This window comes from Trichomycterus rosablanca, chromosome 1, assembly GCF_030014385.1.
Source record: "Trichomycterus rosablanca isolate fTriRos1 chromosome 1, fTriRos1.hap1, whole genome shotgun sequence".
NCBI classification, from domain to species: Eukaryota; Metazoa; Chordata; class Actinopteri; order Siluriformes; family Trichomycteridae; genus Trichomycterus; species Trichomycterus rosablanca.
The window spans coordinates 23,254,490-23,326,578 of NC_085988.1; the positions used below are offsets into that span (position 1 = coordinate 23,254,490).

The following is a 72,089-nucleotide window of genomic DNA, read 5'->3' on the forward strand; positions in this document are numbered from 1 at the left end:
AACAGTAGTTCCACACTTCCTTCTGCGTCTTTCAGGTTTTGATTGTCACTTAAAGGCATTTAAGATCATTTTAGCTGAGCAGCCAATAATTTGCTGCACTTCTCTGTATGTTTTTCCCTCTACAATCAACTTTTTAATTAAAGTATGCTGTTCATCAGAACAATGTCTGGAACAACTCATTTTACCCAGTATTTCAGAAGGAAATGCGCTATGACCAACCTGTGCAACATTTGCCACCCTCCTACATTAAATAAGGCACAAAATTGACACCCGTTCTTCTGCAGAATGAATGACTTCACCAATTGAACTCCTCACTGCTATTATTTTGAACAACCCCCTATCAATCAATGCTTCGATTACTCAGAATGAGCAGCATGCATGTCCTAATTGTTGGGTTTGTTTTGTTTTCATTACTCTACTACACTTTCAAGTAAATTATTTGCTATGTACAAATATCACTTCTACTAAAAACAGTGATTTATCAGGTTAATGATGTTGGACTGCTATTTTTTTAACACCACTGTACAGACCATGGACTATATATCAGAAATGCGTAACAAACTATTCCGCACAATAAGTTAATTAGGAGCTGGACAAGCCTTTTCCTCCAGAGCAGCTTTAAGCCTTTGTTAGTTGTCTCATGCTGTTCAAAATGTCACAAAAAGCAAACTGATCGGCTGTAATGCTGTTTTAACATATTAATTGATTTTTATGAACAAAACGTGATTTTTTGATGAGATAGCATGCAAGAAGAGATTGGATTCTAGCTAATGCTCTATAATATTACATATACACCCGCCAGGCATGTATTTGACCACTGACAGGTGAAGTGAATAACACTGATTATCTCTTCATCACGGCACCTGTTAGTGGGTGGGATATATTAGGCAGCAAGTGAACATTTTATCCTCAAAGTTGATGTGATAGAAGCAGGACAAATGGGCAAGCGTAAGGATTTGAGCGAGTTTGACAAGGGCCAAATTGTGATGGCTAGACGACTGGGTCTGAGCATCTCCAAAACTGCAGCTCTTGTGGGGTGTTCCCGGTCTGCAGTGGTCAGTATCTATCAAAAGTGGTCCAGGAAAGGAACAGTGGTAAACCGGCGACAGGGTCATGGGCGGCCAAGGCTCATTGATGCACGCGGGGAGCGAAGGCTGGCCCGTGTGGTCCGATCCAACAGACGAGCTACTGTAGGTCAAATTGCTAAAGAAGTTAATGCTGGTTCTGACAGAAAGGTGCATTGCAGTTAGTTGCGTATGGGGCTGCATAGCCGAGACCAGACAGGGTGTCCATGCTGACCACTGTCCACCGCCGAAAGCGCCAACAATGGGCAATGGAAACTGGACCACAGAGTAATGGAAGAAGGTGGCCTGGTCTGATGCTTTCTTTTACATCTAATCCAATTAAGCATCTGTGGGATGTGCTGGACAAACAAGTTCGATCCATGGAGGCCCCACCTTACAACTTACAGGAGTTAAAGGATCTGCTGCTAACATCTTGGTGCCAGATACCACAGCACACCTTCAGGGGTCTGGTTTGGCTGCAAAATGGGGACCAAAACAATATTAGGAAGGTGGTCATAATGTTATGCCTGTGTGTTGATCTGCACTAATCAGTAAGTGGCTGGACGAAAATAGCTAATCAAGGTTTCACCATGGCCACCCCAGTCCACTGACCTAAACCCAATAAAAATAGACTTAGAAATTTGAAGGATCTAAAGACTTTCTGTATGGAGAAGTGTTTTCAGATCTCTTGTCAGCAAAGAGAAGAAGCAGAAAGTACTAAATGAAGGATTCTAAAAGACAGTTCAAAAGAATAAGAAATAAAGAATGTTTTTTGAGCTTGCCCATATTTGTGAAGGTCACTTTCGGCTGTAGAAAATTAGCCTGGGTAATTTAGATAAGGGTTTTTCAAACTATTTTTCAAATGACCCATGCACATTTTGTCCATGATTTTTAACGTGACCCAGGCAACACAAAAAATTATTCTTATTCCCTCTACAACGGGGCGTTTGCATATAAGTTTCAGTTTATGTGCGTGTTAAAATCTGTTTAATTATTACTTTTCTCTGCGACCCATTTTGTTTCACTCGTGACCCACCTAAGGGTCGTGACCCAGGGTTTAAAAGACCCCGATTTAGATTATTTCTTAACTGAAAAAAATGCCCTTTGATATACTATACAGTAAAAGTTTTGCAAATTATATGACTAAAAAAGCTAAGCTCAAGAGAAGAGTGGTGTCCACATAATACTGGCCATATCAGGTAAACATAAAGCAATAATTTTGCAGTTGCTCGGATGGTGCAGCAGTCCGTTATACATTTAAATTTGCTGCATTTAGCAGATGCTTTTATTCAAAGCGACTCACAACTATGTCTATATACAATTTCAGCAATTAAGGGTTAAGGGCATTGCTTAGGGGCCCAACAGTGGCAACTTGGTGTTGGGGAGGCTTGAACCAGCAACCTTCTGATTACTAATCTGGTACTTTCACCGCTGAGCTACCACTGGCCAGAGATCTGGGTTCAAATCTCAGAGCTGCTACAGGTCTGTCGGTCATCTACAGAGAAATAAAGTCTGAGAGAAGAGGATGACTAAAACACTGTAACTGACTGGTGCCCTGTCCAAGGTCCAAGCAATTAATAAAAATTAAAATATTATAAACGTATCTTGACAAACTCCAAAGTAATGCCATGATTTTGATACAAGTTACAATTATCAATACAATTACAAAAAAAAAAACTCCTTCATGCTTGTTATATTAGTGGCTTTTAATCCATTGAAAACATGATTATATTGTGTAAAACCAATACAATATGAGGCAAAGCATGAACGGAAGTTCAGTAGGCAAGCTTAAAAATGATCTGTAAAAATATAAATGGAAATATGGACTTCTGCTTTTATTCAATAAAAGCTGTTCATTCTTACTGGTTCTTTTTTCTCTTCATAATATAATTGTTTTTAATACACATTAGCATTACTTTGCTTTTATAAGGTTATAAACACACAGTATCAGTAATAAATACATTTATGGTTTATTATAATCTATATGCACCATCAGTAGAGTCTCAATACTTTTGTTCATTCAGTTATTAAAAGTCTCACAGTGTCTGTTGTCTGTCTCTCTTCTTCCATCATTCTAATGCCATATCGTCCGCAGCGACAGCGTCCGTGTCCGCTTCTCCTTCTTCCCTGCATCCCTCCTGTTCTTCTTCTCTGTTGAGTTGAGCCACTCCAAGTCTGTACAGCGTATCTCGAATCATCACCACCTCGCCCTGTTGGCACTCCCCCAGCACGTCTGCCATCTGCTGGCTCACCACATCTCTGCTGCTCAGGAAGTCCACCAGTCGGCTGTAGAGGTAGTAGTGTGCTGCGTTATTGAACACGAGCGTCCTCCTGTCATCTTCCTCCTCTGAGTCGTTCGCTCCCGAGGAGCTACATATAGACGAGACATGACCGGAGTGAGGCTGCAGCTCCTTACAGAGCATCATGGAGCGGTGTCGATCTGATGCAGTGGGTGGGGAGGGGTCACCGGGATGCACTATATAGCGTGAGGCGGACTTGGTTTGAGGGTGCAAATGGGAATTGGAGTGTACAGTGGAGAGGTCAATGCTGTACTGCTGATCTTGGAGCTCAGGACAAGAGACATACTGTAAAAACAAAATTAGACAGAGATGGTTACACATGCTTCTGGAGTTTTGTTTTTGTTCAGCAAGTCAGAAAAAGTTACAGGAGCAAAGTGGTACATAATTAGACAGCTGTATTACCCTGCATTTACACCGGCAGCAATACAACAGCAATCGGCTGTCATTCATTTTCAATTAGAGCTGGCGATTTCTATTAATAATCTGACTAATATAAGAATAATAAGAATAATACATATCCATGTATACATAATAATTTGAATGGACTAGTCAGATTAAGGCCATCCGAAATACAACTTTGATTGAATGAGATGGGCAATCCTTTAATAATAATTTGTTAAATAGAAGAATAATAGGCATGTAAACACCTGTATCCGATTACAACAAGCAGAAAGCTTAAGCATGTTCCGCCCATGTGCATTTGCGGCATAGTGGAAGTTTACAAAATTCAACATGGAAGGAGCAAAAAAAAATGGTCTGCAGAAGAGACTCAGCTTACGCTGCGAACCATGTGTTGGGGGAAGGGGGGTAATATACAGTGCCTCTGCTTGTATAGTATGGACATAGTGCAAGTAGCAAATTGTAGTGAGAAATGACTGGATTCAAAGAAAAAGGAAAAACGATTGCTAACCTCTGGAGCAGCTGTAATATCAGAGAAACAGCCTTGATTCCTTCCCCACATCTGGGCTGCCAGCTCAGGGTAGAGAGCTTCTGCACACAGTGCCACCTTCTGAGCACAGTCTGCTACATACACGGGTGGCCAAAAACGAGAGGACACCAGCAGGTCCACATGGTCTCGGGCAGTCTCACCACGCACCAGGTACTTAGAGCCACAGACCACCTAGGACACATTTCACAACAAACAATTCACCATGTATTCATAATCGCTGAGGTAAAAAATTAGAAAGTATTCATACTGTATTTTACATGACATGAACAGGGATGAAGGCAGCACAGTGGTGCATCATGTAGTGTGGGTGCTGCACAACTTAAGAATCTTTAGGCCTTGCAATTGATCCTTGTTTCTGATTTTTGTCTTTAATGTATTTTACAGGTACTCTTTGGGTGTGTTCGAAAACCTAGTGAGCTGCCTTGCTGTCTTACTGCCTACATGGATTCATTGACTTATAAAGTCAGGTTATTTGAACGCACTACTCAGACAGCAATTCCATCAGTTTTCGCTAACTAAGCTAACACAGTCAGCCTCATGCCATTCAAACCAATGGGATGGGGTGGCACATCACGCTAGCATGTCAACTAACATCTCCCTCCGTGTACCGAAAACAGTTACATTCGCTGACAAGCCCGAATTTGCAAATAAATGACAGTTTATACAAATTAAAAATCAATAATAATTTATTTACATTTGAAAATAACTCCGTTCGTTTCACTGCACCGTCCGGCGTGTTTTCTATTTTTCTGTGAGAAAAGTCGTGTCGCACTGAATGCTGGGATTGCCTTCTGCCTTCGATGCTCACTCGTTCTTGAGTCAAAATAGCGTTGAAATCTTAGGACACCTTACTAGTGAGCATATTAAGGCATCTAGGATTTCGAACAGCCTCCTTCTCGAAAGCGAGAGTAGGATGACGTAAAATGCTGTCTATGTAGAGAGCTCACTAGGTTTTGAAACACACCCTTTGTGTCTGTGGGGGTATTCTGATTTGCTTTCACCACTAAAAAGAAGGCCAGTAGATGGATTCCAGTAGGTGGCTAACGAGAGAAAAAAGAAAAGCAAGCTGGGACTAAAAAAACTATTTTCCCCTTATTAAAATGTCATATTTTTTATATTTGTTGGATGTAATTGTCTTAGATTTAATTTGTTTAAAAACAGTTGATTTTAGTAACTGATTTTTTAACTGTTTATCCAGCCTGAATATCAGATGTCAGGACAAACAGGTTGATGTGTATTTACCTGGTGAGGACAGAGCTTGCTGAGTTTTCCTGCAGTTAGATGTTGGGGAGGTTGCGATGCTGTTGAAAAGCCATTTTGTACATGTGTGTAGAGCAAACACACAGATACCATCAGCTCATCCTGTCAACAGCAAAAACAAAAAATAATTACCTTGGAATTGGTAACACATTTTAACACTGTAGGTCTATTGTCAAGTAAATTCAAAAGACAACAGAATAATTAATCTTTGATGGCAGATGAGCTCTAGGATAGGTGGGCAGCTAAATCTTCTACTAGCAAAAATAAATAAATAAATACAGTATGCAGTACAATATGTATATATAACATATTATCCACAACATTCCATCTACCCTAGATTATAATAATTGTATAATTCATTTTCACATCAGACAAAATCTTATTTGTTTAAGTTAACAATATTAAACTAACACCAAAGTAGCTCAACATAAATTGAACTGTCACTGTTATTTTTATGTAAAGTGTCTGTGGGTGTGTGGGTTTACCTTGCTACTGTCTGGTGCTGCAGGTACACCACATTGTTCAAGTATGAACCGCAGTTCTTCCTCAGTGTGCTGGTACATCTGATCCGGTCTTAGCTGACCATTATGTATTAAACGCACCAGCATGGAAACATCTCCTAATAAAGCGTTAACACACACACACACACAGTACACACCGTATAATATCTACTATTTATTTTAAAACATACAAGAAATCAATTTTTGCCTCATTTGTAGGTATACTAATTTATTCATACTAACCACATCATGGTAATGGTCATGAAAGGTGACTGGGCAAAACATCCTTACTCATTCAGTCCCTTTAACAATGACTCTCATTCTGAGTATCTAATCCACACACAGTATGTTTTAATTGGGCCAACTGGATATAAGAAGAATACACCCACAAACAAAAACTCAGAATATGCAAAGTCAACAACAGACTGCACATACAACGATTTAGATTATTAATTTGGTGGTGTACAAAGATGTTTAATCTTGATAAACTTTGTGGCATGTCCTCTTAATACCCCATTAGTGATCATTATTGATTACAGCTTTTGCAGTCACTCCTCTATACCCATATAAAAATGGCACTATACAACCACATTAAAATTTTTACCATTCAGACAAATTTCCTTTTAGCCAAAAGCGACACTCGTTTTCTTTCTCGCTTTGGTAAAGGCGCCACCGTTTCATGTACTTTGCTATGGGTGCCCTTATGCCATAAAAGCTTACTCAGAGTCAAATGACATTATAGAACTATTTGCACCATCAAATTAATAATCTGAAAAGCCCCATGTGTATTGTTAGGTCCTGTAAATTTTGTTACTTTGGGCATGTAATGGGGCACCCAGATGACAACATTGAAGGTAGTGTTAGAATTTGTGGAAGGACTCAATGTGGATTGCATTATCAGGGGCTAGTCTGCAACAGGCACATAAGACAGAGAGCATTGTAAATAGCTGACCAATCTGTGCAACACACAATCGCAAACCAATGACAGAGTAGTGATGTGACGTGAGTATGAAATTTAGCACTTCTTTGTTTTTTGCCTCTTTATTTTGTGTTCTTATGTTGTAAAGACTGTTAACATCACAACGCCATACTGTGTTCTATTGCTTAAGTAGATAGATAGATCACTTTATTAATCCCAGAGGGAAAGTCACGTCATGTAGATGACATTTTACTGTGTGGCTATAAGACCATGATGTCTTACTTGTATTTAAAAAAACAAAGTAAATAGAGTGATGCCTAATAAATCGATCCAGTTTCTGTTCACCTACTGTAATCAGATGCTGCTTTTACCTGTATGGGGCATGTCAGTGGTGATCTTATCCTTCTCTGTGTTAACAACCATAGCGCTTCTCATAAGTGGAGGAAAGAAAGGAGCGATGATGGAGGCATCGAAACGTGTAATGGAGATGTTAGACGGGAAGGCGCACTGCTCCAGAGCCTCGCTCTCCATCGCCAGCCAAAACTCCTCCACCTGCACTTCATCCGAGGCCTGGAACTCCGGCCATGTGAACTTTAGATAAAGCAAAAGAGAGAGAAAACACTCATTAAACCAAACCGAAAGACAGAGACAGAGAATAAAACTTAGGGCTTAAATCAGTTATATTAAAAAGTAATAGTGCTTTTAAGAAATGCCCTTCATGTCTCGGCATGACATGTTTTACTGTGTACAAATCGAGGTCCAGAAAACATGGTTTGATGAGTGGTTGACACAAAGTCCTGACCTAAAATCTAGTGAACTTACCATATTGAACACCTCTGCGATAAAATGGAACAGTAACTGGAACAGTAACTGCAAGCAAGAACCTCTTTTGACAAAATCTTTTTTGACTGAATGGGCACAAATTCCTAAACACATGTCAAAATCTTGCAGCCTTTCCAAAACATTACAGGCTGTTATGGCTGCAAAGGGGAGGTGCTACACATACTGTATATGGCCATGGTTTTTGAATGAGATGTCTAACAAACTCGTGGTCAGGTGTTCACCTGCTTTTTTTAAAATAGCGTAGCAAAAACTAAAATCTTTGCTGTAACGTTGTAACACTAGTGTAAATCTAATTAGGTAACTGTCTATAATAGGTATGCTGTCTTATACAGAATCAAAAACTACATAAATACAACAAACAAGGAAAGATTCTAGTGGTCCAAGAAGGCTTGCAATCATCTGGCAAATATAAAAACAGGCCATTAAAAAGGCTGTCAGATACTGGAATCAAACACACTGGTGGAAGAAAAACCCTACATTATTTAATGATAGAGTGGAGTGAAATGTTTTTTACCTCCACGTTTTTGAGCTGCAGGACGCTGTTTGTGCTACGTTGTGCAATCTCCAGTTTGGGAGCGATGCCACACACGCCACAGATCATGTCGTTATAGTCACGCACAGTCAGACATTCAAATGCCCAGAAGCCACTGCACAACAATTCCTGTACATGAGTCAGCTCCTCCTGACTCAACACATAACCTGTAAACAAGAGAGAAGAGGTTAGAAAAATACTTAAAACCATACAACATTTTACATTTATGGCACTTAACAGACGCTTTTATCCAAAATGACCTACAACTGTGACTGATTACAATCCAATAAAGTGCTGGGAGCTTAAACCAAAAACCTTCTGATTACTACTCCAGTAACTTGACCACTGAGCTACCACTGCCCATGTAATAATGATCAGAATTGTCTAGACTATCTATGGTCTTCTCTTCTGGGGTAAAGTTGATGTGAGACAATGTTCATAGTAAGAAGCGTTATATAAATGAGTCAGACTTAACTTGACTGATACACATAACTTGTGTATAATCTACCTCACCATTATTTACTTACTACCATGTACTAACCAACATCTTGTCTTCCCCTATTTATTTTAAGCATTCTCGTATTATTGTAATGTTGTCTACCTGCACTGTACTGTCTTGCACTTTTTGTTCTATGTTGCACCTTGGACCTGGAGGAACGTTGTATTGTTTCAATATGTACTTGTATATAGCTGAAATGACAATAAACCTCTCTTGACTCTTGTAGTCCTTCATATATATGTGAAAGCTAGACAAAATCAAACCTAACCTTTCATCTGAAGCACAGATAAAGCTAATTTATTCTAGGCACAATATGAGAGGAACAAATTCATCTATAAAGACAATTAGGCTTGAAAGAGTTAAAGATAAAAGAGAAAGAGGATGGCCAGCAACAACATGGATGGATACGATGAACAAAAAACAAGCCATTAAAAAGCCTGAACCTATACAAAGATAGGGTGTTCTTGAGAAACATTGAATTAACTTGAAAGCACTTAATAAATTAATAATAATAATAATCTATTCACTTATTAATTTTAACCAGCTGCATTATCCTGGTGGCTCCTGTGAACACGAAGGACAAATACAACCTGGCCAATTCATGACACTAATACAAACCCCCGGCCAAAATTATGAAATCATCACACTTACAGGTAATAAGTAATTCCAGCTATTTGCCTTAGAAACTAATAGACAGCTGTAGACTTGTGGTTAAGGTGCTGGACTAGTAATCAAAAGGCTGCTGGTTCAAGCACCACCACTCCCAGGTTTCCATTGTTGGAAACTTGAGCAAGGCCCTTAATCCTCAACTGCTGTAAGTTGCTTTGGATAAAAGTGTCTGCTAAATGCTACAAAATGTAATGTAAATGGACAAATTTCAGCTGCTCCCATATTTATGGGTCACCACACTGTATCTGATCCACATTCCAGACATGGTGCGATTATTTCACTGAATGCCTTTCCATTCGGGCTTGAGACTAACACTGAGAGCGCATTGACAAGTGCACCACACAGTGGCTGGGCTTTTTTGTACATTAACCAATCATGTCTGTGCAGACACCAGACCAACCAAAAACACAGCTGAGATTTGTACCCCGGATCTCAGCGGTAGTGGGCTAGCGTACTTTACTGCTGTAGCGTGTGTGGTGATCCGGCTCTCCTTGATCCAACTGGAAGTTGTGCAGCAGATTTACGATGAGGAATTGGAAATGACAAGATTGGGAAATAATAAATAAATAATATATGCAGTTGTACCGGGTGGTCTGTGTGCGTTGTTGATTATATCGAGGGCTGCAAGTGCAGGGTCCCAGTCCTGTTTGATCTGGCTCCGGATACTGAAGAACAAATCCAGACTCACCAACAGCTGGTTCCCCACATTAAACAGACCTAGGATGCACAGACACAAACACAAATCAGTGAACTATGGCATGTCAGTGCATTTGTCACAAGTTGGGATTCTGTCAATGATGCAACAATGAGTATTTTGGAGGAAACTTTGGGGCATATGAACAACAGTTAGATGCAGTTGTTTGTTCTGTTTATATGCAGAAAGGCAAGAAATAAATACTAATATTCAATCACATAAACATGCCTGCATTGCTATGGATTACAGCTCTTTACATTTTCAGCATTTAGCAGATGCTTTTATCCAAAGCGACTTACAGTACAGGACAGTATACTGTCTAAGCAATTGAGGGTTGAGGGCCTTGCTCAAGGGCCCAACAGTGTCAACCTGGCAGTGGTAGGGCTTGAACCAGTGACCTTTTGATTACTAGTCCAGCACCTTTACATTTACATTTTCTACATTTAGCAGACGCTCTTATCCAGAGCGACTTACAGAAGAGCTTCCATAGTAGACATTACCTTACTCTAGTTTAAGTACACAGTCCAAAAACACAAATCCGCTGAAAACCCTGTTAGAACCAAAGTGTTTTCTTTCGCAAGAAATGAATGAGAATGAGAGCATTAGTAAGTAAGTGAGTAAGTAAGTACAAGTCAGCTTAAGTGTTTAGTAAAGAGGTGGGTTTTTAATTGTCTTTTAAAGACAGGTAGAGACTCAGATGTTCGGACAGACAGAGGAAGTTCGTTCCACCACTTAGGTGCAAGTACAGAGAAGAGCCTTGATGCTTGTCTTCCTTGAGTCCTGGGTGAAGGAAAACTGCTACAACTGCTACAGCTATGGGTTAAATCCCACAAAATAAAAATAGGCCTTTTAATATTAGATGATTGATTACACAAATACTGGCTTGCTTTAAGCCTTGTAATACTTGCAGCAAATCATGTTGTTTATCTAAGTTATCAATGGACTAATATTGGGATGAAAAAAGAATATTAAGAATATAAAACAGCTCACTCATACAGAACTCTAGGTAAGTGTGATTATGGTGCATGTGTTCCTGCAAGATGACCTATAGGTGGTACTTCGATGTTTTGGCTTAATAAAAGTTAGTAATTCATCACAAGAGTTTGAAAGCCACCAACCTACTTGCAATTTTTGAGCCAATTGGGTTAATTTGAGGTTCATTTTGCAGAAGCAAATACCAGGTTCATTTTTCTGTTGTAATATAATCAAATAACCAATAAAGTGTTGGCCAAGACCTTCAGACTATTATCTATTTATACTATTCTTTCATTGTTTAAAAGAGTTTGGGGTTTTTGTATTTTAGGATGTAAATTTTAACTAAATTATTGAAAAAACATTATGAAAGAAAAATGCTCCAGGTTGTCACAGTAGATCATTTTGGTCTACATATCTGATTTGCCAGTTTTAATGCATTTTATTGTCATTAAAGACACGGTAGCCCTTCACTATACCGTATTCTACTTCTCACAAACAAAATCATGGAAGACTTCCATGCTAAATAGTTACCATACTTCAATACTACGGCTCTAGCAGCAAAAGACTACAATGAGTTTGACTCTTTTTTTAGTCAAGAGCAGGCTAGTGTGTGTGTGTGTGTGTGTGTGTGTGTGTGTGTGTGTGTGTGTGTGTGTGTGTGTGTGTGTGTGTGTGTGTGTGTGTATGTGTGTGTATGTACCTGGGTGCAGGCTGGTGAAGCTGTGGAGAGCAAGGCACTGCATATTCAGACACACCTTCAACTGCAGGGTAACCGGCTGTAGCACAGACTCAGTTAGTAACCAACACTGCTGCTGCCCTCCTGAACAACTATGTACGTACACACACACACACACACACACACACACACACACACACACACACACACACACACACACACACAGTCAGAAGTCCAAATCCTCTATTGCAGTGATGTCTAGGACAGTGCTATCCCAGTGAGTAAAACTGGTTGGGGCCACTGCTGGGCCCCTGAGCAAGGCTCTTAGCACTCTCAGCTCCAAGGGCTCAGTACAACGACTAACCCTGTGATCACACAGGACACCAATCCATTGGGGAACATAACCCCCCTCCCGACTGCTGGGGATTCAAACCCTGGATCTCAGCAGTAGTGGGCTAGCGTAATTTACTGCTGCACATTGAAGTGCACTCTTAACCCTTAATAGCCTCACTTACACTTCTGAGCAACTCTTGCATAAGATACAGTGGGGCCAAAAAGTATTTAGTCAGCCACTGATTGTGCAAGTTCTCCTACTTAGAAAGATGAGAGAGGTCTGTAATTTTCATCATAGGTACACTTCAACTATGAGAGACAAAATGAGAAAATCCAGGAAATCACATTGTAGGATTTTTAAAGAATTTATTCGTAAATTATGGTGGAAAATAAGTATTTGGTCACCCACAACCAAGCAAGATTTCTGGCTCTCACAGACCTGTAACTTCTTCTTTAAGAAGCTCTTCTGTCCTCCACTCGTTACCTGTATTAATGGCACCTGTTTGACCTCGTTATCTGTATAAAAGACACCTGTCCACAGCCTCAAACCGTCAGACTCCAAACTCAACCATGGCCAAGACCAAAGAGCTGTCGAAGGACACCAGGAAGAAAATTGTAGACCTGCACCAGGCTGGGAAGAGTGAATCTACAATAGGCAAGCAGGTTGGTGTGAATAAATCAACTGTGGGAGCAATTGTAAGAAAATGGAAGACATACAAGACCATTGACAATCTCCCTCGATCTGGGGCCCCACGCAAGATCTCATCCCGTGGGGTCAAAATGATCATGAGAAGGGTGAGCAAAAATCCCAGAACTACACGGAGGGACCTGATGAATGACCTGCAGAGAGCTGGGACCAAAGTAACAAAGGCTACCATCAATAACACACTACGTTAAGAGGGACTCAAATCCTGCAGTGCCAGGCGTGTCCCCCTGCTTAAGCCAGTACATGTCCAGGCCTGTCTGAAGTTTGCCAGAGAGCATATGGATGATCCAGAAGAGGATTGGGAGAATATCATGTGGTCAGATGAAACCAAAATGGAACTTTTTGGTAAAAACTCAACTCGTCGTGTTTGGAGGAAGAAGAATGCTGAGTTGCATCCCAAGAACACCATACCTACTGTGAAGCATGGGGGTGGAAACATCATGCTTTGGGGCTGTTTTTCTGCAAAGGGGACAGGACGAGATCCGTGTTAAGGGAAGAATGAACGGGGCCATGTATCGTGAGATTTTAAGCCAAAACCTCCTTCCATCAGTGAGAGCATTGAAGATGGAACGTGGCTGGGTCTTCCAGCATGACGATGATCCCAAACACACGAGCGGTAACGGGCAACAAAGAAGTGGCTCCGTAAAAAGCATTTCAAGGTCCTGGAGTGGCCTAGCCAGTCTCCAGACCTCAACCCCATAGAAAATTTGTGGAGGGAGTTGAAAGTCCGTGTTGCCCAGCGACAGCCCCAAAACATCACTGCTCTAGAGGAGATCTGCATGGAGGAATGGGCCAAAATACCAGCTACAGTGTGTGCAAACCTGGTGAAGACTTACAGGAAACGTTTGACCTCTGTCATTGCCAACAAAGGTTATGTTACAAAGTATTGAGTTGAACTTTTGTTATTGACTAAATACTTATTTTCCACCATAATTTACAAATAAATTCTTTAAAAATCCTACAATGTGATTTCCTGGATTTTTTTTCTCATTTTGTCTCTGATAGTTGAAGTGTACCTATGATGAAAATTACAGACCTCTCTCATCTTTCTAAGTAGGAGAACCTGCACAGTCAGTGGCTGACTAAACACTTTTTGGCCCCACTGTAGGGCCTTTTTGAGCTTGGGTTTTAGTACGTGAAGCTAAAGCTTGTCACTCACCCTTCTCCTCCTCTGTAGAGCAAATGGTGGCACAGGCCACAATGGGTAGCAGTTGGCTCATAGAAGCTCGGCCAAGCGTTCTGTGGGGACACCCCATCCTCCTCCTTCATTCCAACTTTGTCTGTATCCCTCTCACTGTGTACATGGTTAAGACTGTCAATGAGCGTGAGGACGTCCTGGAGCTCGGCCTCGTTCTCGGGGTACTGGAGACTGTGCTTGAGCAGTGTCACAGTGGACTGGCGCTGGAGTTCTCTCTGGCCAGGAGTCAATGGTTGTGATGGGTCCAGTAGGACTGTTAATAAACTGTCTGGCTCAGAAGATGCCTGCAGGAATACAGCCAAACAGGACTCAACTTCATGTTATGTCACAAGCATTCATTTAATATTGAGGTCATAGATTAAAATCAGTTTTTGTGTTTTCTGCATCAAAGGAGATGTCTGAATGCTATTAGGGTCATAAGACCTCATTTTTTTTATGAATGTTTTAGTGGCTGCCAGACATTAGAAGGTCTAACAAAAAAACACTCTGGTTTTTCTGACCTTTGACTTTGTTAGACCTTCTATTAATTTCATTTTGTTTTCCATTTCATTTTCATGTTTTACCTGTGGGTCAGAATCACTGGATGCAATGCAGTAACACACCACGAACAGGACGATAATCCTTCTCAAGGCCACCCCCCACCGTCCACCCCAGACATAGCCAATCATGTCTGTATGTAGACACTCGACTGGCCAATAGCACCGCTGGGGATTCGACCCTGGATCCCAGTGGTAGTGTGCAAGTGTATTTTAATGCTGCAACACCTGAATGTTTTCTTTAAGAACTGTCTAAGTCAAGTGTTTCCCATAGGAGAACTGGTTGGATCAACCTGTTACATAAAGCCCTGGCGGCACGGTGGCTCAGTGGGTAGCACTGTCGCCTCACAGCAAGAAGGTCCTGGGTTTGATCCCCAGGTGGGGCGGTCCAGGTCCTTTCTGTGTGGAGTTTGCATGTTCTCCCTGTGTCTGCTTGGGTTTCCTCCCACAGTCCAAAGACATACAAGTGAGGTGAATTGGAGATGCAAAATTGTCCATGACTGTTTGATATTAAAAACTTGTGAACTGATAAATCTTGTGTAACGAGTAGGTACTGTTTCTGACATGAATGTAACCAAAGTGTATTTTTATGGTTTGCATATCTGATTTGACACAGTTTTTATGCCAAATGTCCTATTTTCGTCACTATTTATGCTAACAGTAGGTTTTCCTAAACAAAAAAACAGAAATTCTATGGAAAGTGCATAAACAGTTCCTGCGGTGCAGTGTTATGTGTGTAAAATAAAAAAAGAGTATGTTTTAAATGCTCAGACTCACCCGGACTTTGGTTTTCTTGACCGTTTTGGAGGAAAGTTCACAGCCACAGTTTGGGCAGTACGGTGGCTTGTGTCTGTTTTTATAGACGTAATCACAGGAAGGGTTTTTACATCTGCCCCTCCCTCGTGCCGTGGACAAACCTAGAGCCTGCTAAAGCAAATTTAAGTTGGTCAATAAATGTACTATTATTAACTACAAGCCTGATATAGTTCAGTCCCTGATGGGTACTCAGGACTAACCAGTGAAAGGCCAGTGTTTTGCTTTAAAGGCACCATGGAGAGGATCTTCACTCCGCTGTCTGTCACTACGCATGGGCTGCTGTTAAGTGAAGTCGATTTCTAGAACACAGAATCAAGGAATAAATTCTTTAATTAAAAAAAGTCAGCCAAGTGTCTACACAGACATGATTGGCTATTTCAAGTTAGAAAGTCTCCTGTTTGCTCTATGTGCAGTCATGTACAAAATTTTTAGGACAGTAAGAATTCCCTGTAAGGGGGTGTTTTTTTTTTGCAATTTTCCCCCCAATTTTCTCCCTAATCTAGTCGTATCCAATTACCCTGATTGCATTACGCATCCCCTCTAACGATGCTACCCTCCACTGCTGACTGAGGAGTGTCGCAACTGACACACGCCCCCTCGGACACGTGTGCAGTAGCCGACTGCATCTTTTCACCTGCACGAGGCACGGGTTCATATGCGGATCAGCTTTGTGTACAGAGAGCCACTCCCTGATCAACGCATTATTCCTCGACTCTGGGCAGGCATCATCAATCAGCCAGCAGAGGTCGTAATTGCATCAGTTATGAGGAATCCTGATCCGGCTTCCCACCCTGTATGAACAACGGCCATCGTTGAAACAATGTGTTCTAAATCTCAGCTCTGGTGTGCTAGCGTGTTTTACTGCTGCGCCACCTGACTTTTTGTTTTGTTTTACTTGTCAGAGATCAGAAATCCCAAACTTTGAGCTTTAATCAAACACAGCATTAAAGTGGCACGTTTGAATTCACATAAATCCTTCTTACCTGCACTATGGCACTGGATGTCACAGAATGCCCAAGCTGCTTCAGTGTGCTGGGTTTCAAGGCCAAAATCTTTTCAGTGGGGTGCTTAACTAAGAAAACAATAAAAAATGTAAATTTAAACCATTGCTTTATCCTTGTCAGGGTTGTGGTGTGTTCGTTTTCCCAGAATCAGTGAACACAATGCAGTAATACACCCTGGACAGGGCGGCAACCATCACAGGGCTTCAGCCAAAGCCACCCCCTTCTGCATGTAGATGCCCTGTCTGTATATAGATCTGCTGGGGATTCAAACCCTGGATCCCAGCTAAAGTGGGCTAGCATAATTTAACTCTATGCTACCCAAGTGGCACATTTTAAATACATTTTTTATTTCATTTCATTTTCAACAACTGCTTTATCCTGGTCAGGACTGGACAGGTTCACCAGGGCGCAAGGCAGGAACAGCCTGGAGAGGCCATCAGTCCATTGCAGGGCTTAGGTTACCCTCAGACAAAGACTAATGTCTGTGTTGACTACCTCTGAGATTTGGGCCCAGATCTCACTAGAGGTGGGCTAGCGTGATAGACCACTGTGCCACCTGAGCGTCACATTTTAAATACACAATTATTCATATTTAGCATGATAAAAAAAACTATAAGTTAATACCAGTTAAACCAGTTGTATAATCTACTCACCAATTCTTGAGACTCCGATGTCTCTATTAATTTTATTTGGTGGCACTGCTATCCACTGAACAACAGCAGATGGCGAAGAAATAGCTGTAAGGATTTAGAAGAACAATTATCAGTCATATACGGCACTGATATCAGTAATCCATTTTTATTTAAATATGGCATTATGTTGCTAAAGATTGACCCCTCTATGGTGTGTCCACTTACTTTACTGACCATGCATTTCAGTAAAATAAGCCATAAAACTATAATACATTAGGGAAATGGTTGTTCCTGTTCAGCATAACAATGACACTAAAATTAAGTCAAGTAGATTAGTCAGAATGTAATTCTTGATCCTGCACTTTGGGATATAGCAAAACATTCGTTTGCACACAATTGTATACACAAATTTTTCAAATGATTGTCATGTTCCAAAATCTACTGGAAAGAGCTTACAGAAGAGTCCAGGCTTTTACAGGTTCAAAAAGGCAAAACAACTCAGTTTTAATGCATGTATCCCAAACATACTGATTTGAGATCCAAATGTCTACATAATTTAGTAAAATAGGCTATATTAGAGTTGTATGTTAATGATACATAAACAGACTTACCCGGGGTGACAGGGGCAGGGAGAATGGCCCGAACTCGCCGATTCTGATTTATAGCGATGCTCTTGTGTTTACTAACAACACGAACTATCCCACCACTGCACATTAAAACTAGTTAGTCACAATTATTTAAGCATATTAATATTTATTTGAAGGAATAGTAAGACCAAAATGAAATTTACACAAGGTTGTTACAATGTAATCAAACCAGACATTTGATGTATAAAATTAGTGTCTAGTTTTGCACGTGAGCTACACTGCTAATGTTGCTAATAAGTAAGGAGGGAAGATAGATAGATAATAGTTTAGTAAAACTAGGCTACCAGTCCAAACCAACTCCAACAAGCTAACACATGACATCAGATGATTAACTAGCTCCAGTTTTCTTTCCTTGGTTCTTTCATTTTAGTAACATTTATTCAGTTTGATTTAAATTAGCTTTTTCTATAGAACTTTTTTTTTATATATATATTTTGTTTCTTTATGCATTTCTCCCCTTTTTCTCTCTTTTAGCGCGTCCAATTGCACAATTGCGTCATGCTTCCTCTCCACCAATGCCGATCCCTGCTCTGATTGAGGAGAACGAATGCCATATGCATCTTATCACCTACACTTCGATGAGTGCAGCGCAGCGTTGTGTACGGAGAGACACACCCTGAGAGCACTCTTTTCTCATCTCTGTGCAGGCGCCATCAATCAGCCAATTGCACCATTCATGAGAGAGAGAGAGACCCCATCCGGCTTAGTCCCGCCCATATCTGAACAACAGGCCAATCATCGTTCATGTGGCCACTCAGCCTAGCCGGCAGGCAGAGCTGAGATTCGATATGATGTATTCAAGATTCCAGCTCTGGTTCCAGCGTGTGTTTTTACCGCTTCGCCACCTGAGCAGCCTTTTTCTATAGAACTTTAACCAAAAGGAATTGTCACAAAGCAGCGGTACACTGGGCACAGAGTAGGAATGCTGTACATTCTGGAAACATACCAGTACATGGCAAGGCACCACACACTCACTCATCATTGATACTTAAGGGCAATTTAGAGTAGCCCGTTTGCATACAGCATGTTCTTCGAAGGAGGAAGGAAACAAGTAATAATCCGGAACTCAAACGCAGAAAGAACCAGCTTTACAAACCAGTGGGCTAAACTAAACCCAGGTTCCTAGAACTGTATGGCACAAGCAAGACCTGTTCCACAGCCATGCCACCTAGTTCCAATTTGATTAGTTTACTCATTAAAATGGCACTAGTGGTTATAACATCGATAGCAAGCCAGGCCTTTCTGTCCAGCATTAATGTCTGACCTCAAAAATGCTCTTTTGCCTTAATAGGAACAAATTTCGGCAAACGTAATCCAATATTTTGTAAAAAGAGGGGGGGGGGGGGGGGGGGGGGGGGTGTAAAGCTTTAAGGTTATAAGGCTGGTTTTGGAATTTACATTTACATTTTCAGGATTTAGCAGACGCTCTTATCCAGAGCGACTTACAGAAGTGCTTCCATAGTGAACATTGCATTACTCTAGTTTAAGTAGAACAACAGTCCAAGAACACAAATCTGCTAAAACCTGTTACTTTGTTTTTTTTTTTTTTTTGAAAGAAATGAAAGAAATAAGATGTCCAAGAAAATAAGATATAAGAAATAAAATGTCCAAGCTTATGCTCTGGTGTCCAAATACATTTGACCATATAGTTTGTATTGTGGGACAGTTTGGGACAGTTGTGGCCTAGCGGTTAAGGTGCTGGACTAGTAATCCAAAGGTTAGTGGTTCAAGCCCCTTCACTGCCAGGCTGCCACTGTTGGGCCCTTGAGCAAGGTCCTTAACCCTCAATTGCTCAGACTGTATACTGTAACAGTACTGTAAGTCACTTTGGATAAAAGCACCTGCTAAATGCTAAATGCTGTAAATGTAAATGTATTGTGACTATAAGTAGGAATGTAAAGAGACCAGCTTGGCTCCGTGTTCAAAATGCTGTTTTCTTACTGCGTAATTTACTTGCTTTTATTAAAATTCATCTAGATTGTTCTACCTATTTGCTAATTAAATATAAAAGTGAGAATTAAAGTCGTTTAAAGCATAAACAGCTTTAAAAACAGCTAATAGTGTAGCAATGCATTTTAGGGCGAGTGTGCGACAGGGTATTGCTCAGTACTACACTTGTGCTATAACCCTCACTTTTCTGCTTTATTAGCCTTGTAGCATCAGTACAACAATAAAATAATAACATTTCGGACATTAAAGATGAATTTACATTGAAACAGTGCTGAGCAGAGAGAAATGTGTAGATTACATTTTAGCCAGACGATTCCTTTGGGATTTTATTTTATTTAGAAAAGAAACTGCTCACATTACAGCCGTTGAATCAGAACATAAAGATCCGACTGAATTCGGAACGCTGGCGCCATCCGCTGGTTGACATTCTGTCACCACACCAGTCGTTTCTTCATTTTGGGGTAAAGCTTTTGGGGCACTGGCTGGTGAGGCTGAACGCTTGTCCTGAATTTTAGTCTGACCCACAGTTTTGTCAACTTTGTTTCTAACACCCTGAATAGCTTTATCCTCTCCGGTTGATGCCGCAGTAAGAGTAGAATTATTAGCCTGGCCTTTCAGTTTTCGTGGGGATGGACTGGAACCAGGTCCTGCTCCTTTAGATGCCTGCAATTCACATAATCATCATCAGCTAGAACAAGAAAACCACCTGACTTTAGGATGTATGTGAAGTGATCATGATACACACACCTATTAGCAATTCACCTGCTTATTGTGAAACGTTTCAAAACATGTTTTTGTAACGGTCAGTTAAATAAAGATTCAAAAAAATTAACAAATTCCAGATTCTTGTTTTACTGCATCTTACACAATGTCTCAACTTTCTGGGAAAAGGAGATTATACTAGGATTTAACATATATTCACACAGAATGTTCATAAAGTAAAACATAAAAACTGCAAAAAAACTATTTATAAGTCACTGCTTTCCATTTCCATTTGCATTTTACAACCCCAAATCAGAAAAAGTTGGGACGGTATGGAGAATGCAAATAAAATAAAAATGCAGTGTTCCTTACATTTACTTTTATTTGATGTCAGACAGGTTGGACCTGAGATATTTCATGTTTTATCTGCTCAACTTTATTTCATTTATTAATAAACATCCATTCCTGCATTTCAGGTCTGCAACAAATTCCAAAAAAAGTTGGGACGGGGGCAAATTAGGGCTAGTAATGAGGTGAAAAAACTAAATAATGATGTGATTCCAAACTGGTGATGTCAACAGGTGATTGTAATCATGGTTTGGTACAAAAGCATCAAGAGTCTTTGATGAGCAAAGATGATCAGAGGATCTCCAGTTTGTCAACAAATGTGTGAGAAAATTACTGAAATGTTTAAAATCAATGAACCTCAAAGAAAGATTGGAAGGGATTTGCATATTTCTCCCTCTACAGTGTGTAATATCATTAAACGATTCAAGGAATCAGGAGGGATTTCAGAATGTCTTTTAAGTGTGGTGAAAAGGAATGGCAACATTACAAAGTGGTAAATGCTTTATGTCCCAACTTTTTTTGGAATGTGTTGCAGACCTGAAATGCAGGAATGGATGTTTATTAATAAATTAAATGAAGTTGAGCAGATAAAACATGAAATATCTCAGGTTCATCCTGTCTGCAATCAAATCGAAGTCGAAGTAAATGTAAGAAGTTTTTTTCCATTATCTGCTTTTTCCAATCCGTCCCAACTTTTTCTGATTTGTGGTTATACCTACCTTCTTTTCTTAAATCAGGATTATAGAAAGCCTGAGTGGAGTACACTATACAGTAGTATAGATGGTTATGGTATCTATCTATTATTCATTAGGATTGTAACGTCATGTTTTACACTTTGGTTACATTCATGACAGAAACGGTAGTTACTCATTACACAAGATTCATCAGTTAACAAGTTTAACGTCAAACACAGTCCAATTCACCTCACTTGTATGTCTTTGGACTGTGGGAGAAAACCCACGCAGACATGGGGAGAACATGCAAACTCCACACAGAAAGGACCAGGACCGTCCCACCTGGGGATCGAACCCAGGACATTCTTGCTGAAAGGCGACAGTGCTACCCATTGAGCCAGATGGTTATGGTACAGCCAGATAGGAAACTAAAAAAGGAAAATTCAACTCACAGATGGAACCCACTTTCCACCGAGGTGCTGCCCACAGTCAGGACAGGTAGGCGGTTTATGTCGAGTTACGTAGGTGAAAGAGCATCCGGGAGTGCTGCAACTGCCTCTGCCTCTTCTTGTGTACTTTATGGACTATAAAAAGAATTAATATTTAAATCAGTCATAGTGTCCAGTTATTAAAAAGGACAACAGTAAGCCTTTATTATAAACAATGTATTTATAAAAAATTTATTTAATATTAGAATAAACCAAAAATCATTAATGAAACAAGCATACCAGTTTGAATGAGGGTTTAGGGTCTGGTTTCACTCGGTTCATCAGAGGGAGCATCATTATTGGACTGGTTGCAGGAAGTACCTTGTTTCTCACCAGATCCTAAATAAAAACAAGTTTAGGTTAACATTTAACACAGAAATCAAAATTCTTAATAAAATTTTTCAAGCAAAAGAACAAAAATATGTTTAAGGCCACAACCAGATGTATAATGACAATTTATATATATATATATATATATATATATATATATATATATATATATATATATATATATATATATATATATATATACAGTGTATCACAAAAGTGAGTACACCCCTCACATTTCTGCAGATATTTAAGTATATCTTTTCATGGGACAACACTGACAAAATGACACTTTGACACAATGAAAAGTAGTCTGTGTGCAGCTTATATTACAGTGTAAATTTATTCTTCCCTCAAAATAACTCAATATACAGCCATTAATGTCTAAACCACCAGCAACAAAAGTGAGTACACCCCTTAGTGAAAGTTCCTGAAGTGTCAATATTTTGTGTGGCCACCATTATTTCCCAGAACTGCCTTAACTCTCCTGGGCATGGAGTTTACCAGAGCTTCACAGGTTGCCACTGGAATGCTTTTCCACTCCTCCATGACGACATCACGGAGCTGGCGGATATTCGAGACTTTGCGCTCCTCCACCTTCCGCTTGAGGATGCCCCAAAGATGTTCTATTGGGTTTAGGTCTGGAGACATGCTTGGCCAGTCCATCACCTTTACCCTCAGCCTCTTCAATAAAGCAGTGGTCGTCTTAGAGGTGTGTTTGGGGTCATTATCATGCTGGAACACTGCCCTGCGACCCAGTTTCCGGAGGGAGGGGATCATGCTCTGCTTCAGTATTTCACAGTACATATTGGAGTTCATGTGTCCCTCAATGAAATGTAACTCCCCAACACCTGCTGCACTCATGCAGCCCCAGACCATGGCATTCCCACCACCATGCTTGACTGTAGGCATGACACACTTATCTTAGTACTCCTCACCTGATTGCTGCCACACATGCTTGAGACCATCTGAACCAAACAAATTAATCTTGGTCTCATCAGACCATAGGACATGGTTCCAGTAATCCATGTCCTTTGTTGACATGTCTTCAGCAAACTGTTTGTGGGCTTTCTTGTGTAGAGACTTCAGAAGAGGCTTCCTTCTGGGGTGACAGCCATGCAGACCAATTTGATGTAGTGTGCGGCGTATGGTCTGAGCACTGACAGGCTGACCCCCCACCTTTTCAATCTCTGCAGCAATGCTGACAGCACTCCTGCACCTATCTTTCAAAGACAGCAGTTGGATGTGACGCTGAGCACGTGCACTCAGCTTCTTTGGACGACCAACGCGAGGTCTGTTCTGAGTGGACCCTGCTCTTTTAAAACGCTGGATGATCTTGGCCACTGTGCTGCAGCTCAGTTTCAGGGTGTTGGCAATCTTCTTGTAGCCTTGGCCATCTTCATGTAGCGCAACAATTCGTCTTTTAAGATCCTCAGAGAGTTCTTTGCCATGAGGTGCCATGTTGGAACTTTCAGTGACCAGTATGAGAGAGTGTGAGAGCTGTACTACTAAATTGAACACACCTGCTCCCTATGCACACCTGAGACCTAGTAACACTAACAAATCACATGACATTTTGGAGGGAAAATGACAAGCAGTGCTCAATTTGGACATTTAGGGGTGTAGTCTCTTAGGGGTGTACTCACTTTTGTTGCCGGTGGTTTAGACATTAATGGCTGTATATTGAGTTATTTTGAGGGAAGAATAAATTTACACTGTTATATAAGCTGCACACAGACTACTTTTCATTGTGTCAAAGTGTCATTTTGTCAGTGTTGTCCCAGTGTTGTCCCATGAAAAGATATACTTAAATATCTGCAGAAATGTGAGGGGTGTACTCACTTTTGTGATACACTGTATATATATATATATATATATATATATATATATATACAGGGGTTGGACAAAATAACTGAAACACCTGGTTTTAGACCACAATAATTTATTAGTATGGTGTAGGGCCTCCTTTTGCAGCCAATACAGCGTCAATTCGTCTTGGAAATGACATATACAAGTCCTGCACAGTGGTCAGAGGGATTTTAAGCCATTCTTCTTGCAGGATAGTGGCCAGGTCACTACGTGATGCTGGTGGAGGAAAACGTTTCCTGACTCGCTTCTCCAAAACACCCCAAAGTGGCTCAATAATATTTAGATCTGGTGACTGTGCAGGTCATGGGAGATGTTCAACTTCACTTTCATGTTCATCAAACCAATCTTTCACCAGTCTTGCTGTGTGTATTGGTGCATTGTCATCCTGATACACGGCACCGCCTTCAGGATACAATGTTTGAACCATTGGATGCACATGGTCCTCCAGAATGGTTCGGTAGTCCTTGGCGGTGACGCGCCCATCTAGCACAAGTATTGGGCCAAGGGAATGCCATGATATGGCAGCCCAAACCATCACTGATCCACCCCCATGCTTCACTCTGGGCATGCAACAGTCTGGGTGGTACGCTTCTTTGGGGCTTCTCCACACCGTAACTCTCCCGGATGTGGGGAAAACAGTAAAGGTGGACTCATCAGAGAACAATACATGTTTCACATTGTCCACAGCCCAAGATTTGTGCTCCTTGCACCATTGAAACCGACGTTTGGCATTGGCACGAGTGACCAAAGGTTTGGCTATAGCAGCCCGGCCGTGTATATTGACCCTGTGGAGCTCCCGACGAACAGTTCTGGTGGAAACAGGAGAGTCGAGGTGCACATTTAATTCTGCCGTGATTTGGGCAGCCGTGGTTTTATGTTTTTTGGATACAATCCGGGTTAGCACCCGAACATCCCTTTCAGACAGCTTCCTCTTGCGTCCACAGTTAATCCTGTTGGATGTGGTTTGTCCTTCTTGGTGGTATGCTGACATTACCCTGGATACCGTGGCTCTTGATACATCACAAAGACTTGCTGTCTTGGTCACAGATGCGCCAGCAAGACGTGCACCAACAATTTGTCCTCTTTTGAACTCTGGTATGTCACCCATAATGTTGTGTGCATTGCAATATTTTGAGCAAAACTGTGCTCTTACCCTGCTAATTGAACCTTCACACTCTGCTCTTACTGGTGCAATGTGCAATTAATGAAGATTGGCCACCAGACTGGTCCAATTTAGCCATGAAACCTCCCACACTAAAATGACAGGTGTTTCAGTTTCGTTGTCCAACCACTGTATATACAGTGTATCACAAAAGTGAGTACACCCCTCACATTTCTGCAAATATTTCATTATATCTTTTCATGGGACAACACTGACAAAATGACACTTTGACACAATGAAAAGTAGTCTGTGTGCAGCTTATATAACAGTGTAAATTTATTCTTCCCTCAAAATAACTCAATATACAGCCATTAATGTCTAAACCACCGGCAACAAAAGTGAGTACACCCCTTAGTGAAAGTTCCTGAAGTGTCAATATTTTGTGTGGCCACCATTATTTCCCAGAACTGCCTTAACTCTCCTGGGCATGGAGTTTACCAGAGCTTCACAGGTTGCCACTGGAATGCTTTTCCACTCCTCCATGACGACATCACAGAGCTGGCGGATATTTGAGACTTTGCGCTCCTCCACCTTCCGCTTGAGGATGCCCCAAAGATGTTCTATTGGGTTTAGGTCTGGAGACATGCTTGGCCAGTCCATCACCTTTACCCTCAGCCTCTTCAATAAAGCAGTGGTCGTCTTAGAGGTGTGTTTGGGGTCATTATCATGCTGGAACACTGCCCTGCGACCCAGTTTCCGGAGGGAGGGGGATCATGCTCTGCCTCAGTATTTCACAGTACATATTGGAGTTCATGTGTCCCTCAATGAAATGTAACTCCCCAACACCTGCTGCACTCATGCAGCCCCAGACCATGGCATTCCCACCACCATGCTTGACTGTAGGCATGACACACTTATCTTTGTACTCCTCACCTGATTGCCGCCACACATGCTTGAGACCATCTGAACCAAACAAATTAATCTTGGTCTCATCAGACCATAGGACATGGTTCCAGTAATCCATGTCCTTTGTTGACATGTCTTCAGCAAACTGTTTGCGGGCTTTCTTGTGTAGAGACTTCAGAAGAGGCTTCCTTCTGGGGTGACAGCCATGCAGACCAATTTGATGTAGTGTGCGGCGTATGGTCTGAGCACTGACAGGCTGACCCCCCACCTTTTCAATCTCTGCAGCAATGCTGACAGCACTCCTGCGCCTATCTTTCAAAGACAGCAGTTGGATGTGATGCTGAGCACGTGCACTCAGCTTCTTTGGACGACCAACGCGAGGTCTGTTCTGAGTGGACCCTGCTCTTTTATAACGCTGGATGATCTTGGCCACTGTGCTGCAGCTCAGTTTCAGGGTGTTGGCAATCTTCTTGTAGCCTTGGCCATCTTCATGTAGCGCAACAATTCGTCTTTTAAGATCCTCAGAGAGTTCTTTGCCATGAGGTGCCATGTTGGAACTTTCAGTGACCAGTGTGAGAGCTGTACTACTAAATTGAACACACCTGCTCCCTATGCACACCTGAGACCTAGTAACACTAACGAGTCACATGACATTTTGGAGGGAAAATGACAAGCAGTGCTCAATTTGGACATTTAGGGGTGTAGTCTCTTAGGGGTGTACTCACTTTTGTTGCCGGTGGTTTAGACATTAATGGCTGTATATTGAGTTATTTTGAGGGAAGAATAAATTTACACTGTTATATAAGCTGCACACAGACTACTTTTCATTGTGTCAAAGTGTCATTTTGTCAGTGTTGTCCCATGAAAAGATACACTTAAATATCTGCAGAAATGTGAGGGGTGTACTCACTTTTGTGATACACTGTATATATATATACAGTGAGAAATAATTGCATATTATGTACATATATATATATATATATATATATATATATATATATATATATATATGTACATAATATGCAATTATTTCTCAGTCTATTTATTAGGATTCAATCAGGAAATACAGGGAATTTGTATGCAGTATTAACAATCTGAATAAGTCAGAAGATAGATAGATAGATAGATAGATAGATAGATAGATAGATAGATAGATAGATAGATAGATAGATAGATAGATAGATAGATAGATAGATAGATAGATAGGAAGGAAAACATTGCATGGCGGTCAGACCAACATTCTTACATGATTGGGTATGATGGTGACCATATGAGTGGTTTCTGCTTTGACCTGTGGCATCACTGTCCCACTGGCACACCTATCCTCTGATTTCAAGATGGTGGAGTGAGAACCATGTGGAAACATCAGAAGTCTTCCAGCTGAAGAGTTAACTCCCTGAAGAGCTGCAGATCTATTTAATGACACAACTGTGCCTTTCACCATATGATCTTTGGCGACACATTGCTCCACCAGCTCCACCTCACTGCCCAGAGTCAGGGGTTCCTGAGGAGCATCCTGCTTGAGAGGATCAGCCCCACTTTCTATACAATCATCCACAGAGGCTTGAGGTCTTTTCTCTTGGGCTGAGGTCTTCGGGAGGAGGATGTAGTCAGTTCTTGGTCGAATTTTGCGAAAGCCGGGAACGTCTTGTGATGACACAGCTGACTGGATGCTCTGTTGAGAGATTAAAATAGGGGATTTTCAGACTTCAGTTGAAAATTCATATATTTATAGTATAAAAAAGTGTATTAATAAGCATCGTTTACAAGGTCCAAGCCGTCTTTTTCCATCTTGGCCCTCTCCAGATAATACGCCTTATCAGCGACGTTGAGCCTCTTCCAGCTGTCACTGATGCGCTTGTTGATCTCAGACTGCGGCATGTCAGGATGTTCTTGCTGCAAACTCTGATGCACATCAAAGTAGTACAGCAGGTAACCAGACCTGCAGATACAGATATAAGTACAGTACAGATGTAGTTGCAGGTCGATTTGCCAGCACAGTTGGATGAGTGATAAAGTATGCTAGCTCACTACTGCTGAGATGCAGGGATCTTGGGTAAGAATGTGCTCAGCTGTGCTGTCGGCTGGTCAGGCACTACACTAACACGACTGGCTAATATGCTGGTGGGAGATGTCAATGCTGTATTTTTGCACCTTACTCTTTTTATATCTCTGCTGCTATAAAAATCCTATGCTGCTAACTGTATACCAGAATATGTTTTCTACCTCACCATGTACTGGCAAACACTACATTTGTCTCTAGTCTCGCCCCCCTTAATCCCTTCAGATTTAAAATGTCTCTTGTATTTATTGTAGGTCTTTGCATTTATTGTACTGGTTTTTTTTATCTGCACTGTGCATACTGTATTGTTTTGCACTTGTGTTCTGTGTTGCACCTTGTTCCTGGAGGAATGTTGTTTCGTTTCAATATGTACTTGTAAATAGCTGAATGACAATAAAGCCTCTCTTGAACTCTTAAACTTGAACAAAACAGCCTAGCCATTGAGAGGTGCACTTATCAGTGTGCTTTCAGCTCTCAGTGCCAGTCCCAAGCTCAGAGGAAAATAGGAGGGTTGCGTTAGGAAAGGCAACCTATGTAAAAACTGTGCCAAGTCTGATATGTGGACCCAATCTGCTCCTAAATATGGAATAGGTCAAAAGTTTATTTAGTAACCGCCGTGTGCAGCATGGACAGCAGGGCTGTAAGTGACTTAATAAGCTCCTGGTTGGTTGTCACAGGCATCTGGAGCCGTGCTGACTGCAGTGCATCCCACAGATGCTGGAGGGTGTGTAGGGGAGGATCCATAGAGCGAACACGACAATCAAGGTGGTCCCACAGATGCTCAATTGAGTCAAGTCTGGGGAATCAGGATGCCAGGGTAGTACTTGGAAGTCTTGGTCATGCTCTTCCAACCGATGTCATACATTTCTAACGCATTGTCTTGCTGGAAGATCCCATCCGCCCCAGGAAAGACAATTTTACCCATGGTACTTTTACCCATGACAGCAAACAGAGATATATGTGCAGACAGCCTATCGCACACCTTATACACCCACAAAGCCAGCACACGAAACATGACTTTATTCATAAGCTACGCGCTGCCCCCGTCAAAGGTGGTCATAATAATGTGACTCGACAGCCGCTCAGGTGGCGCAGCGGTAAAGTACGCTAGCTCACCGGAGTTGGGGTTTCGAATACATCGTATCGAATCTCAGCTCTGCCTTCCGACTGGGCTGGGCGGCTGCATGAACAACGACTGGCTGTTGTTCAGGGTTGTTAGTCGGATCATAGGTCCTCATAACTGGTGCGACTGCGGCCCCTGCTGGCTGACTGATGGCGCCTGCACAGGGCTGAGAAATAATGCTGATGAGGGTGTGGCCCTCCGTGCACAGTGCCCGTCAAGTGTATGAACTCGACTCGTGCAGGTGAAGAATGCACTATCTGTACTGACTGCGCGTACCGCAGGGGGCGCATGTCAGTTGAGACATAAAAATTGGGGGAAAAAGAGGGGGAAAAATATAAATAAATAAATAATAATGTGACTCGACTTTGTAGCTTAGCTACAAAAATAGATGCTACAAAGTCAATGAATCAGCTTCTAAATGATGTATAGCTACCTGGACAGTGCCAAGTGTTTAAGCAGCTTCTAATTCATGTCAAACCTCTTTTTTTATTACATCTGGGCATCTAGACTAACTTCATTTGAGCCAGAGGTGATCATATGTTTTTAACCCAAACATAAAATAGAGACAACTATGTCTTCCATTTATGTATTCCATGTACTTTTTCATCATAACGCTTTAGTGTCAGTGCAATAAATGTTGACAAACTAGCCTTGTGTTTATGGGCACAGAGAAGTTACCAGATGTAACTTATTACTGTTGATTTATGCTGCATGTTTTACCCAGATGGCTTTCAGAAGTCCCACAACAAACCAAAAAGGACTAATACATGTGAATGATTTTAAAAAGACTCAGAGATGTTCGAATGATTTAGCCACAGAAAATAAAAGTTGCAGCCAAAACCTTATCAAAACAGAAATGCCCCTTATAATTGGATGTAAACTTCTGATTTCAACTGAAGACAGGTGTTACCTGGGTCGTTTGGGTTTCTCTGCATGTTCTGTGCTGCTTCTGCTCCTTCTCTTCTTCTTTGCTGAAGGAAGATCCACTACATTGTAACAGCTCTCTACCTCCTCAATCACCTTCAGCTCTGTCTCTTCATACATCGCCTCCATCACTGGACACTGGATGGTTTCTGTATAAATACACCAGTTGCCGCTCAGTTCTATGTGTAACATGATTGGAATGAAGCTGTTATTTCCAGGTTCGAATCTCAAGAGATGCTACTTGCTGGACAGGCGTCTACACAGACATGATTGGCCATGTCTTGAAGGGTGATGGTGGTTTGGCCCTGCAATGGATTGGCACCGTGTCCATGGTATTTCTAGCCTGCGCCCCGGTGTCTTTTATTTGTTTTGACTGCTTTTTACTGGTCAGGAAAGTAGGTCAGACAGCACTTGGAAACACCAAGACATACAACCTGGACAAGGTGCTAATCTATGACAGGGCACACTCAAATGTACAGATTTGACTACACATACCTGGTGGCAGCTTAGAATAGCCAATTCACCTCCTACATGTCCTGTAGGGCAAAGATTTATAACATGTAGTATAGTAACTGACTATAGTTTAGAGAATCATATCAGTCATGTAACAAGTAGGCGTGAAGAAACAAGTTTGTTTATTAGGATCACAAGGTTATATCAAACACAGTCTTGGACAATTTAGTGTCTCCAATTCACCTCACTTGCATGTCTTTGGGCTGTGGCAGGAAACTGGAGCACCTGGAGGAAACCCACGCAGACATGGGGAGAACATGCAAACTCCACACAGAAAGGACCTGGACCGCCCCACCTGGGGATCGAACCCAGGACCCTCTGTGAGGCAACAGTGCTACCCATTTAGCCACCATGCCGGCCGAAGAAACAAGGGGTAAATTAGGACCTTTTGTAATTTTTAGGCCTCCACTGTGCACCCAATGGTCATAGCTTTGACACTAACAAGAATGTTTGTTTAAATGTTTTTGTACAATTGAACCAGATGTATAAAAATATTTAATTGCTAGGCAGATAATTTAAACAACATTTTAAAAAATCATATACTTAAAAAGAACTACATATTCTAAAACAATTATGATTAGAATAAACATATTTCTTAAGAGATTGGTTGGTTGGTTACATATTCAATATCAGAAACAGCTTCATTCTGATCAGAGTTGAGGTAAATAATATCTGCTGTATAAACTTTGTAACCGAATCTTAATCATATTTCGAATATAATTTCATTTCTTTGGAATGTCATTACATGCTGTATCCCAAACTATCTTAAAATAAAAAAATAATGTATTCCCAAATACATGGTTCAGTGGGCAGCACTGTCGCCTCACAGCAAGAAGGTCCTGGGTTCAATCACCAGGCGGGTGGTCTGGGTCCTTTCTGTGTGGAGTTTGCATGTTCTCCCCATGTCTGCGTGGGTTTCCTCCGGGAGCTCCGGTTTCCTCCCACAGTCCAACATGCAGTCAGGTTAATTGGAGACACTGTATTGCCCTATAGGTGAATTGGGGTGTGAGTGTGTCTGCCCTGCGATGGACTGGCGCGCCATCCAGGGTGTCTTGCGCCCATTGAAAAGCTGGGATAGGCTCCCGCTCTGACCCTAGTTTAAAAAAATGTAATAAAAACAAGCTGTGATGTGTGAAAAAAGAATGTCAAATGTCAAATAAAGGATTCTATTTTAATTGGTTGGGTAACTGATCATAGTATTGTTTAATATCTTACATTATAATGGTATAAACAACCAACTTTATTTTATTATGCAATTTGTAAACAGTACTAGAATTAAAGTTTCTCTGGAAAAAAAAATACATTTTATTACTACAAATAGGGTGAATTCTGTTAAAAGAATTATCAAAGCAACTGCCCAAGAATGAGGACTAAAATGACATGAGCAGGCCTGTGTGTTTATATTTCTTCTGTTAGTCATGTTATAGATGAGTTCACTTATCATTTACTTTACATTTAATTTTTACTGTTTTTAAAGAAAATATGGCAAGACCATGGTAAGCCTTGCTAAACTGCAACCATCACACACTGTACTTTGTCCTTTAACCACTAGAGCTGGGGGTTTTTCACACATTTCATGCACATTAATCAATTATCTGACCAACACTGCTGATGATCTGAATAATGTGGTGTACAGTACAGTACACATGCAGGCCACTCAATAATCCAGGACCAACTAATGTAGTTAAATACAAAATTAATAAAGAGGCACTGTTCCAGCCCTGTTTTAGTAAAGGTTTTAATCATTATTTTTCTTGAATTAAACTGTCATTTGTGTTAAATTTCACTCCATTCTCCTGGTAATAAGTTACACAATATCAGCACAGCATGAAAGCACACCGCCTGAGCTCAGACCGCTTTCACTCAGTCTGAGCACAGGCTTTCCGTAATACAAATGACACCATGTCTCCCTATATAAGCACACTACATAGTGTGTAAAATATCTGCTTTTACACTCAATATAGTGCACTGAAGAGTCAAACACATAGCGGTTTGGAATTCGGCCTCGATGCGTCGCCTTACTGATACTGTTGAACACGAGTTATCCAATGAGAGACGGTCTTATTGCAACCTTACCTCTTTCACTCTGCCGATCCGTACAGAATCTTCCATATCACACAAAAGCCTGTTTAACCACCTCAGTACACATGCTGCGTGTTGAAATGAGCTGTCTGGTGCATAATTTCACAAATGAAGAAAGACGCTTTTTCAGCTTTCCGTTCCCTATGTTTCATTGCAAATGGCGCATTGTTGCTAAGGCTTTCATCCAATCCAGTGACGCGATGAATAAATAACAGCCAATCATAAGCGGTGTTTTAAACACGTGAATGTTTTGTTGAGTGTCTGCAACAGGAACCGACAACCAAATGAAATTTAATAGACAACCACATTGATTATTATTATTATTGTTATTGTTATTATTATTATTATTATTGTTTTGTTATTCTTATTATTATTATTTTTAGAAGTATTATTATTATTGTTATTATTATTGTTATTATTATTATGATTATTATTGTTTTTATTATTGTTATTATTATTATTATGATTATTATTATTGTTAGTATTGTTAGTATTGTTATTATTATTATTATTGTTATTGTTATTATGATGATGCTTATTATTATTATTATTATAAATTATGTTTTATTGTGAAAATCGAACATCATTGAAACACAAATCATTTACATGGACACGCAAATATAACTTTTATAAATTAATTTTTAATTGTTTAATGTGAAACCGCAGTCTCAAATATAAATCAGCACAAAAAACTAAATAAATAGTAATTATAATAATAATTTTTTTTTTGTTTGATTTGGCTGGTAACATTATAATATTATATAATTAATTATAATGTAACATTAAATTAAAAAATATTTTATTATTCATTTTATGAATAGTACTAGATGTTTCACTTGTCAAAACTGTTGACTGCAAATAGGTAGGGAATGTCTAAAGAACAAATTAAAGCACAACTGTCAAAACAAATACCAAAACAACTGCATAAGAATGAGTCTTGTTTATATTGCCCCTTCTAGTCATTTTATGGATAAATGTTAATTTCTCATTCACTTCAACGTAATCCTTACTGTTATCAAAGAAAACATGACAAACTCAGAGTTTAATGTAAAACGGTGGTCCCAAATACAACATAAATATTGATATAAAAAATAGACAGAGGGAGAGAGAGACAGATAGACAAGAGAGTAAACCACAAATTTCGGTACCCTTTAATGGATGAATAGAAATGATCAGATGACGCCGACCCAGCTTTAAGATCATTATACGTATGTAGTATATATTATAAAGTGAACTAATCTTGCAAATTTTTTGTAACTTGTTTTGTGTTTAAGGTTTTTAACCGATGGCATTGTAAACCGATCACATGAATTTCTGAAAATCTCTTAAAACTGGAATTGGAGTCGACTCTAAAATAAACTCGGAACTGAATCGGTTACGATTGTCAGACAGAAGCAGCTGCGTGACCATTGAGTGAGAGTCAGACCAAACTAACCGATCACAGATGTCGTTCGGCAATAACACGAGGAAGAAGTATGGCGAATGACAAGGTGAGAGAAGAGTGACTTTACACTTAATCAGCTGCAAAATCTGCACATTATAACACGTTCTTTACTTATTACGTTCTTCAGTCATCTGACGACAAGATTATTTCTATGGAAATCTTTTACCATTAAGAGAATGTTATGGTAGTGTTGTAAGTGGTAACATGGTTGGTTATTTACTGTGTGTTCAGTGTTTATAAGATGTACAACTCCTACACATTTATAAATAGAATTTCATATTTACATGGATTGAGGGTTTCTATTAAACTAAAAGTTTCAGTCATTGGATAACTAGTAAGTTTTGCTTTACTTTAGCTTCTTTTTTTGGTACCACCAGCTTTCGTTATTCAGTTTTAACCAAGTTGTTTCGTGTAGCAGAATTCTTAAGTCCATTCTTAAGACTTTAATGCACGTATACATGTATTTATACATTTTATTCGCCTCAGTTCAACTGACCAGCCGAATAGAAATAAAGTGGTACCTTGTAACTCGACGTCCCCTAAACTCGATGCGGTAAAACGTCATCAAAGTGGGAATATGAGACGAATAACATCAAATCCACTCTGTGTTAAGCTGTTCATTCCTCACTGTATCACTTCTAAACTTGTGTTATAGCGGGGGGTTCTGAGAAATTGTAAGAATCAGCTTCTCCAGGTCTAAAACGCTTATCGTAAAAAAAATAAGTTACGGTTTTATTGTATTTTTATATTAATTGTAACTGTTCTTCACTTGTATTTCAGTGTTTTATATTATATTTGTGTTGTTTTCAGTGTATAAGTGTCAAAAACAACCCCAGTATTTGACATTAGCCCAAAATACACTGCCTGGCCAAAAAAAAGGTCGCACACACTAACATTTCGTTGGACCGCCTTCAGCTTTGATTACAGCACGCATTCACTGTGGCATCGTTTCCACAAGCTTCTGCAATGTCACAACATTGTAGTAGAATATGATACAATGTATTGATATAACAATATACAATCTGTATTAAGCCTGTCTTTGAGTGCACAGTTATGACAAATAAAATTCACATTCTTCTTTTTATGCATGTTAGATTGTGCCTTATCAGTTGAATGATAGAGTGGATGAAGAAATAAAATGATTTATGTGGTATTTTCCAGTAGTAGGATATTATGTAAATACTACAATGTCACAATTATTCAACCCCTACATGGGTGGCACGGTGGCTCAGTGGGTAGCACTGTCACCTCACAGCAAGAAGGTCCCGAATTCGATCCCCAGGTGGGGCGGTCCGGCTCCTTTCTGTGTGGAGTTTGCATGTTTTCCCCGTGTCCACGTGGGTTTCCAGGTGCTCCGGTTTCCTCCCACAGTCCAAAGACATGCAAGTGAGGTGAATTGGACTGTGTTGGATATAACCTTGTGAACTGATGAATCTTGTGTAATAAGTAACTACCGTTCCTGTCATGAATGTAACCAAATACGTTAAAATCCTAATAAAACAAAACAAACAATTAATCCCCAGTTGGGGTGTTTCGGGTCCTTTCTGCCTGGACTGTGCATGTTCTTCCCTTGTCTGCGTGGGTTTCCTTTGAGAGCTCCGGTTTCCTCCCACAGTCCGAAAACATGTAAGTGAGGGGAATTGGAGATACAAAATTGTCCAAGACTGTTTGGATATAACCTTGTGAACTGATGAATCTTGTGTTACGATTAACTACCAGTTCTGTCATGAATGTAACCAAAGTCTGTAAAACATGATGTTAAAATCCTAGTAATAAGAATATTTAATTGCTATATAAAATTGTTGATCTTTGTCTGTATAACCTAAAGTTGGATTACAACATGAATAAATCATTGGGAACTCAATAACAACCCTTTATTTGCTTCAGCTTCTACTATATGAGCATTACCAAGAGATTCAAGTGTTCAGGGTGTGTTGAAACCATGGATTAAACTAAGAAGTTGTCATAAAAGCTGAGAGAAGATAATTTCACTGCAGGCAGTTTCTGGTTTAAAGTGTTCCACCAGTCTCAGTTTTACTTAATTAAACCAGCTTTTTAAGAGCCCACGTGTAACAGGAAATTGTTCTTCTGGTTACATAATGCAGGTTTGACATTTTGGCTTGTGTTTGCAGGATCCTCTGAGCCAAGTCAAGGATCTAGCACTGCTCAAAGATCAACTTGCAGACATCCAGAAACGAGTGGAGAATGAAGTGCAGGCTGGAATACCACAGGTACTGCTGAATTTTGCACTTAATAGCCCGCTTGAATTTGTATGTAATCTTACTAGAGATGATGGCTTATTTTAATAAGATCTGATACCCTGCCAATTGTCTGTATTATTATTGATAGATAATCTAGCTATATACTTGTCTGTATATTGTCTGTATATTGTAGAGAGCTACCAACAGCCAGAAACAAATTCTGATTCAAATAAAGCTGATTCTGAATTGTCCTAAAGTTTTGAATGGAAATGTTTTAAGTTTTAAATGTTTTAAAAGCTGCAGCATTGGTCATATGAACCTGGGTTTTTCCAGTTTCCTCCCACAGTCCAAAGAAGTGTAAGCTAGATAAATTGGAGATACAAAATTGGCTGTGACTCTGTTTGACATTGAACCTGAACTGATAAATCACGTGTAACCTGTAACTACATGTCCATGGATGTAACCACAGGTGTAAAACATGGTACTGGATTTACAACAAATGGTACTGGATTTACAACAACCCTATCCAGTATGTCACAAATGGTACTTTTTATATCATCGCTTTTGATGTTGCTCTAATGCTGTACTGCTAGAATTTGTCCTTTTAAAGCCATATTTAGTCTAGCATTACCCAAGTCATGCTTAAGTTAAATGACTTGAAGCTAAAATAATAAGTAGGAACTAATTAATCCAGTTTTTTGTTTATTTCAGGCCTTTAGGTTAGGTCAGCAATCAGAGTTGTTTTGTTGAACTGTTTGTTCAGTGTGATCAGCAACACATTTTAATCAGGATTTATGGTGCTGGTTTTAAGCCATGCAGTTCTCTATCCCCCCAGTCTAGACACTGTAAATTCCCTGTTGCATATTGCGATCCCCTGTCATTTGCACCACCCCACAATTTTTCAAAGCGCTGCCAATGAAATGAATTGTTTATATGACGCAATCAAATGCAAAGTGAAGCACAGACTTGGTGGAGAGAAACTGATTCTCACTGTTTTACAAACCCTGAACTGTTGAATTCGACCTTAAATCTGGATTCTTCAAAAAGTTTCCACACTTTTTAACTCTATTTATTAAGAATTTTAAAAACAAATGACATCACTTTTCTACACAGTTACCTTCTGATGCATTTTTCCCAGTGTCGTACCAACTTTTCAATGCCATCAGCAAAAACTGTTTTTGGTTGAACGCGTAGCCACTGATGCACCTCTGCGTTCACATCATCATCACATGAAAATCTTTTTTACCATTAAAGCTTCTTTGAGCGTCCACAAAGGTGGAAATCAGATGGCACTAAATCCGGACTATAAGCTCTCTCTCAGTCTCTCAGACACGACCAATTACTACTCCTCCCTCCCTCACCGTTTTCAACCAAAATTTAAAAGTGTGGAAACTTTTTGAAGATCCCTCATAGCATTTGTAAATCGCAATTATTTGTGACTTTGTTTTGTTTTGTTTTGCAGGGCGGTTCACTGTTAGCTTCTCCGTTTCTGAAGGGTTTCCTGGCTGGTTATGTGGTGGCCAGACTTCGTGCCACAGCAGTTTTGGGGGTTGCTTTGGGAACCCTCACCGGCATCTATGCTGCACAAAACTATGAGGTGCCCAACATTGAGAGAACCATTAAGGACTATTTGAATTCTTTGAAGAAAGGCCCCGGTAATTAACATCAAGAGAAAGAATTGGGGGAACAATTGACTGTTGCTGTCGGTATCTGTAGTGCAATTTTAGGTTCGATCTCCATTTCCTAGACTTATTAGTGCTGTGTTGAGACATACTTTTAAGTGTTTTGTAAACTTAGATGGTAGTACAATTGGTTTATTTAAGTGCTTGTTTTTTTCATTTATTTAAATATAATCACTTTCAGCCTGCCTTAAAATCCTGCACACCTTTTCCTCATCGTATTTACACTGTTATATAATATGGAATTAACAAACAGTAGGAATAATTAATTCAATTTGGGATAAAAACAGTGATGATCATCATTAAAAACATTGATTCTGATCAAACAGTTCCTCCTCCTACTAGGCATCGGCTACGCTGTGCTCGATGGGGCCTTCTATCATCTCTCCTCGTCCTGATCTATGGCTCACACGCCCCTCTTATCGCCCTGACCAAAACCGAGGGCCACGTTCCCTTCAGCTCTTCGTCCTGTGTCCTTCTGATCGAATTCGGCAAGCTGCTGCTTTCTCTTGGTGCTCTGGTGGCATCGGGAAACGTCCACGCCATCTGGGTTTCTGTATCCTGGATCGCTGTGGTGCCGTATGCTGTTCCTGCTTTTCTTTACGCTTTTAATAACAACCTGGTGGTGTTCATGCAGGCGTACATGGACCCCAGTTCATTCCAGGTCCTCAGCAACCTTAAGATCGCCTCCACCGCTCTGCTCTATACCACCTGCTTGAGAAAAAGGCTGAGGCCTGCACAGTGGATCGCCCTGATGTTTCTGATGGGCACTGGTCTGTTGCACAGCTACAGCAGCCTGGATCCAGAGAGGTCAGGTGAGTTGGAGGAGAACCTAAAACCCAGGCTTCATATCACCACATGGGGTTTGCTGCTGATGCTCGTGTATTGCTTCATCTCAGGTCTTGCTGCAGTCTACACTGAGAAAGTTCTGAAAAGTCAGCGTCTACCCCTGAGCCTGCAGAATCTATTTCTGTATATTTTTGGTGTGGGGATCAATCTGGTTTCACATTTCTCCAGCAGTGGTGGAGAGAGAGGGTTTCTAGAAGGTTATTCAGCACTGGTCTGGGTTATCATAGCAGGACAGGTGGCTAATGGTCTTCTAATGTCTGTGGTAATGAAGCACGGGACTGGAATCACTCGACTCTTTATTATCTCCTCAGCTATGCTGGTAAATGGAGTTTTGTCCTGGGGGCTGCTGGGACTGCAGCTCACACCATTTTTTGTTCTGCCCGTGCTAATGATTGTAGTGGCTGTCTACCTGTATTATAGGTAGTAAAGCAGGAAATATTGTCAATATAGAAGAGACTTTTGGATCACCAGAATTACCAGATTACCAGAGTGCTATCTGTAAAAAATAGGAAAACGTTTTAGCAATGCTTAATGAAAATTTACTAGCAATTATTTATAGCCTTGAGTCCTTACACCGTGTCTAAGACCTTAATTCATTTTTAGTCTGGTCTTTATCCACCCAGCAGACTAGTGGGCAGTTTTGTCTGCTGCAGGCACTGCCAATTGTGCCTGCTAGAGGTGCCCAGACGACCGGTAGCAGAGCTGAGATTCAAACTTGGAGAGTTCTGATTCCCAGTGCTGATGTGCCAGTGTAATATCAGCACGTGACTCGCAGTGCTCAAGACTAGCCCACGTGCGAATCCACCAAATAAGAGCAAATACACCCTTCTTGGATGCGATCAAGGTCCCCAGCAGAACTTATCGGAGAACATTAATTTCTGTGTTCTTTACACCATAGTTAACTAAATGTACCAAGCAGATGGCTTTATTGACCGCTGGATGACTAGAAGAAGAAGAACGCCTTTATTTGTCATTTATACATATACAGGTGTACAGTACAACAAAATTCTTTCTTCGCATATCCCAGCTTGTTTGGAAGCTGCGGTCAAAGCGCAGTGTTAGCCATTGTACGGCGCCCCTGAAGCAGAGAGGGTTAAGGGCCTTGCTCAAGGGCCCAACAGTGGCTGCATGGCAGAGCTGGGATTCAAACTCTCAACCTTTCAACTAGACTACAAACTAGTCTTGCTTTTTTGTAATGGTGGTGAAAAAATGCATTGCTGTCTGTGCACCTTAATTGTGCATGTACATCCAAATATAGCATACAATTACTCAAATCCTGCTCTTCATAAGTGAGGGGAAAGGATTCAAAATTTGCCCTCCAGGGTATGCCAGTGAATGTGTTGTGCCATGTGCACACCTGACCACTGATGTTTACCTGAAATAAACAGTAAGCAACATGTGCTCATCCTAGAAAAATGTGCTTGTGTTCTCTTCTAATTTCTCCTAATAGGAGAGAGGATTATTTTACATTTTTTACCCCACTGTTCCCACTTATACCTGTACACACCGAGATCTGTCAAACCAATCACTACAGCTGACCTAGAAATGACACATTTGTTGTGCATAGTGTGATGCTGCACTTTATTTCCATCAGCTCTGAACAGAATAGTTATAATAGCCTTTGATAGTCAATATTAAAAACTATGTAATTGAAACCTTTTGTCCCAAACTCACTGCAAATAGGGGGAAATGCAGTTCAAGTTGTCTGATACCAAAAGCTGAGATATTTTCTGCAGTTGGAAAAGATCATGGAATAACAGTGTCTTTTTTTTCTTTTAATGTTACTTTTTGTATACAGTCTTTAGTTTGGGAACACCTGGTCAAACGCTGTGTTAAAATAGGTATAGGTATAGAGTCCCTACAGTGAAGGTTCAGATGAAGAACTAATACCATGATGTTCAAAATGCATAAAGTGTGTGTGTGTGTGTGGCATACTCATTTCTTTGAGATAACCAACAGATGGTACTTGAACATTCTTGTTTAATGAGCAATAGCAGTGCTATACAAGGAGGAGGGATAAAATGTGGCCTTTGCCATAGTATTTGCACATTAACATTTTTTACCCATCAATCTTCACTAATTCACTCATAATGACAAATAGTAAAAAGTGTTTATAGTCTATAAATCTACAGTATAAAGAATTTTTTTAATTTTAAAAGTGACATTTAAAGTAACGTTAAGTAAGTAAAGTTTTTACTTGGTTATGGGTGACTGTGTAGATTGTGGGGTTAAAATAGCCATTAAACAGATTTGAAATCAAACCCACACTACAGTAAAGTGTGCAAAAGGGGTGAAGAGATAGAGAGAAATGTTGCAATTTGGCTTAAGGGGTTTCCAAACATTTGCACAGAAACTCCTTGTCTATTGATAGTTTAAACATTGTGACTGAATAAAGTTTAACCACACTATACTTATTATATATTTCAATATTTTGTTGTTATTGTATCATTTATTGTGTGTTGTCATCTCATATGTCACCAAAGAACCAACAACTGATATAAATCATGTTGTTAATGCTAAGTGCCATCAGTCATGTTACTGCTGTACTTTATTTTTTCTTTTTTAAAGGTACAGAATTGTGTGTAGTTCAGAGAAGTATTTAAGAAATCCTGAAATAAATATTGTGAACGTGCATTATGGCTTTTGTATTTGTTTATTTATTTATTAGGATTCTAACGTCATGTTTTTACACACTTTGGGTGTGTTCGAAAACCTAGGGAGCTGCCTTGCTGTCTTACTGCCTAAGTCAGGTTATTCGAATGCGCTACTTAGACAGCAATTCCATCGGGTTTCGCATTTAGCATCTTGCCATTCAAACCAATGGGATGAGGTGGCACAGCGCACTAGCATGTCAACTAACATCTCGCTTCGTGTACCGAAAACGGTTAAATTCGCTGACAAGCCCAAACTTGCAAATCAAAACACTTGTACAAGTTTGTACAAGTTAAAAATCAATAATAATTTATTCACGTTTGAAAATAACTCCATTCGTTTCTCCGCCCCGTCAGCCATGGTTTTTTTACTTTTCTGTGAGAGAAGAGCTGTCGCACTGAATGCTGGGATTGCCTTGATCACTAAGGACACTTCCGATGCTCTCTCGTTCTTGAGTCAAAATAACATTGAAATTTTAAGATACCTAACTAGTGAGGATATTAAGGCATCTAGGATTTCAAACAGCCTCCTTCTCGGGAGCGCACATAGGATGATGTAAAATGCTGTCTATGTAGAGAGATCGCTAGCTTTTCTAACACACCCAGAGGTTACATTCATAACAGGAACGGTAAACACTCATTACACAAGATTCATCGGTTCACAAGTTTAATGTCAAACACAATCATGGACAGTTTTGTATCTCCAATTCAACCCCCCCCCCCTTTGCATTTGTGTTAGTCACCCAGTAAATGTATTTATTTCCATGTGTTATGGCCATGTGTGTTTTACTGTTACCATTTATTCTTATAGTTTTTAACATTATTGTTTAAGCAGAAATACAGCCGTGGTAGATAATGTACAGGAATCCTCAATTGCACTGCATTTCTTTGAAGGATCATATTCTCGAGTGCCTCTTCATTCCTGCAGCTTTATGTTGTCAGACAGGCCCTCAAGCACAGCCACAGCTGTTACAGAAATAAAACCCAGTAATGAGTTTGAGTTGCAGGATAAGTTTGAGCGTAACACTTGTAGCTATGCTGTACTGTCTAATACAAGCACAGGTTTCCTGTCCTGCTGAGCCACATTAGAGTTTTCCAAAAGTCGGACAGATTTTTAAGATCTATCACCTTTGCGCAGCTGCTTGTTGTCCGCTTGTAGCTGCTGGTTCTGGGAGGAGAGGTAGACAGCATCCTGAATGGCCTCCACTAGTAGAGTCCTGTACCTGCTTTCTGTGATCCGCTTCTGCTCTTCTAGCACCTGCCGAAATGTCCGAAATACCTAGAAAACCATAGGTGAGGTTGTTGTGGTAATAACAGTAATAAGCTTCCATTCATATGTGAGAAAAAACATATATTTACTTATTATATATATACAGTACACTGATCAGCCATAACATTAAAACCACCTCCTTGTTTCTACACTCACTGTCCATTTTATCAGCTCCACTTACCATATAGAAGCACTTTGTAGTTCTACAATTACTGACTGTAGTCTATCTGTTTCTCTACATACCTTTTTAACCTGCTTTCACCCTGTTCTTTAATGGCCAGGACCCCCACAGGACCACTACAGAGCAGGTATTATTTAGGTGGTGGATCATTCTCAGCACTGCAGTGACACTGACATGGTGGTGGTGTGTTAGTGTGTGTTGTGCTGATATGAGTGAATAAGACACAGCAGCGCTGATGGAGTTTTTAAATACTGTGTCCACTCTATTAGAGACTCCTACCTAGTTGGTCCACCTTGTAGATGTAAAGTCAGAGACGATCGCTCATCTATTGCTGCTGTTTGAGTTGGTCATCTTCTAGACCTTCATCAGTGGTCACAGGATGCTGCCCACAGGGTGCTGTTGGCTGGATAGTTTTGGTTGGTGGACTATTCTCAGTCCAGCAGTGACAGTGAGGTGTTTAAAAACTCCATCAGCATTTCTGTGTCTTATCCACTCATACCAGCACAACACACACTAACACACCACCACCATGTCAGTGTCACTGCAGTGCTAAGAATGATCCACCACCCAAATAATACCTGCTCTGTGGTGGTCCTGGGAGAGTCCTGACCATTGAAGAACAGCATAAAAAGGGGATAACCAAGCACGCAGAGAAACAGACGGACTACAGTCAGTAATTGTAGAATTGTAGAAATGTAACAAGGAGGTGGTTTTAATGTTATGGCTATATATATATATATATATATATATATACTGTATATATACGTATATACATATATACAGTGGGGAAAATAAGTATTTGATCCCCTGCTGATTTTGTAAGTTTACCCCCTTACAAAGACTTCAACAGTCTATAATTTTTATGGAAGGTTTATTTTAACAGAGAGAGACAGAATATCAACAAAAAATCCAGAAAAAAAAAAAACATTAAATGAAAGTTATAAATTAATTTGTATTTAATTAAGGGAAATAAGTATTTGATCCCCTACCAACCAGCAAGAATTCTGACCCCCACAGACCGGTTATGTGCACAAAAGGCACACAAATTAGTCCTGTCCCTGTATAAAAGACTCCAGTCAATCACCCTCGCTCTGGAGCTCCATGCAAGATCTCACCTCGTGGGGTAAGAATGATTCTGAGAAAGGTGAGGTCAGCCCAGAATTACACGGGAGGAGCTTGTCAATGATCTCAAGGGAGCTGGGAGCAGAGAAATGCTAGATATGACCCCAAGAACACCATCCCCACTGGGCATTTCTCTGCCTCCAAACACAGCGAGTGGAGTTGATGCCAAAGAGCTCAATTTTGGTCTCATCTGACCATATCACATTCTCCCAAGCTTTCTCTGAATCATTCAGGTGTTCATTGGCAAACTTCAGACGGGTCTGTACATGAGCCTTCTTGAGCAAAGGGACTTTGCGGGCACTGCATGATCTCAATCCATTACGGCGAAGTGTGTTACTAATGGTTTTCTTGGTGACTGTGCTCCCAGCTCCCTTGAGATCATTGACAAGCTCCTCCCGTGTAATTCTGGACTGACCTCACCTTTCTCAGAATCATTCTTACCCCACCAGGTGAGATCTTGCATGGAGCTCCAGAGTGAGGGCGATTGACTGTGATCTTGTATTTCTTCCATTTTCGAATGATCGCACCAACTGTGGTCTCTTTCTCACCAAGCTTCTTGCTGATGGTCTTGTAGCCCATTCCAGCCTTGTGCAGGTCTACAATCTTGTCCCTGACGTCCTTTGATAGCTCTTTGGTCTTGCCCATGGTGGTCGAGAGATTTGAATGGAAGAAACTGATTCTGTGACAGGAGTCTTTTATACAGGGACAGGACTAATTTGTGTAACCGGTCTGTGGGGGTCAGAATTTACATTTACATTTACATTTTCAGCATTTAGCAGACGCTCTTATCCAGAGCGACTTACAGAAGTGCTTCCAAAGTGAACATTTCATTTCTCAAGTTTAGGTAAACAACAGTCGAAGAACACAAATCTGCTAAAACCTGTTAGAACCAAAGTGGGTTTTTTTTTTTTTTTTTTTTTTTTTTTGGGAAAAGGATGGAACAAGATGTTAGTAAATAAGTACAAGTCAGCTTAAGTGTTTAGTAAAAAGGTGGGTTTTTAATCGCTTTTTAAAGACAGCAAGAGACTCAGATGTTCGGACAGACAGAGGAAGTTCATTTCACCACTTGGGCGCTAGAACAGAGAAGAGCCTTGATGCTTGTCTTCCTTTAGTCCTGGGTGGAGGATCAAGTCGAGCGAGACTAGAGGCTCGGAGGTTGCGTGGTACAGAGCGGGGTTTGATTAGACCACGAAGGTAGCTTGGGGCTGGTCCTTTTTTGGCTTTGTAGGCGAGCGTCAGTGTTTTAAACTGAATGCGTGCAGCTACAGGAAGCCAGTGAAGAGAACGCAGCAGTGGGGTGATGTGGCAGTGTTTGGGCTGGTTAAAAACCAGACGGGCAGCTGCATTTTGAATGAGCTGTAAGGGTTTAATAGTGGACATGGGAGCTCCAGCCAGGAGGGAGTTGCAGTAGTCCAACCGTGAGATTACAAGTGATTGCACCAGAATCTGGGTAGCTTCCCTGGAGAGAAATGGTCGGATCTTTCTGATGTTGTACAGGAGGAACCGGCACGATCTTGTCATGTTGGCTATACAGTGTATCACAAAAGTGAGTACACCCCTCACATTTCTGCAGATTTTTAAGTATATCTTTTCATGGGACAACACTGACAAAATGACACTTTGACACAATGAAAAGTAGTCTGTGTGCAGCTTATATAACAGTGTAAATTTATTCTTCCCTCAAAATAACTCAATATACAGCCATTAATGTCTAAACCACCGGCAACAAAAGTGAGTACACCCCTTAGTGAAAGTTCCTGAAGTGTCAATATTTTGTGTGGCCACCATTATTTCCCAGAACTGCCTTAACTCTCCTGTGCATGGAGTTTACCAGAGCTTCACAGGTTGCCACTGGAATGCTTTTCCACTCCTCCATGACGACATCACGGAGCTGGCGGATATTCGAGACTTTGCACTCCTCCACCTTCCGCTTGAGGATGCCCCAAAGATGTTCTATTGGGTTTAGGTCTGGAGACATGCTTGGCCAGTCCATCACCTTTACCCTCAGCCTCTTCAATAAAGCAGTGGTCGTCTTAGAGGTGTGTTTGGGGTCATTATCATGCTGGAACACTGCCCTGCGACCCATTTTCCGGAGGGAGGGGATCATGCTCTGCTTCAGTATTTCACAGTACTTATTGGAGTTCATGTGTCCCTCAATGAAATGTAACTCCCCAACACCTGCTGCACTCATGCAGCCCCAGACCATGGCATTCCCACCACCATGCTTGACTGTAGGCATGACACACTTATCTTTGTACTCCTCACCTGATTGCCGCCACACATGCTTGAGACCATCTGAACCAAACAAATTAATCTTGGTCTCATCAGACCATTGGACATGGTTCCAGTAATCCATGTCCTTTGTTGACATGTCTTCAGCAAACTGTTTGCGGGCTTTCTTGTGTAGAGACTTCAGAAGAGGCTTCCTTCTGGGGTGACAGCCATGCAGACCAATTTGATGTAGTGTGCGGCGTATGGTCTGAGCACTGACAGGCTGACCCCCCACCTTTTCAATCTCTGCAGCAATGCTGACAGCACTCCTGCGCCTATCTTTCAAAGACAGCAGTTGGATGTGACGCTGAGCACATGCACTCAGCTTCTTTGGACGACCAACGCGAGGTCTGTTCTGAGTGGACCCTGCTCTTTTAAAACGCTGGATGATCTTGGCCACTGTGCTGCAGCTCAGTTTCAGGGTGTTGGCAATCTTCTTGTAGCCTTGGCCATCTTCATGTAGCGCAACAATTCGTCTTTTAAGATCCTCAGAGAGTTCTTTGCCATGAGGTGCCATGTTGGAACTTTCAGTGACCAGTATGAGAGAGTGTGAGAGCTGTACTACTAAATTGAACACACCTGCTCCCTATGCACACCTGAGACCTAGTAACACTAACAAATCACATGACATTTTGGAGGGAAAATGACAAGCAGTGCTCAATTTGGACATTTAGGGGTGTAGTCTCTTAGGGGTGTACTCACTTTTGTTGCCGGTGGTTTAGACATTAATGGCTGTATATTGAGTTATTTTGAGGGAAGAATAAATTTACACTGTTATATAAGCTGCACACAGACTACTTTTCATTATGTCAAAGTGTCATTTTGTCAGTGTTGTCCCATGAAAAGATATACTTAAATATCTGCAGAAATGTGAGGGGTGTACTCACTTTTGTGATACACTGTATAAGGAGAGAAGGTCAGCTGGTTATCCAGGACAGCACCAAGACTTCTTACCTTATCAGATGGTCTGATCTGGGAGTCATCCAGAGAAATGACTAGGTCCTGGGTTGGAGACTGATCTCCAGGAATAAGCAACACCTCTGTCTTGCTGGGATTAAGTTTTAGATGATGAGCTGACATCCATTGTGAGATGAGCTGAGACTTGTGTGTCTGAAGGAGGAAATGACAGAACGAGCTGAGTGTCATCTGCATAGGAGTGGTAGGAGAAGCCATGGGAGGCTATGACCTTACCCAGAGAGCAGGTGTAGATAGAGAAAAGAAGTGGGCCGAGTACAGAGCCCTGAGGAACACCGGTTGAGAGAGTGCATGGGGGAGATATGGATCCCCTCCATGACACTTGGTAGGAGCGCCCTTCGAGGTAGGAGGCCATCCATTGCCATGCTGAACCTGTTACACCAAGGTTTGAGAGTGTGGACAAGAGAATGCCGTGATTCACGGTGTCGAAGGCTGCAGAGAGGTCAAGAAGAATAAGGACAGATGACAGTTTGGCTGCTTTGGCTGCATGAAGCTTCTCAGTAACAGCTACCAGTGCTGTTTCCGTAGAATGCGCTGCCTTGAAGCCAGACTGGTACGGATCGTGGAGGTCATTCTGAGTGAGAAAGACAGATAGTTGGTAATAGACAGCACGTTCAAGAATTTTGGATAGAAAAGAGAGGAGTGAGACAGGTCTGTAGTTGTTAATGTCTGTAGTGTCTAGTGTAGATTTCTTAAGAAGGGGAATGACCTGAGCCTTCTTAAAAGCAGTAGGGACAACACCTGATGTCAGGGAGTTGTTGATGATGGGTGTGATGAAGGGGATTAGGTCCTGTGAGATGTCTTTAAGGATGGTGGATGGTATAGGGTCGAGTGTGCATGTAGTGGGATTGCTGAATGAGAGGAGCTGTGTAACCTCATCCATGGTGAGTGGGGTGAATCTGGTGAGTGCGTTGGTGGGTTGAGGGTCAGTTGAAAGTGGGTCAGTCGGAGAGAAGGATTGATTGATTTTGTCAATCTTGTCCTGAAAGAATGTTGAAAAGTCAGTAGCAGTGAGAGAGGCAGATGGGGGAGGAGGAGGAGGGTTCAGAAGAGAGGAAAAGATGGCATGAAGTTTACGTGGGTCAGCAGCAGATTGTTCAAGCTTGGCTTTGTAAAAAGATGTTTTTGCAGCAGTCACGTCGGATGAGAACCTGGACAGCAGATCGTGGTAGGAGTGGAGATCCACACTGAGCTTAGATTTCCTCCACTTTCTCTCAGCTGCCCTTAATTCTCTTCTGTTGCTGCGCAATGCATCTGAAAGCCAAGGAGCAGGGTGAGAGGGTTTTCCTCGTTTGAGGGTAAGAGGACAGAGCTGATTGAGGGATGTTGAAAGAAGAGAGTAGAGTATTAGTTGCAGAGTTGAGTGGAAGGGTAGCAAGCGTGTCAGGGTTAGATAGAATTCTTGCTGGTTGGTAGGGGATCAAATACTTATTTCCCTTAATTAAATACAAATTAATTTATAACTTTTATTTAATGTTTTTTTTCTGGATTTTTTGATGATATTCTGTCTCTCTCTGTTAAAATAAACCTTCCATAAAAATTATAGACTGTTCAAGTCTTTGTAAGGGGGTAAACTTACAAAATCAGCAGGGGATCAAATACTTATTTTTCCCCACTGTATATACAGTATATATACATTGCAGTAAGTTGAAGAAGTTCATGAATCATTTGTTATAAGGGTTTAGAAAGTAAACCATCACCTGCAAGCTCTCCTCTCTGAGTGAGTGTATTTCTTGCTGGTGAAGTGTGTACTGTGTCTCAAGTGCTGCATCAGACTGCTGGTTCTCCCTGTGCAAAGCCTCAATCTGCAAAACCAGGACCTGCCTCTCCCGGTTCAGGTACATCACTTCCCCTTCCGGCCCCTCACGCTACACATGGAACAAAGTGATCTGTAACTTGGTTCACTTTATATGTTATCGTACACATGCACATACAGTATTTTCCACAGGTAGAGAAGTGGAAACAAACAATATTTGGCTTTTTAATGTGTCAGGAAATACATTTTTATTGAACTAATATAGAAAAGCTTTAAAGTTATTATTACTATAATTATTATTGTCATTAGTAGTAGTAGTAGTAGTAGTAGTAGTAGTAGTAGTATTCATTCATTCATTCATTGACATTTCACCCAGGATCGCAGTGGGTACAATTCAGAAGGCGGAACACCCCAGACAGGTCAGCAATCCAACTGTAGTATCTGCAATTAACCTGACCGTATGTCTTTGCGCTGTGGGAGGAAACTAGAGGCTTCCAGAACCCAGGACCTTACTACTGTAAGGTGACAGTGCTACCCACAGAGCAACTCTGCCACCCATTACAGGTAATAATAATTATTGTGTTTTATATTCCAAGTGTTACAAAATTCTAGTAAAACATAAGGGCCATTCCAACAAATGGGTGCCATTTGGGATTAGTAACTTGATTAAATGAAACTTCAATTTATATCTAGTCACACACATACAGTGCCTTGCAAAAGTATTCAGCCCCCTTGAACTTTTCAACCTTTTGCCACATTTCAGGCTTCAAACATAACGATATGAAATTGTAATTTTTTGTGAAGAATCAACAACAAGTGGGACACAATCGTGAAGTGGAACGAAATGTATTGGATATTTTAAACTTTTTTTAGAAATAAAAAACTAAAAAGTGGGGCGTGCAATATTATTCAGCCCCTTTACTTTCAGTGCAGCAAACTCACTCCAGAAGTTCAGTGAGGATCTCTGAATGATCCAATGTTGACCTAAATGACTGATGGTGATAAATAGAATCCACCTGTGTGTAATCAAGTCTCCGTATAAATGCACCTGCTCTGTGACAGTCTCAGAGTTCTGTTTAAAGCGCAGAGAGCATCATGAAGACCAAGGAACACACCAGGCAGGTCCGAGATACTGTTGTGGAGAAGTTTAAAGCCGGATTTGGATACAAAAAGATTTCCCAAGCTTTAAACATCTCAAGGAGCACTGTGCAAGCGATCATATTGAAATGGAAGGAGTATCAGACCACTGCAAATCTACCAAGACCCGGCCGTCCCTCTAAACTTTCAGCTCAAACAAGGAGAAGACTGATCAGAGATGCAGCCAAGAGGCCCATGATCACTCTGAATGAACTGCAGAGATCTACAGCTGAGGTGGGAGACTCTGTCCATAGGACACAATCAGTCGTACACTGCACAAATCTGGCCTTTATAGAAGAGTGGCAAGAAGAAAGCCATTTCTCAAAGATATCTATAAAAAGTCACCTGGGAGACACACCAAACATGTGGAAGAAGGTGCTCTGGTCAGATGAAACCAAAATCGAACTTTTTGGCCACAATGCAAAACGTTATGTTTGGCGTAAAAGCAACACAGCTCATCACCCTGAACACACCATCCCCACTGTCAAACATGGTGGTGGCAGCATCATGGTTTGGGCCTGCTTTTCTTCAGCAGGGACAGGGAAGATGGTTAAAATTGATGGGAAGATGGATGGAGCCAAATACAGGACCATTCTGGAAGAAAACCTGTTGCAGTCTGCAAAAGACCTGAGACTGGGACGGAGATTTATCTTCCAACAAGACAATGATCCAAAACATAAAGCAAAATCTACAATGGAATGGTTCACAAATAAACGTATCCAGGTGTTAGAATGGCCAAGTCAAAGTCCAGACCTGAATCCCATCGAGAATCTGTGGAAAGAGCTGAAAACTGCTGTTCACAAACGCTCTCCATCCAACCTCACTGAGCTCGAGCTGTTTTGCAAGGAAGAATGGGCAAAAATTTCTGTCTCTCGATGTGCAAAACTGATAGAGACATACCCCAAGCGACTTGCAGCTGTAATCGCAGCAAAAGGTGGCGCTACAAAGTATTAACGCAAGGGGGCTGAATAATATTGCACGCCCCACTTTTCAGTTTTTTATTTCTAAAAAAAGTTTAAAATATCCAATAAATTTCGTTCCACTTCACGATTGTGTCCCATTTGTTGTTGATTCTTCACAAAAAATTACAATTTCATATCGTTATGTTTGAAGCCTGAAATGTGGCAAAAGGTTGAAAAGTTCAAGGGGGCTGAATACTTTTGCAAGGCACTGTACTTAACTACTAACAACCTGTAACAGGACAAAAACAGGACTCAGTTTTTAACATAGAATTAGTAAATACATACAGGTCCTTCTCAAAAAATTAGCATATTGTGATAAAGTTCATTATTTTCCATAATGTAATGATAAAAATTAAACTTTCATATATTTTAGATTCATTGCACACCAACTGAAATATTTCAGGTCTTTTATTGTTTTAATACTGATGATTTTGGCATACAGCTCATGAAAACCCAAAATTCCTATCTCAAAAAATTAGCATATCATGAAAAGGTTCTCTAAACGAGCTATTAACCTAATCATCTGAATCAACGAATTAACTCTAAACACCTGCAAAAGATTCCTGAGGCTTTTAAAAACTCCCAGCCTGGTTCATTACTCAAAACTGCAATCATGGGTAAGACTGCCGACCTGACTGCTGTCCAGAAGGCCATCATTGACACCCTCAAGCAAGAGGGTAAGACACAGAAAGAATTTTCTGAACGAATAGGCTGTTCCCAGAGTGCTGTATCAAGGCACCTCAGTGGGAAGTCTGTGGGAAGGAAAAAGTGTGGCAGAAAACGCTGCACAACGAGAAGAGGTGACCGGACCCTGAGGAAGATTGTGGAGAAGGGCCGATTCCAGACCTTGGGGGACCTGCGCAAGCAGTGGACTGAGTCTGGAGTAGAAACATCCAGAGCCACCGTGCACAGGCGTGTGCAGGAAATGGGCTACAGGTGCCGCATTCCCCAGGTCAAGCCACTTTTGAACCAGAAACAGCGGCAGAAGCGCCTGACCTGGGCTACAGAGAAGCAGCACTGGACTGTTGCTCAGTGGTCCAAAGTACTGTTTTCGGAAATCAAGGTGCCAGAGTCTGGAGGAAGACTGGGGAGAAGGAAATGCCAAAATGCCTGAAGTCCAGTGTCAAGTACCCACAGTCAGTGATGGTCTGGGGTGCCATGTCAGCTGCTGGTGTTGGTCCACTGTGTTTTATCAAGGGCAGGGTCAATGCAGCTAGCTATCAGGAGATTTTGGAGCACTTCATGCTTCCATCTGCTGAAAAGCTTTATGGAGATGAAGATTTCATTTTTCAGCACGACCTGGCACCTGCTCACAGTGCCAAAACCACTGGTGAATGGTTTACTGACCATGGTATTACTGTGCTCAATTGGCCTGCCAACTCTCCTGACCTGAACCCCATAGAGAATCTGTGGGATATTGTGAAGAGAAAGTTGAGAGACACAAGACCCAACACTCTGGATGAGCTTAAGGCCGCTATCGAAGCATCCTGGGCCTCCATAACACCTCAGCAGTGCCACAGGCTGATTGCCTCCATGCCACGCCGCATTGAAGCAGTCATTTCTGCAAAAGGATTCCCGACCAAGTATTGAGTGCATAACTGAACATAATTATTTGAAGGTTGACTTTTTTTGTATTAAAAACACTTTTCTTTTATTGGTCGGATGAAATATGCTAATTTTTTGAGATAGGAATTTTGGGTTTTCATGAGCTGTATGCCAAAATCATCAGTATTAAAACAATAAAAGACCTGAAATATTTCAGTTGGTGTGCAATGAATCTAAAATATATGAAAGTTTAATTTTTATCATTACATTATGGAAAATAATGAACTTTATCACAATATGCTAATTTTTTGAGAAGGACCTGTATACACCGATCAGCCATAACATTAAAACCACCTCCTTGTTTCTACACTCACTGTCCATTTTATCAGCTCCACTTACCATATAGAAGCACTTTGTAGTTCTACAATTACTGACTGTAGTCCATCTGTTTCTCTGCATGCTTTGTTAGCCCCCTTTCATGCTGTTCTTCAATGGTCAGGACCCCCACAGGACCACTACAGAGTAGGTATTATTTGGGTGGTGGATCATTCTCAGCACTGCAGTGACACTGACATGGTGGTGGTGTGTTAGTGTGTGTTGTGCTGGTATGAGCGGATAAGACACAGCAGCGCTGACTGAGTTTTTAAACACCTCTCTGTCACTGCTGGACTGAGAATAGTCCACCAACCAAAAATATCCAGCCAACAGTGCCCCGTGGGCACTTGTGACCACTGATGAAGGTCTAGAAAATGACCAACACAAACAGCAGCAATAGATGAGCGATCGTCTCTGACTTAACATCTACAAGGTGGACCAACTAGGTAGGAGTGTCTAATAGAGTGGACAGTGAGTGGACACGGTATTTAAAAACTCCAGCAGCCCTGCTGTGTCTGATCCACTCATACCAGCACAACACACACTAATACACCACCACCATGTCAGTGTCACTGCAGTGCTGAGAATGACCCACAACCCAAATAATACCTACTCTGTGGTGGTCCTGTGGGGGTCCCGACCACTGAAAACAGGGTGAAAGCAGGCTAAAAAGGTATATAAATTAGCAATTACATCAATGTGCAGGACACTTTCCTCATTTAAAAAATGCCTTTCAAAGTTAATTTTCATATACATTTATTCATATAATGTCCTGCGGATGGAAATGGCACAGATTCGGCGGAATGGCCCAGATCTTTTTAGTGTAAGGTAAAGTTTTATTCCCACCTGCTCTTCCTGTAACTCAGTCTCTATTTGCTTCAGATCATCCTGTATGACTTTCTCATGATCTTCCTTTAGCTTCCTTCTCTGTTCCAGTACCTTCCTGTACCACTCCTGTAAGCTTGTCTCAGCCTGTGTGTTGAGGATTATGTGATTTAAACATTTAACTGGAATCTGTTATTAGTGATACAGTTTTAATTATATTTTAACTAGATTTTTTTTTACTAGTGGCACTTTTAAATCCTTCCACATACCAGGCAGCTTTGTCCTGATTGAGGTGATCCTTTAGATGCATCATTTTGGCTTTCCTCCTCTCTGTGAAGTTCCTCTTTTAATTTTCTAATGTGTTTAACTCTCTCTTGGTTCCTCTCCACGCTGACTCTACCCTCTGCCATCACCATCACCATCATTAGAAGAATATTGATGCATATTTTAGTAAAGAAACAATATACACTTTATATTATATACATTTTCACTGACTCACTTTTTAATCTGCTTATCCTAATCAAGGCTGATTAAGCTGGTGTCTATTCAAACTCTCAATGGGTGCAAGACACACAGAAACACCCTGGATAGAAGAATCTGGAGTTCCTGGATGAAACGGGGACACGGGGAAAACATGCACTGAATTGAACCCAGGACCTTCTTGCTGTGAAGCGACAGTGACACTCACTGAGCCACCGTGCCACCCCCCAAATGTACACAGATGGACAATATGGCAAAACAGACAAGACATGTTGCTGTTTAAGGTTTGCTAATTTGGCTTTACTGGATGTATAAGGATAATGTGCCTAACAAGTTATAGAACTCTTCACTCACCAAAGTAGAGATGTGCCGATCGGGGTTTTTTGTACCGATTCCGGTCTGCGATCTCCTTTCAGGGACATCGGCCGATGGCCGATAGCCGATTGCGATCGGGGGGAGGGGGGGAGGGGGGTTGGGGGGGGTTTAGCAGTAAATAAAATAAATAAACTTAAAAAGAGCCTCACAGTAAAGATAAACCGGAGCAGCGCGCGTGTGTGTGTGTTTGTGTGTGTGTGTGTGTCCTTAGAAGATACGCTTTGTTCACAGTATCGCTATAAGTGATTCACTGATTCATGAGTCGATTCATTTTTCGCCAAGCGTAAGTTTCTCTTCTCAGTTATCTCTCCGTGTTTACTGTTATTAATTAAATGTCGTGGTTTTAAATAAACACCAGCTACTACAGAACATTCTGTGTGACTCTCTTACATTAAAAAGCTTCATTAAAAAGCTTAATTAAACTGCTATTACCACAGATCTGTAACCGACCGTCAGACTCGTTCCGTCTAAGGAGCTAAAAGTTCAGCAGATGATCCTGAACTAACGAATTTGGTAATGAATAAACTTTTGCCTCTGATTGGCTCTGTAACGTTTTCTGTTCTCATCTACGTCACAAGTAAGAACCGCTTACGATTTACCAAAGTGAACCAGGAGTTTATATAACGTGCTGATAGAATCGACTCAGATGTGACCGGGTTGAATTATCTTTTTAAAGTAAATATTACAATCAGCAAAATTACATCGTATGTATGATGCACAACGTTAATGATGTTATTTTAGGTCATGAAGAGCTTTCACTGTGGTTTCTGTACGATGGTTGATGAATGGTGATGTGATGGTTGGCGTCTGGATCAATCCACTGAGCTGTTAACTTAACATGATCTTTATATATCACACGATCGGATCGGCTACTTTTAGGAGATATCGGCCGATCGCCGATAGCATATTTTGATTAAAAATCGGCCGATACCGATTCATAGCCGATCGATCGTCCCATCTCTACACCAAAGTTTAACCAGATGTGTGTTTTGAGTTGCTTTTCTGTACACTGTGGTTGTATACAGTGGTAATTTGAACTGTTTATTTTATTTTCATATAAATACGGTTTAAATTAACAAAATGAGAAATATTATATTTATGACCATTAACTTGTCCAAGACCATTACTAAGTGCAAAACTAAAGATGCTAATTTTAGACACCAGAGATGACATGGCAGGATGTTAACTACAAACCTGTGCAAACTGTTTTTTTTATTATATTTATTCATTATACTTAAAAACATGTCAATAGACCACACACACACACACACACACACACACACCTTTAATGTGCATTGCCATCTCCTCTCTCAGGAGGTCCTGCAGCTTTTTCTTTCTTTCTTCTAGATCAGTCAGAGCTCCCTCCATCATGGATTCACTTTCATTGTTTTCCTGTTGCCAACCACAAATACCATTCTGTCATGCTACAACAAATTTTAATTTTGCTTTATGGGAATTTATTTCAAGCCCTGGCTGGATTATGACTAAATCTGATTTAAGTATTGTTTTTATTACCCATCTATTTAAGATATATCATTTGGTTTTCCTTCTACTTCTCAAAATTAAAATAAACACCTATATTGACTAGTTTTAATAAATACTGTACACTGCAGGCCTCAAACAGCTGGAATTCACGGCAGTGCTGCCATTCAGGAACCCATTTCTATCAAAAACAAATAAAGGTGCATAACTTGGTGTAATTTAGTCTGTTGGATTAACTTTTACCAGTTTTCTATACCTAAATAAATACATGTTAAAATAGACTGCTTTATATATGTGTAATATAATATCTTGCTTAATATTTATAATATAATAATATATTGTGTCATATTTATATTATATTATTTACACAACAGTCTCTCTAGACATGTATCCAGTGCAAAGTGCAAACATAATTTCCTAATAATGCTCCTATGTTCCAAAATGATAATGCTTTCTAACATAGCACTTAGATATATAGTGGTTTAATAAACACCATAAAAAGGCAAACTTATGTAAAGACTCTTCTGAAAAGCAGACTGTAAAGTAGATTTCAATCCCCTTTACCTCAAATCAAGAAGTATGTTTTCTTAAAGAATGTTCAAACTATTCAGGATTTGTATTAAACCATTCCATTCCAACTTAGACTAAAATTCTTCTGGAGGCAGAGGCTGACCAGCCTTCTTATTTAGCTCATAAAATAATGTATTGTTATTCAGTTCTGATTTTTATGTCCAGAGCAGCTATGTATTGTACCCCACAGAAGCAAAGTTTCATTTTTTTGTGCTTCAGCAAAGGAGGCATCTTTCTAAATGCATACATGTCTACAGTACTTAAATATAAAATACCAAATACTGAATATGTCACCTTTTATGTTACATTAAATATTGTTTACAGATGTTAGTACTTACAGGTGTATCCATGCTGCAGAGAGGAAGAATACTGTGTATCCTTTAATCCTCTGTAAAGTAGGTGACTGTGCTACACTTCTATAAAATATTTATAAGTGAGTATTATATTTCCTCAGCAAGCCTTTAGCATGGTATTTAGCACACACTTGTAGCTGAAGCAACTTGCAATTGTGACTGAATACAAACCAAGCAATTAAGGGTGAAGGGCCTTGCTCAATGTTCCAAACAATAGCAACCTGGCAATAGCAACCTGCTTGTTAGGCTACCACTGCCCTAGTAGTATCCAGAGCAAGTTCTTGTCCTCCCTCCCCCTTTTGCGGCTATATCGGCCTTCATTGTTTTGAGAAGGCTTTCTACATGGTTTTAGTCATTTCAAAGGAGAATTTGTGCCCATTCAGTCAAATGAGCAAATGAGGGGTCAGACACTAATGCTAGACGAGAAGTGTGATTCCAATTCTAACATTCAAGACCTATATTTCTACACAGGGACACATTAATGCTGGAGCAGAAGTCTATCTTTGGAAAGCTGTTGCTGAAAAGTTTACATAATGTTTATTCTACGTATATACTCGAGAATAAACTTATTTTTGAAATTACTTCAAAGAGTGGATAGCTTTATTAATAATCAGGTGAATAATCTTAGTAGAATCTTAGCCCTAATCGCTGTCATGTCCTTGTCTTGGTGCTTCCAATAGTATCTTACCCCTCATGTTCTTGTCAGCTTAATTTTAGCCTAGGATTTAGCATTCCTTGTTTAGTACATTTTATGGTTCATGTTACTTTGGGTATTGATTTTGAACACTTCCCAGTCTTAGTTAGCATTTAGCCGTAGCATAGCTACTAGCTTAGCATTTGCCTTTAGCCTAGTCATCCATGTTAATAGTGTAGCTCCCCCTTGTGTTTACAGTGTGTATTGTTTTGCCTTGTTTAGTTCCTTTGTATTTCCAGTAAATTTTGTCTAATCAAACCCCGCTCTATACCACGCAACCTCTGAGCCACTAGTCTCACTCGACTTAATCCTCCACCCAAGACAAGCATCAAGGCTCTACTCTGTACTTGCACCCAAGTGGTGGAACAATCTTCCTCTGTCTGTCCGAACATCTGAGTCTCTCACGGTCTTCAAAAGACAATTAAAAACCCACCTCTTTACTAAACACTTAAGCTGACTTGTACTTACTAACAAATGCTCTTAATAAAAAAAAAAACTTTGATTTTAACAGGGTTTTCAGCAGATTTGTGTTCTTGGACTGTTGTCTACTTAAACTAGAGTAAGGTAACATTTACTATGGAAGCACTTCTGTAAGTCACTCTGGATAAGAGCGTCTGCTAAATGCCGAAAATGTAAATGTAAACATTGTAATGGCATGGTACTGTGTGCTGTTCTGGTTAAAATGTATCAGGTATAGCATTGTTAGTATTTTTTAAAGCACTGTTTACACTTACTGGCCTCTTCACTAAGGACAGACCCTGCTAGCCCCTGTTAACCTGAACAATTTCTGAACACTAGATGCTTTTGGCTTAATAGTTTTGTTAGAGCACTCTTCTTGTCCAGCATTGACGCTAAGGTGTTTAAAAATTAAAATACTGCTGCACCTATGGTTCCATTTCTGGTGGGGGCTGGGGGGTCTGACCTTCCTAAGTAATGCTTCCAAAAGAGGTAAAAATAATATAAAGTAACCCCCCCCCAACTGTCACTGTGTAGTTCTCACTCTGGATAGTACCTTGACTTTGATGGTAAGATTTACAAAGTGTGTTCTTGCTTTGTGTTATGTTTACATGTATTAAACTGTAGCTTGGATGTAAAAACAAGCAGACATGTTAAGAATAGAAAGGTATGGTTTATTTGCAGCCTAATTATTAATTATACATTACTTTTTATACTTATAGCCCCATATCCTTCATGTTTTCTACTAACCTTAAACCTGATTGTGTGAAAAATACTTAATATTAAAAAAAGAAAATTCAACAATACAGACAGACAGAATAAAACACAACAGAAGCTTGTTATTTATGTGGATGTGTCTGTGTGCGCATGTGTGCATATGTGTGTATGTGCAATACTTATAACGACAGTATTATGTAACTTGTAGCTCACCTAAACAGAACAAACAGAATGACATGCTAAGATATTTTATTAGTTAGAAACAAGATTTAATCATTCTGCCTACTGTTAAAAAGAGTCAGTATTAAGATATAAATGAGACTGAAGAGATGAAGTATCTGATTTATATGAAGGAGTCTCTGCTTTGTATGAGCTTCGCATCAAGCTTCCATTCAGCTGACTGTAGTCTGAAAGAAGAAATAATTAAGACAGTCTGTTAGAAATGCTAATATTTCTGTCATTTTTTAAGCACTAAACATTACATCCCATTCCTCACACTTTTAGTACTCAAATCATAATGGGTAATGATTGTTCAATTAGCATTGAACATTTAAGTGCATTAAAGGTGCACTTTGCAAGATGCAAATTTGGCTTTAGTGATTACAAGGAAAACTCATCAGCTTATTTTTCTTTTGCAACCAATGTACTGTAAATTACTGACTCTTTAGCAAAATAATTTGTCATGTTTTCATTTGTGTCTATTAAATAATATGGTAAAGGCTTATATGGATTAAAAATATAGCATGACTAGCAGGACAGATGTAAAAAGGTTGCCTAAATAAGTGGGATTTTTTGGTTATATAATGTTTTCTTAGCCCTGCTTTGATCACATTGGTTTAACAATGAGAGGGAAATATATTATTTAGCCTCTTTAGTTTTGTTATTATTATTATTTTTTGGTATTTATTTTATATATATAAATATATATATATAGGCTTACAAGACTCCGAATGCAAAGAATGATCATTTCCTAAAAAATCCCTAATAGTTCATAGAACATTATTGCTCTCCATACAACTGTTGTTCTCGCTGTTTCCAGGTAGTTCTGCAATATGTTTTGAGTAACTGCTGACTTCACTCTTTCCCTAACTGTCATTAGTCTGAAAGCACAGTGGACAATTTGTGGTTCCAACTTTCCACTTGGAGATTATCAAACCAATCGTGCTGCTGATGATGATGTGTGTTTGCGATGGCTCTTTGGCTTTTTCCATTTAAGTGTTGTTTAAAGACAGCACCAAGTGACATTTGAGAAAGCTGACCCATCTCTGCAGCCAACCATTGCAAAGTGATGACATCATAGTGAAAGGACATAAGAAGCTCCTCTTTACTTTGATTGCTAATGTTTGCATGAGAACATTTGCAGTGTTGCAATGTCTACAACTTCATTTGTTTTATGTCATTTTATATGTGTTAAAAACATTCATTTATTTTGTTTAAACTTGTAAATACATACTTTGTTGTTTATAAGTACGAAGTCTGAAGACAATACTTGTGTGAATTAGTGGATATTATTATTGATAATGTATATATTGTTATACACTGTACTGTCTATTTGTCTATTTTTTGTTGCCTTGCTATCCTTTCGCTGCTGTAACACTGTGAATTTCCCCAATATGGGACTAATAAAGGATTATCTTATCTTATCATATATAAACAATAGGGCTTTAATATGTTACTGTATATTACTGTATATGTATGTTAGTATTGTGTTAATATGTGATAAAACACTTACCAAGTTCTTAGTTGACTGTTGTGGTTCCGACATAAAACAGCACATAGAAAAACATAGAAAACATGTTAATAATTAAATAAACACATTCTATAACAGGTGAAATCAAAAGCTGCATGTAGATTCATTTATATACAATCAAATCTGTAAAATAAAAAGTGGAATGGTGTTGTTAATTAAACTGATACTACACTGATTATTAGAAAGTGGTACGGGTGGATTAATTGTAATGTACCAGTGAAAGCATACGTGACCAATCATGTATACTAAAGGTGTTGATATACAATGAGGTTGTTTTACCTAAAGCAGGGGTGGGGTACATCATTCACAAAATGCTAGTGTGGGTGCAGGTTAATTCTAACCAACCAGAAACTACACTTTTAACTTATTGATTGCTTAAACATTAAAGACAATTGGTTAAATGAGTTTTGTTTGGTTGGAATGAAAACCTAAAGCTACCCTGCCCCTATGTGGATGAGGTTTTTATTCTCCACTTTAGAAACATGTCTATATATATATTAAAGTACAACTTTAGTACCATTACCTTGTGCTGCAACAGGTTTCATAAAAAACCCGGGCTACCTGCCACTGATTAGAGTATCATGCTTACAAATTTTAAAAACCCACCATTGCCACACTCTGGACGTTCACGCTTCAGAGTGCCAGGAACCTCCTTTCCATCCTTATCCACACACCAGCAGAAGCCAGTGCTGTGCCAGCACTGCATGGGCTTGAAGTTGCCTTCCTCATCGCACTGTGGCTGGTAGAAGCCTGGCATCACTCTTCCTGCCTCCACCTTGCACTTTGTCTCCACCTCTACAACTATAGAGACAGAAATACAAGCAAATGTAAAATTGTGAATAAACAGTTCCGATTATGGCACGCTACAGCTCTGATAGTATGGAGACTGAATACATGATTCCTGCTCTTGTTAGGTGTCACCACACTGGATCATTTGACTGCATATTTAATTTAGCACAGTTTTTACAGTGGATGCCCTTCCTGACAAAACCATCCTTTTTATCCAGGCTTGGAACAGGCACTACTGGTGCACTAAGGGTCAATGGCTAGGTTCACATACCTAACCTGAGATTTAAGCACCTGGTTATCAGCAGTGTGGGTCTTATCATTACGCCACGCAAGCTCAATGATTTATATATAAAATTGTATTTGTCAGAATTTTAGTTCATATGTTTTATACTCATGTATAAAATCCTTATCAAAATCTATAGCTGTTTAAAACTATTCAACATAAAATATAGTTCTTTGTATTTTTAGTGCAAAAATATGTCAATGTTAATGACCCATATGTGCTTCCATTCTGTTTTCAACTAATTTAATAACATATGTTTCATTAACTTTAGATATAATTCATTAATTTTGTTGTCATATAAAACTAGCGCTTTATGCTGGTCAGAGACGCAGTGGGTTCCCCTGGGATCACTCACCCATTCATCATAGACACCCATTCATTGTGGAGCCTTGGTCAGCTTCCTCATAGTCAATCATGTCAATATGTAGATGCTCAACCAGCTTTTAGCACCACTGAGGGCTGATACTGCCCCAGGTAATACAATTACTAGTCTTCTGGTAAATGTCTCAACTGGTTTTATTAAGTAAATAAAAACTTTATATAGTAATTCAGGGTAGTCTAATATGTAATACATCTAACTGGGCACACTGCATTGTCCTTTGATAGGAAGCAAATAAAATGTTACAAATTGCTCTCATACCAGGAGTCTCAGTTGTGGCGACTTTCTCCTCACTGAGCTTGTCCTCACTGAAGTCGGTCAGGATAGGCATTTTGCTCATGGGCAGCATCATCCTCCTTGAACCTAGAAACAAAGGTTTAGTGTCCACTTATTAAAGTCTTAACAATTTATGTGTCTGGTAAATTCTTAATATTAGTCAAATCATTTTATAGTAACTTTGGTTTTATTAACAAGCATGATAGACAGTAATCATAGCTGTGTGGAGAGTATGGGCTGAGGGTGTTTCGTTTCTTCATTATTGACCAGCAGCTCAGTTCCTTCCTGCCCATTCTCACTTTTTATGTTATGTTTGCCTTTTTTTTCTTTCCCAATTGAGTTGAATTTACAATAACTTAAAGTAATTACTAATTTGAAAAGCAATGACTACAAAATAATCAGTTTATGACTTTAAAGCTATACATTATTTAAGTCAGGCCTAGCTTATTAATCACTAAAAGTAGTATAAAACTTAACAAAAAGAACATTGTTAAACTGTGTAATATTAGGAGTTCTGTTAACTGAGGATGATTTTCTTATGCTGAGTATTTACTCAACAAAAAATTAGTAACAATGTCATTGTTAAAAGTATTTTAAATTGTTCTACATTTAAAACCTAATTGTTTATCATGGTTTGTTCATGTTTACTTACATATCTTTAAATTTTAATTGTATGATTTATATCAGTAGTAATTCTAGTTGTCTATAAAAATAATAATTAATATTAGTAATTAATATTGTTATATTATTATTATTATTGTTATATAATATATAGGCCAATGATGCAAAAAATCAAGAAACATGGCAACCAACAGCCATATCAACCTTGTAAAAAATTAATTGCAGACTGACCTAATAACCTGTTATAACACTATAAGCAACAATAATATAAGAATAGTTATAATAGAATAATTACTACTTAGAAAACGTAGATACGCTTAGGGTATGGTTAGGGCCAATAGTCATGTTCCCATATTCTACAAGGTCACCAACAATATATACACTGATCAGCCATAACATTAAAACCACCTCCTGTTTTTACACTCACTTTTCATTTTACCAGCTCCACTTACCATATAGAAGCACTTTGTAGTTCTACAATTACTGACTGTAGTCCACCTGTTTCTCTGCATGCTTTTTTAGCCCCCTTTCACCCTGTTCTTAAATGGTCAGGGCTCTCCCAGGACCACCACAGAGCAGGTATTAGACACAGCAATGAAGTGACACTGACATGGTGGTGGTGTGTTAGTGTGCGTTGTGCTGGTGTGAGTGGATCAGACACAGCAATGCTGATGTAGTTTTTAAACACCTCACTGTCACTGCTAGACTGAGAATAGTCCACCAACTAAATATATCCAGCCAACAGCGCCCCGTGCGCAGCGTCCTGTGACCACTGATGAAGGTCTAGAAGATGACCAAGTCACACAGCAGCAATCTACAAGGTGGACCAACTAGAGTGGATGGTGAGTGGACACGGTATTTAAAAACTCCAGCAGCGCTGCTGTGTCTGATCCATACCAGCACAACACACACTAACACACAACCACCATGTCAGTGTCACTGCAGTGCTGAGAATGATCCACCACCTAAATAATACCTGCTATTATGTAGTTTTAAACTAGCATGAAGCTTAATTTGGAACCATGTTCACTGAGACTTAAACAAAAGCAGTTTGACAGCAGTAGGTTTACTGTACCTTCCACAAGGCCACTTCCCTCCTTTGGAGTCAGAAGGCTGGATTGTAGTTTCTATTTAAAAAAGGGAATAAAAACAGGAAGTTTATGTAAGCATTTGCAGGTCTGTAACTCAGTTTGGTTTCTGGTTATTTAGACAATATTAATATTTTGAAATAATAAAATTCTTAAGGCACATGTTGATGCTCTATGTTCTATAATTTAAGTCTCACCGTCAGAGGCTGCTGCTTTTTCACTTCAGTTTTTGGGGTGTCCTCATCCATACCCACCAGCAGTGGCATTTTGCTCATGGGGGCATGCATCATTTTGGGAGCAGCTAAAAGGAAAAAAGGAAAATAAGAAAGTGCACATCAGGATAAAGACTAAAGAATCTGTAATTGTGATAAGACAACCATTTGTAATAAAGATATTAGTAACATTTTACTCCACCCCCACCCAACCAAACTATGTATTTCTGTTTTTTTCTGTGTATTCTGTTTCCTTCTATCATTTTGATTTAGCACAGGACAGTCCCTTACTTTCACTTCCTCATTCCCTTTCTTCAAAATTTTGTCGTACCTGAGAATCTGCGAGTAAGTTCTTTTTTCAGGTTCTCCTGGCCCTGCTCCAGTGAATTCAAATGATCTTTCTGTCCAATCACGTAGAATGCAGTGAATGCCTGGCCCGCCAGCAGAAGACATGCCAACACGGTTAGGCCGGCCACCTTCACCGCCTTAGTATTGGAGTTCCTGTTCGGAAGAGAGGAGGCACACAAACTTAAAATAAAGTGCCTACAAATAACAGTAGTTTCTGGTTTCATGGCTTTCTTGAATTATTATGTACCCGTTCAGGTTATTATGTACTGCCGCCATGTGAAAACATTGGGCAAAAGGCAGAAATACACTCTAAATAGTGCATCAGTCCACTCCAGGACAGTACACATGAAACCATTCACTTTGTTACTTACACTTATTGAAAATTTGGAGCAGCCAACCTACTTTTTCATGTCCAAGGTGGAAAGAAATCAAGTAACCTGAGGAAACCCGCACAGACCTAGAAAGAATGTAGGAACTTAGGTCCCCATGTCAAATAGTGTCATAACAGTCCCGCCATGCTGCCCTGCTTAGTTATTATTATTATTATTATTATTATTATTATTATTGTGTTTGATGTTATTTACTTAATTATTATTAATGTATTGTAATTATTATAATTATTACTTCTTATTGTTATTCCACATTAAATATATTGTATATTATTTCATATTGTTGTTGTGTTTGTTGTTGTTGTTATTTATTTAATTGTAATTAATGTATTCTAATTAATTATAAGTATTACTTCTTATTGTTTATCCACATAAAAATAATGAATTACAATAATAAGGATGCATGATTATTCTAAAAAAATATTATTGTTAAAACCAACCTCGTAACACTCTAAATAGTGCACAGGTCCATTCCAGGACAGTACACATGAAACCATTTACAATCACACTATTGAAATCCGTTATTATTATTGTTGTTGTTTTGTTGTTGTTGTGGTGTTTGTTGTTGTTATTTATTTAATTCTTATTAATGTATTACAATTATTATATTTATTACTTCTTATTGTTATTCCACAAAATAATTTGACAATAATACAATAATAAGGATGCATGATTATTCTAAAAAAATATTGCTGTTAAAACCAACCCTTTTAAATTCAGAACTCCACTAGTAAGTTATTAGACTTTTAAATAATAATAATAAAACAACACCACCACCAACAGCAATAATAATAATAATAATAATAATATAATAATAATAATGCAATATACTATTACATCTAGCCCAGTATAGATTTAATGAGTTAAAAGAGGGAATTGCATTTTTGTTAACAAGAAATTTTAATATATTATTATTATATATATGATTACATTACTATTATATATTATATATAGTATTATATATATTCATTATATTAAATTAATATATATATAACGCTTTATTAAAATTCGACCTGCAAAAACAAAGCCATATATAAATAAATAATATTATATATATATTTATATATATATATTTTAAATATATTAAATTAATATTTATTAAAATTCGACCTGCAAAAATAAAGCCAAGTTTGACTTTCTTTCCTTTCCCTAATAATAATAATAATAATAATAATAATAATAATAATAATAATAATAATAATAATAATAATAATGTAATCTATCATTACATTCAGCCCAATATCGATTTAATAATAGAGGGAATTGCATTTTTGTTAACAAGAAATTGTAATATTATATATATATATATATATATATATATATATATATATATATATTTAATATATTACATTAATATATATAACGCTTTATTAAAATTCGACCTGCAAAAATAAAGCCGTTTGACTTGCTTTCCTTTCTTCTGACCAATCATTAATTTCGCCGACTATGACGTCACAAGTCTCTGGGCAGAATTGAATTTCTATTAATTGCACCTATGGAAGCTGCTTATAAACAAACAGCATTAGATCAACACAAACCATGTTTCAAAATGATCAAACCATCACACAGGCTATACATATAATTGCTTAAACGTTTAAGTTTATTTACACATTAAAATGCAAGCTATAGTGTGAACTGCAGCATGTCACTTTGAATAAATTAAGGTAATATATTACTTCCAAAAGAAAGATTAGTTTTATAATGTTCTATAAGGGTGACTTTACCTCACTATATTTGTGTTGTATTTTGCATATACATAAATTATCTCGTAAAGAAGATTAAAGGGCTAAAATTAAACACAATGCACTAGAACTCCGTTCACTCAGTATAGTTTAATCAGCTGTAACTAGTCTATTAAATAATACTGTATATGTAGGTAAATAACGACATTTTATGGTCATAGATAACATGTATACAGAAATCAGATCTCACCGTCTGGGCTCGGTGAACAGTTCGGTGCTTGGAACTCTCTCAAGCAGTGCTTCATTCTGGCGCTCCATTCTCACAAGTGCGTGTTGTGTATCCTCTTTCTGCACTCCCTTCTCTCTCTGAAGATTAAAACTAAAATGAAAGAGTTAAAATCAATTTATATACCCGTGGGGCGGCACTGTGTTTTTCTTTTTTTTTCTTTTGACCCGTGTGGAAAGTCCCAAACTTCAGTGGTGAGGAGGAGAATGGGCTGGTCCTGACAGTGCACACTACTGTACTAAATAGTATGCATAAACAGACTGCATACCTGTCAATGTTTCATATAGTAGACTTTATCACTACATTTTATATGAATTACATACTCACTCACTGTCCATTTTATCAGCTCCACTTACCATATAGAAGCACTTTGTAGTTCTACAATTACTGACTGTAGTCCATATGTTTCTCTGCATGCTTTGTTAGCCCCTTTTCACCCTGTTCTTTAATGGTCAGGACTCTCCCAGGACCACTACAGAGCAGGTATTTTTGGGTGGTGGATCATTCTTTGCACAGCAGTGACACTTGACTGAGAATAGTCCACCAACCAAAAATATATCCGGTGCCCCATGGGCAGCGTCCTGTGACCACTGATGAAGGTCTAGAAGATGACCAACTCAAACAGCAGCAATAGATGAGCGATCGTCTCTGACTTTACATCTACAATGTAAACCAACTAGGTAGGAGTGTCTAATAGAGTGGACAGTGAGTGGACACGGTATTTAAAAACTCCAGCAGCCCTGCTGTGTCTGATCCACTCATACCAGCACAACACACACTAACACACCACCACCATGTCAGAGTCACTGCAGTGCTGAGAATGATCCACCACCTAAATAATACCTACTCTGTGGTGGTCCTGTGTGGGTCCTGACCTTTGAAGAACAGCATGAAAGGGGGCTAACAAATTATGCAGAGAAACAGGTGGACTACAGTCAGTAATTGTAGAACTACAAAGTGCTTCTATATGGTAAGTGGAGCTGATAAAATGGACAGTGAGTGTAGGAACAAGAAGGTGGTTTTAATGTTATGGCTGATCAGTGTATATATATTCTCCCTTCTGTCTCTGCATACCAGGGTTGGCATTGTTTTTACATCGCATGCCCTTTCTGACACAACCCTCCTACTGCGATCTGGGTTTGGGACTGGCACTCAAAGTGCACTGACAAGTGCACCTTCCAGTGGCTAGGCTGTTTTGGCTATTCCCCCTCCTCAGACCTAGACAATCACGTCCATGCAGATGCCCAACTGGTTGATAGCATGGCTGAAATTCGAACCCCTGGATCCCCAGATCTTAATAGTAGCAGGCTGGCAGACTTTACCACTGCACCACCTGAGCACCCTGAATAATTTTCACTAACCATATTGTTTTGGTCAGGGTTGTAATTGATCCTGTGCCAGCAGATACATGAGATGCAGAAATACAATATTGGCAAGGAGTGAATAGATCATAGGGCATGAACACTTAGACATTCCCTCATTCATTGGTTTAATTTAGAGCATGAATTTTAAAAGAGGGAAAAAATTAAAAGACAAATTCAAACAAACAAACAAACCTAGGTCCCTAGATCTCATGTTGTTGTGGGACATCCACAGTAACTGCGGCACCACCGTGCTACTTTTTCTGGGATATTGTGTTTTTTCCTAATTTAAGCACAACTACAGGGTAAACAAAATAAATATGAGGGACCTAGGAGTGGGTAACGCACAGGAACATGGGCCCTGGAAGCCTGGACATTGGCATGTTTTCCCCATGTTTGGTTGCCCACTATTCAGCCTTTTTGACATTTAGTTAAGTGCCTTATGTTGCTTTGAAATCTGCAAATGAGTCAAAGTGCTAACTTTTAAAGCAGAAACTGATACAGATGGTTAAAATGCAATTAGCATAATGATACTAACATAAATAGATGTGTTTGTATGATGTAGTAAAAGTAAAATTGTTTCTATGTGCTGTTTTCATTATTTTGTCCACCATATGTAGACTACTATTTATTAGGGTAGTACGCAGTTTAGATGGGTTGGTTTCAGTTCTCATTTTTTTAACCTCATTCACATCTGATATTTTATTGGCTGAGCAGCAGCATCATCAGTTGACCAGCAAAGTAAAGGTTGAATTAAACAATGGAATGACTGAGGGAGAATACTGGCTTAAAACGTCTTTCACAAATCTTAAAAATAAAAACTATATTATTTTACAGAACACAGTAGGCTACAACATGCATCTATGGTATAGACATATACACATTTAAAATTATGTTGCTGTATCCTATTGTACTGCAAAGTCCACATTTCATATTTAAAAGTAAAATTTGAAAATAAAAGTCATTGACATAAAATATTACTGCAAAACAATGCAGGGCTTCAACATGTTAGATACATTTAACACACTCTATCTCCCAGCATTTTACTATAGACAGTTTATTGAAGATCCACTTTACCCAGATACAACTGAGTCACTTTCCTACTGTCCAATCTGATTCCTGAATAAATCAGCTCCAATGTACTGTATAAAAGAATATGTACACTAGCCAGGTAAAAATATTCTTTAGATGAATATATACTTTTAGATCCTAATATATACTTGTACAATAACTTTAAACTAGTTGCATATGTGTGAATTAATCCAAAATAGCCATTACCCTAAATGCAGTACTTTGTGACAGTTCTAATAATATAATATTCTGTGTATCTGCTAGAGTTATTTCTTCCACAAATGTAGTAGCATGCAACAGTTGTAGTTATTTTAATGTTGTTATTTGTAGCAATTATAGTTTAGCTTTTTTTTAAATTGGAGCTTTGTTAGAGTTGCAGTAGGGTTACTTTTTAGCAGCTACAGTTTTATTAAAACTAGTGCTTTGTAACAGTTGTAATAATGTAATATTCTTTGTAGCAGCTACAGTTTTATTAAAGTAGTGCTTTGTAACAGTTGTAATAATGTAATATTCTTTGTAGCAGCTACAGTTTTATTAAAGTAGTGCTTTGTAACAGTTGTAATAATGTAATATTCTTTGTAGCAGCTACAGTTTTATTAAAGTAGTGCTTTGTAACAGTTGTAATAATGTAATATTCTTTGTAGCAGCTACAGTTTTATTAAAACTAGTGCTTTGTAACAGTTGTAATAATGTAATATTCTTTGTAGCAGCTACAGTTTTATTAAAGTAGTGCTTTGTAACAGTTGTAATAATGTAATATTATTTGTAGCAGCTACAGTTTTATTAAAGTAGTGCTTTGTAACAGTTGCAATAATGTAATATTCTTTGTAGCAGCTACAGTTTTATTAAAGTAGTGCTTTGTAACAGTTGTAATAATGTAATATTCTTTGTAGCAGCTACAGTTTTATTAAAACTAGTGCTTTGTAACAGTTGTAATAATGTAATATTCTTTGTAGCAGCTACATTTTTATTAAAGTAGTGCTTTGTAACAGTTGCAATAATGTAATATTCTTTGTAGCAGCTACAGTTTTAATAAAGTAGAGCTTTGTAACAGTTGTAATAATGTAATATTCTTTGTAGCAGCTACAGTTTTATTAAAACTAGTGCTTTGTAACAGTTGTAATAATGTAATATTCTTTGTAGCAGCTACATTTTTTATTAAAGTAGTGCTTTGTAACAGTTGTAATAATGTAATATTCTTTGTAGCAGGTACAGTTTTATTAAAGTAGTGCTTTGTAACAGTTGTAATAATGTAATATTATTTGTAGCAGCTACAGTTTTATTAAAGTAGTGCTTTGTAACAGTTGTAATAATGTAATATTATTTGTAGCAGCTACAGTTTTATTAAAGTAGTGCTTTGTAACAGTTGTAATAATGTAATATTATTTGTAGCAGCTACAGTTTTATTAAAGTAGTGCTTTGTAACAGTTGTAATAATGTAATATTCTTTGTAGCAGCTACAGTTTTATTAAAACTAGTGCTTTGTAACAGTTGTAATAATGCAATATTATTTGTAGCAGCTACAGTTTTATTAAAACTAGTGCTTTGTAACAGTTGTAATAATGTAATATTTTTGTAGCAGCTACAGTTTTATTAAAGTAGTGCTTTGTAACAGTTGTAATAATGTAATATTATTTGTAGCAGCTACAGTTTTATTAAAGTAGTACTTTGTAACAGTTGTAATAATGTAATATTATTTGTAGCAGCTACAGTTTTATTAAAACTAGTGCTTTGTAACAGTTGTAATAATGCAATATTTTTGTAGCAGCTACAGTTTTATTAAAGTAGTGCTTTGTAACAGTTGTAATAATGTAATATTCTTTGTAGCAGCTACAGTTTTATTAAAGTAGTATTTTGTAACAGTTGTAATGTAATATTATTTGTAGCAGCTACAGTTTTATTAAAGTAGTGCTTTGTAACAGTTGTAATGTAATATTATTTGTAGCAGCTACAATTTTATTAAAGTAGTACTTTGTAACAGTTGTAATAATGTAATATTATTTGTAGCAGCTACAGTTTTATTAAAACTAGTGCTTTGTAACAGTTGTAATAATGTAATATTCTTTGTAGCAGCTACAGTTTTATTAAAACTAGTGCTTTGTAACAGTTGTAATAATGTAATATTATTTGTAGCAGCTACAGTTTTATTAAAACTAGTGCTTTGTAACAGTTGTAATAATGTAATATTCTTTGTAGCAGCTACAGTTTTATTAAAACTAGTGCTTTGTAACAGTTGTAATAATGTAATATTATTTGTAGCAGCTACAGTTTTATTAAAGTAGTACTTTGTAACAGTTGTAATGTAATATTATTTGTAGCAGCTACAATTTTATTAAAGTAGTACTTTGTAACAGTTGTAATA

At 39.3% G+C, this 72,089-nt stretch overlaps 4 protein-coding genes across 4 annotated transcripts; 2 read left to right on the top strand and 2 right to left on the bottom strand.

Annotated features, from left to right (window-relative positions):
* Window positions 1-3,018: 3,018 nt before the first annotated feature.
* Window positions 3,019-32,975, bottom strand: hmgxb3 (HMG box domain containing 3). The gene is made up of 21 exons (XM_062994702.1): window positions 32,817-32,975; window positions 30,214-30,376; window positions 27,886-28,060; window positions 27,365-27,793; window positions 22,155-22,253; window positions 21,879-22,010; window positions 20,055-20,365; window positions 17,717-17,811; window positions 17,127-17,210; window positions 16,453-16,541; window positions 15,670-15,768; window positions 15,431-15,577; window positions 14,079-14,401; window positions 11,905-12,032; window positions 10,121-10,252; window positions 8,350-8,534; window positions 7,364-7,583; window positions 6,059-6,192; window positions 5,556-5,675; window positions 4,275-4,484; window positions 3,019-3,649 (listed from the first exon to the last, which is right to left on the bottom strand). Exons 2-21 carry the CDS (start codon window positions 30,354-30,356, stop codon window positions 3,134-3,136), a joined length of 3,771 nt encoding a protein of 1,256 aa, XP_062850772.1. The 5' UTR covers window positions 30,357-30,376; window positions 32,817-32,975; the 3' UTR covers window positions 3,019-3,133.
* Window positions 32,976-34,289: 1,314 nt separating this feature from the next.
* LOC134307310 (SLC35A4 upstream open reading frame protein-like) lies at window positions 34,290-38,133 on the top strand. The gene is made up of 3 exons (XM_062990459.1): window positions 34,290-34,312; window positions 36,399-36,497; window positions 37,930-38,133. Exons 1-3 carry the CDS (start codon window positions 34,298-34,300, stop codon window positions 38,128-38,130), a joined length of 315 nt encoding a protein of 104 aa, XP_062846529.1. The 5' UTR covers window positions 34,290-34,297; the 3' UTR covers window positions 38,131-38,133.
* A 267-nt stretch (window positions 38,134-38,400) lies between these two features.
* On the top strand, window positions 38,401-41,627 carry slc35a4 (solute carrier family 35 member A4). The gene has a single exon (XM_062990440.1). It carries the CDS (start codon window positions 38,439-38,441, stop codon window positions 39,417-39,419), a length of 981 nt encoding a protein of 326 aa, XP_062846510.1. The 5' UTR covers window positions 38,401-38,438; the 3' UTR covers window positions 39,420-41,627.
* A 17,501-nt stretch (window positions 41,628-59,128) lies between these two features.
* On the bottom strand, window positions 59,129-67,394 carry cd74a (CD74 molecule, major histocompatibility complex, class II invariant chain a). The gene is made up of 8 exons (XM_063001009.1): window positions 67,260-67,394; window positions 64,922-65,091; window positions 64,576-64,679; window positions 64,366-64,417; window positions 62,655-62,756; window positions 61,549-61,743; window positions 60,925-60,939; window positions 59,129-59,599 (listed from the first exon to the last, which is right to left on the bottom strand). Exons 1-7 carry the CDS (start codon window positions 67,325-67,327, stop codon window positions 60,932-60,934), a joined length of 699 nt encoding a protein of 232 aa, XP_062857079.1. The 5' UTR covers window positions 67,328-67,394; the 3' UTR covers window positions 59,129-59,599; window positions 60,925-60,931.
* Window positions 67,395-72,089: the final 4,695 nt, after the last annotated feature.

Coding starts and splice junctions, on each gene's coding strand:
- hmgxb3 (XM_062994702.1), bottom strand. CDS start 30,356: ATGGAGGCGATGTATGAAGAGACAGAGCTGAAGGTGATTGAGGAGGTA. Junction 22,254..27,364: donor TCACCATCATACCCAATCAT/GTAAGAATGTTG, acceptor GTTTTTATTTAG/GATCTGGTGAGAAACAAGGT. Junction 17,211..17,716: donor CCCTGCCCCTGTCACCCCGG/GTAAGTCTGTTT, acceptor AAATCCTTACAG/CTATTTCTTCGCCATCTGCT.
- LOC134307310 (XM_062990459.1), top strand. Junction 36,498..37,929: donor TGCAGGCTGGAATACCACAG/GTACTGCTGAAT, acceptor TTTGTTTTGCAG/GGCGGTTCACTGTTAGCTTC.
- slc35a4 (XM_062990440.1), top strand. CDS start 38,439: ATGATCATCATTAAAAACATTGATTCTGATCAAACAGTTCCTCCTCCT.
- cd74a (XM_063001009.1), bottom strand. CDS start 67,327: ATGGAGCGCCAGAATGAAGCACTGCTTGAGAGAGTTCCAAGCACCGAA. Junction 64,680..64,921: donor ACTTACTCGCAGATTCTCAG/GTACGACAAAAT, acceptor TTTTCCTTTTAG/CTGCTCCCAAAATGATGCAT. Junction 64,418..64,575: donor AAAAGCAGCAGCCTCTGACG/GTGAGACTTAAA, acceptor TTTTTTAAATAG/AAACTACAATCCAGCCTTCT.